General features: G+C 34.3%; 1 long non-coding RNA gene across 1 annotated transcript; it reads left to right on the top strand.

Moving 5' to 3' along the window:
- The first annotated feature begins 20,158 nt into the window (after positions 1 to 20,158).
- Positions 20,159 to 31,048, top strand: LOC128559840 (uncharacterized). Its single transcript, XR_008372675.1, has 4 exons — positions 20,159 to 20,286; positions 20,981 to 21,050; positions 21,455 to 21,555; positions 30,411 to 31,048. It is a non-coding gene; the product is annotated as an uncharacterized LOC128559840 (long non-coding RNA).
- The last annotated feature ends 41,041 nt before the right edge of the window (positions 31,049 to 72,089 follow it).

Genomic DNA, 72,089 nt, shown 5'->3' with positions numbered 1-72,089 from the left:
AGAAATGTCTGAAAAATATGAACTGCGCAGAATTTGAGACAGCAGTGCTACAAGAATCACATTCTGCACGTGTTGATTAAGAAGTGACTTACAATATTTTCACTTTAAAATAATGTTACATACCATAGCATATTTGCTCTCTTAATAATGTGTTGCTTTATAATATATTATTTATAAAATGGAAAGCAACTGACTAAAGAAGATCATCGGCTATCCAAAAACTATGGAACAATATTAGGGTAAACATTGTTGCTTTCGTACTCATGAAAGCCACTATTTTACACAGTGGCATCAACATTTTGACATTTGAAAATGCATCTTGCATTCTTATATGCCCATATCTCTATATCATACTAGTATAGTTACATGTGACCCGCATAAGTCTGCAATATTTATCTTGTTTTTGGACATGCTACAGTGTGACATGCTACATTCGATGCATTGGCAGGTGGTAAACTTACATCGTGCATTATGAATGCATTTGTGCTGTATATTTGCAGAGGATAAGAAATAAATTGGTTCCTGGAATGTGTGGATGAAACATTTTAAATTTGGCGAATGCGATATCGTATTGCGATTTTTTTCTATTTTTAATGTAATTAGACATTTAAAAGCTATGTTATTGTTTCATGTTTATGTTATACACATTTCTTGTGAAAAGATGCTCATTCGAACAAATGAACGGTTCACCCACTATACATGTCGCTTAGCCGAATACAACATAGCATAACGCCAATCTGATCACCACGGCCTTTATGCTACGCAATAGAATTTACTGGAGTATACGGAAATGCCCGATGTTGCACGATTGAGCATAACGCAGCATGCAATGTAACATGTCACGTTCTCGCACCAGAGGGCGCTTCGTGCCCGGGAGCTTCCGCTAAATCACGGGAAAATACGACACTGCGTATCGTGGCTACGTGTCTGATATCCGGACCTTTTAAACCTGTTTGATCTGTAAAGGCGTCCATTTAATCAAGTTTGAAAAGTCCGGTGCATCATTCAAGTGGCTTAGCAGAAAAGGAAGGGACAGGAAATTGAAGGCTAAAATATTTTAGTTGTGACCTTGACCTTGAGCTGGCATTGGTGAATTTTGAATTCTGCACATCGTATTGATAAGGTGGATATTACAGCCAAGTCATCTTAAAAACCCTCAAGGGGTTAATGAGATACAAAGCGGACACAAAACGGAAGGCTCAAAACTTGACCTTGAATTGTGACCTTGATCTTGAGCTGACACTTCTGACTTGAATTCTGCACATCATCTTGATGAGGTGATGAACTGACCCAAGTTTCATTAAAATCCTTCAAGGGGTTTAAGTAATAATGAGAGGACACGATTGTTACGGACGGACTGACGAACGGAGACCATTCCTATAACCCGCACAGCCCCCAAACCCCCACCACCACTCATGGCGGGAGAATTAAAAATGTCAACTAGCAATGGCTACGTAGCTCAAGTGAGCAGGTTTGGAACCTACAAACAAAATAACTGAAAAGACATGGGAAGGCGTAATTGCACAAAGCTTCATTCACTCGATAATGTTTCCACTTTGTACATGTACCCGGGGAACTTTAGGTACACATTCAAGATCAAAGAATGTGGTGTTTAAATTGTCTTTTCCTTGTAATTTATCTATTCAGAAGGTACAGTTTGTTTTCGATTATTTAACACTGCCAGATTCTACATTTGAGCATGACACAAATAAGTTAAGGAAATACCAGAAAGTTGCAGTCATCTTTATATTTTTATATTCATAATTGTACATTATGTCAACACAAACAGATAGCTAACAAATAAAAGGAAACACATATAAATTCTCTTTAAAAATGACATGGCATAAATCTATTATTATACAATATGATATAAATGAATAACTTCTTAAAATCTATCTTTTACTTGCAGACTATTAAAGATATGCATGTTCATTGAAGCAACATTGCAGAACCTTTTTCGCGTATCATATACTTTGTCCGTGATAAAAAGGTCCATCACATAAAGTTAGATCCCGACAGAAATGTGTGTTAAAATGTCTTTTATAAAACTGAAGGCACTGACTTCCAAAAATACTTTTCTTTTACCGAACCCAGACCGCCGCGGCAATAAATAAGGTTTTCGCTGTCGCTACCAATAGCGCTATGAAAGATTTTGTGTTAATGCGCCTTAAATCGAGGCAATTAACCTTGAGTAAAGCATAACAAACGCTTTTCGATTTTCATGGTAAAATTAGTAAAAATAACTTTTCTCATATGTTTTCATCATAGTCTGTCAGAATTAAGTTTCAAAGCATTCTTCAGAAATATAGCATTAATTTCCAGATTTCTAGCAAAAACAATATATAAACAAATATATCGCTCACCAGAGTTAATCAGGCCAACTGACCTAGTTTTTGACCCCACATGACCAAAATTTGAACTTGATCGTCAGGAACATTCTGATTAAATTCCATTACGATTTGATAACAACAATGGCCTCTAGAGATTTCACAAGCTTTTCCTTTGATTTGACCGGGTGACCTAAGTTTTGACACCGCATGACCCAGATTTGAACTTGACCTAGCAATGATTAAAACAAACATTCGACCCAGTTTCATAAAGATTGAGTTACAACTGTGGCCTACCGCCTCGGTAGCCTAGTGGCAGAGCGTCCGCTTTGAATGCGGGAGGTCGTGGGTTCAATACCCGACCGCGTCATACCAAAGACGTAAAAAGTGGTACTAGAAGTTTCCTCGCTTGGCGCTCAGCATTAAGAGGATAGTGTTAGGACTGGTCAGCCCGGTGTCAGTATAATGTGACTGGGTGGGGTATCATGCCACGTGTCTACGGCGTGATATTCCAGTGAGGCAGCGCTATAAAGTTGGGCATTGTGCTCACTACTACAAGTACACACCGTCGTTTATATGACTGAAAAATTGTTGAAAAAGACATTAAACCCGAACACACACACACGCACACAACTATGGCTTCTAAAGTGTTCACAAGCTTTTCCTTTGATTTGACCAGGTGATCTAGTTTTTGACCCCACATGACCTAGATTCAAACTTGACCTAGAAATCATCAAGTCAAACTTTCTGACTCAGTTTCATAAATATTGGGACACAACTGTGGCCTTTAGAATGTTCACAAGCATTTCATTTGATCTGACCAGGAGACCTAGTTTATGATGCAACATGAACCAGATTCAAACTTGACCTAGAACACCAAGATCATCAAGACTAACATTCGGACCAAGTTTCATAAAGATTTGGTGACAAATGTGGTCTCTAGAGTGTTCACAAGCATTTTCTTTGATCTGACCTACTGACCTATATTTGACCCCACATAACCCAGTTTCGATCTTGACCTAGAAATCATCAAGACTAACAATCTGACTAAGTTTCATAAAGATTGGGCCACAAATGTGGCCTCTAGAGTGTTCACAAGCTTTTCATTTAATTGACCAGGTGACCTAGTTTATGATCCAACATGACCCAGTTTCGAATCTGACCTAGAGATAATCAAGACTAACATTCTGACCAAGTTTCATAAAGATTGGGTCACAAATGTGGTCTCTAGAGTGTCGGAAACGTTTTCCATTATCTGACGTACTGACCTTTGTTTTTGATCCAACATGCCCCAGATGCAAACTTGACCTAGAGAACATCCAGTCTAACATTCTGACCAAGTTTCAAGAAGATTAGGACACTAATGTGGTCTCTAGAGTGTTCACAAGCTATTCCTTTGATTTGATTTACTGACCTAGTTTTTGACCCCACATGATCCCGTTTCAAACTTGACCTAGAAATCATCAAGACTAACATTCTGATCAAGTTTCATAAAGATTGGGCCATAAAATGTGGTCTCTAGAGTGTTCACAAGCTTTTCATTTGATATGACCTACTGACCTAGTTTTTGACCCCACATGACCCAGTTTCGTTCTGGACCTAGAGATCATCAAGGCTAACATTCTGATCAAGTTTCATAAAGATTGGGTCAAAATGTGGTCTTTAGGGCGTTCACAAGCCTATCCTTTGATCTAAACCACTGATCTAGTTTTTGACCCACATGACCCAGTTTCGAACTTGACCTAGAGATAATCAAGGCTAACATTCTGACAAAGTTTCATAAAGATTGGGTTACAAATGTGGTCTCCAAAGTGGTCACAAGCATTTTTTTATCTGACATACTGATCTAGGTTTTGACTCTACATGACCCAGTTTCGATCTTGACCCAGAGATCATCAAGATTAACATTCTGAAGCAGAGATCATCCAAATTAACATTCTGACCAAGTTTCATAAAGATTGGGTCAAAAATGTGGTCTCTAGAGTGTTCACAAGCTTTTCAATTGATCTGACCTGGTGACCTAGTTTTTGACCCCACATAACCCAGTTTCAAACCTGACCTTGAGATCATCAAGACTAATAACCTGTGAAAGTTTCATAAAGATTGAGTCTCAAATGTGGCCTCCAGAGTGTTCACAAGGCAAATGTTGACGCACGACGCAAGACGCACGCCGACGGACGCCGGTCATCCACAATAGCTCTGGTGAGCTAAAAGATCTTTTTTTGTTGTCGAACGATCTTGAAGCCAGTGCCATGATTCAATATGATTTCACGTTGTTTAATTTCATTTGTTTTCATAGTTTTTTTGTGTTGCTGCTTGTACCCCTCAACATCTTTAGATTTGGGGAACCTCCAATTCTGTTGCCGTCTGCTCTGAAGAAGAAAATAACAGGAAGGGGAGTTAATCATTACTCGACAACATTAAGTTTGAAAAACTAACATGTCTTCATACTGAAAAAGGACAAACTTAAAGTCTCCCTCACATTGGCATTAACTCCAGAATAGATAACCGGATATAGAAGTCTAGATAATAGGCAAATGTCCACTTCATGCTGATGGTGTATATGAAGATTCATTTCAATTGGAGGAATAAAAAAAACAAATGGGACATGGTAATAAGGAACTTGTCATATCATAAAGAAACATGTTTTGCCGAACTGATTCCTTTATACCTGATAAAAGTGACTTTGGTGTGTTCGTATCACAAAGCTATCCGCAAGTATAGTCATTCAGCCTCTACCTTTAATTCAGTTATGTTAGGAACGGAGAACATTAAGTACCGGTACAGAACCCAGCGAAACACTGTTAAGCGAATAAATTACAGACCCCCTTACAGCTTTATTTCATTTTTTTCGAAAGTTAGAAAATGCATACGGGCTCTTCTAATGCTGTCCAATGTTAAGAAACGGAGAACAGCAAGAACCGGTACAGAAGCAAGGAACAGTGATTTCAGTTACATGCCTCCAGCTTTATTTCATTTTTTTTTTTTAAATAGTTAGAAAAAAAACAAATTTCCACAGTGACGCCGTTCATATTTCAGAAAATTTTGTTTCACTAAAACACACTTTAGTGAATAAAATATATAGAAACTTGTGCCGCTAGAAATGAAATGTGATAAAAAATAAAATATATTAAGCTGTACATTTTTTCATTAACATTAAAATGTTTTAATGGTTAATTATTTTTATTTTCTCAATACTTGTTAAACATGAGAGCCAAACTGTCACAATATACACCCGTCACAGAACATTACTTTTGATTTTTGAGTACTATGCCTATTCAGTAGACTAGTTGTCGGTTTCTAAATGTTGACGGATTCCAGTACCTAGAGGACTATACTGTTTGTTATTGAACTTGGCCAATATAACATGCCCATAAACATTATGCCTAAGTTTGATTAAGATTGAATATGATAAACGAGGGACACTGCCAATATTGCGATTTTCTTGTTAAAGGGCTATTATTCAAGAGTGCCTTAGAGTATTAGGTTATCAATTTTTTTTGTCTGAGATTGTATGCTCATAAACATTGTGACAAGGCTGGTGAACATTGGATAAAAGAGTACCTAAGTAACAGTTTACACTCAGTCTGTCAGTTTCTTTTTTTGAAGTTTTAGAAATCCATCGGCCGTAATACAACAGACACTGGGATAATCCAGCTGACTGTCAAACTTTGCCGAGATATGATACCAAGATACTCAGTAACGTTGGATAAGAACTGCTCAAGTTAGAAAGCGGACAACTTTAGTGATCAGATACGTCCCGTTTCGAAGCGGGGGTATAAAATGATATTTTGATATTATTCATCCTTCAGTATGGCCATTTTTACTTTTTTCACCATAACAAAACTAAATGCTGTAAAAAATATTCATTAAAGCAGTACTTAACAAAAGCATACTTAACAAATGCAAAATGCTTAAAATGTTCATTCTTTTTAGAATTATCTAAAGGCTTAAAACACATTTATAAACATACACACCTTGTAGATATCAAAACACCAGCAAATTGTGATGAACTTTCAGGTACATTATCCAAATGTATCCACAGTTCACGTGAGACAAATGCTGACCACAGTGCTCTGAAGAAAAAAAATCCTGTAACATACATATCAGGTACTGCAAAACACCAAAATTCAAAGGCACAAAGAAAATTTGACAGATATTCATGGCAGGTTTCAGATAAGAAAATGTCCTACGGTAGCGAAATGTTAATCAAAATGTGCACACTGACATTCTACATGTAATTGTATATATTATATATCTTATTACCACTAAAAAGACAGTGAAAAGGTCCTTGTAATGTTAATCTGAAAATGCTGACTATCTTCTCTAAAACACTTTAGTAACATCCTTTGTCCTCACCAAGTTTCTTTCAAATCAAGCAGTTTCTCCCCAGAACTCACTCATTTAGCTCAATACTTATAGTAGGGATAATAGCACAAATCTACTGATCTTGGGTTTGTGAGTTCGATCTCCAGGCGGGGCGTATGTTCTGAGAATCTCCGTGACGATTTGATAAATGACGTGTCTGATATCATTCGCCCCCCATTTCTGATTCATGTGGGGAAGCTGGCAGTGGAGAACAGGTTTGTACTGGTACAGAATCCAGGAACACTGGTTAGGTTAACTGTCCGCTGTTACTTAACTGAAACGCTGCTGAAAAATGGGGTTTGCAAACGAACATACATTTACAATATTTTGCCCAAATCTATTTCGGAATTTCCTATGAAACTTTTCTGCCGAGTGGAGGAGGAGATGGGAGAGGGAAGGAGATAGGACACGGGTTATCTAGCACTGGATCGGGCTTGCCACTCCGCTCCTCCCAAACCTCCCCTACGTAAACACTCTAGAAAATGGAATGAGTATTTGTGTTTAATCAGCCCTATATGACAATAGGTTGGGTGAGGTCAATAACGTTTGTTTACATTTGAAATTAACAGCTAAAAGTGTACTCACAATTCTCAAAATGTTCAATATCATGTCTCCTTTGAGTAAGTAACAGTAGACCAACTAATATGACGCAATCCTAGGAAATATTGTGGTATTTTTTCATATGGGCAATATCTCCATTTAGATTGCCCGTCAGCGTCACAAATATAAAACAATACACGTACGAACGTGTAATTATTCGTAATTATTTGGACTAGTACACAGGTGTTGACATAATTCTGTTCTGTGGGCTTTTTATAGCGCGCTATTTATATATCCGATTAAAGGCAGAGTATCGAAAAAAATACTCATTTCACTTGGATTCATATAGGAATATATGGCGTTAGTCCGGTTACCGGACGTGTAGTCTTGACACTCTCGGTATAGTTCGTGTGTTTCCGTACAAAGGGGTTATCTCCACCTGAACAAGAATTTAAGAACGCATTGAAATTAATTCATAACCCAGCTCCTTGCAATCACATAGTTAAGCAACTTCTTAAGTTGTTTTCACCAAGAAGTATACACCATGGACGTTCCAAGAAGGCGCGATGTAAGTAACCACTAGTTGAGTATGATGAAGTAGTATGTCAGATTACATCATGTCCGATAGCTAGTTGTTATCTTCGTCAATAAGTATACACCATTGACGTTCCAAGAAGGCGCGATGTAAGTAACCACTAGTTGAGTGTGATGAAGTAGTATGTCAGATTACATCATGTCCGATAGCTAGTTGTTATCTTCGTCAATAAGTATACACCATTGACGTTCCAAGAAGGCACGATGTAAGTAACCACTAGTTGAGTGTGATGAAGTAGTATGTCAGATAACATCATGTCCGATAGCTAGTTGTTATCTTCGTCAATAAGTATACACCATTGACGTTCCAAGAAGGCACGATGTAAGTAACCACTAGTTGAGTATGATGAAGTAGTATGTCAGATTACATCATGTCCGATAGCTAGTTGTTATCTTCGTCAATAAGTATACACCATTGACGTTCCAAGAAGGCACGATGTAAGTAACCACTAGTTGAGTATGATGAAGTAGTATGTCAGATTACATCATGTCCGATAGCTAGTTGTTATCTTCGTCAATAAGTATACACCATGGACGTTCCAAGAAGGCGCGATGTAAGTAACCACTAGCTAGTTGAGTATGATGAAGTAGTATGTCAGATTACATCATGTCCGATAGCTAGTTGTTATCTTCGTCAATAAGTATACACCATGGACGTTCCAAGAAGGCAGGATGTACGGAACCACTAGTCAGTATGATGAAGTAGTATATCAGATTACAGCATGTCCGAAAGCGAGACGAATATATGAAGCAGGCAAGATCAAATCAAACTGAATATCGAATAAAGGCATGTATATCTAAGAATGCCAGATGGGATTCCGAATGTTAAAATCAAGCAGTCCACTTGCCAGACAGAGACACGTGTACACAAGAAGGCAATATGCAATTTTTGCCTTAATATTGTTCCATAAAAAACCGCTCTTTTTTATTTTGACTACTAAGTATTCGAAGAATAGTCTAGCAATTCTACTTACCCTGGCATCGGCGTTTGCATGCAGGTACATGGCTATCATTTAAAGGCATATAGCTTTGTTGCACCTTAAATTGGTAGCAACGCGTTTTGGTAGTCACTACCAAAATTCGGCCGAGTTTTGGTAGTGACTACCAAAACGCGTTAGACTCAACGAAATTTGGTAGTTTACAGAATTGTAGTACCAAAATGCGTCGGATATGTACACATCCAACGAAAAACGGTACTAATAAAAATCTCATGATTTTCAAAAAAAGAAAGATATTTTGTGACAAATGGAGAATATCATTTCAAAGAGTGTCATGATGGAACCTAATCGCTCATCCGACCTTGACCTTTTAATCTTGAATATATATTAAGTCAAGCAAGACCGTTGGGACACACGTGAGTCTAACTTTGACATATATTGAGAGGTATTGAAGGAACTTGGCACAACTGTTTACCACAATTATTTGATGCGTCGGACGCATGACCCGACCCTGGGACAAGTTTCACAAACGCTCATAAGTAAGTATAGACTGTTTGAGGTTAAAATTCTAGCGATTCACGAAAAAATGGTCACATTAGATGATCTGTATAATACCTTTAAAAGTATATGCAAGGTAGACATGCGACATTTATCCACCAAATTTCTTTAGAAGTTTTCAATGTTGTTTAATATAGAGAAGTGAAATGCAATTAAATAATCCAATCCCGTAGTGAATTTAATTCCGAGGGTTACCGATTAATTTATTCACCGAGAGTTATCGAGGTTGACCGAGTAAATATCAAGCACTTGTATTTTTGTATACCGGGCATAACTTTCTCGTATGTTCACCTGGTGCTGGAAAAAACGTTTCGTACACCCCGGGGAGTATGACTGCCGTTGGACTGAATGCACAAATGTACACACCTGAATTGTTACATTTGTTTTAAAGCTGAGGTTCAGCTGCACATTAGCTAAGCGTCTGTCCATTACTCGACTAAATGTTGGTATCTTGGAAACATGAGCCTTATTATAATAACTGAATATTCAGGATAAATACTTTATGCGACTTGGAACGAGAACCATATATCACATTAGGACCTCAACAGAGGTGGCCTCGGTACCAGCGTCCAAGTTGGTCTGTTTTGTTTGTTTGTTTTGGGTTTCACGCCGTTTTTCAACAGTATTTCGGTCATGTAACGGCGGACAGTTAACCTAACTAGTGTTCCTGGATTCCGTACCAGTACAGATCTGTTCTCCGCAAGTAACTGCCAACTTCCCCACATGAATCAGAGGTGGAGGACTAATGATTTCAGACACAATGTCGTTTATCAAATAGTCACGGAGAACATATGCCCCGCCCGAGGATCGAACTCGCAACCCCGCGATCCGTAGACCGACGCTCTACCTACTGAGCTAAGCGGGCGGGTGCGTCCAAGTTGGCGTCCGCTTATAAATTTACATGTAATCAGATCCTTCGCCAGAGAATACTGAAAGTTTAGCACTAGAGAGTGCAGATCCTTCGCCAGAGAATACTGAAAATTTAGCGCTAGAGAGTGCAGATCCTTCGCCAGAGAATACTGATTCAGTGCCAGAGAGAACAGATCCTTCGCCAGAGAATACTGAAAGTTTAGCACCAGAGAGTGCAGATCCTTCGCCAGAGAATACTGAAAGTTTAGCACTAGAGAGTGCAGATCCTTCGCCAGAGAATACTGATTCAGTGCCAGAAAACAGATCCTTTGCCAGAGAACACTGAAAGTTTAGCACCAGAGAGTGCAGATCCTTTGCCAGAGAATACTGAAAGTTTAGCTACAGAGAGTGCAGATCCTTCACCAGTGAATACTGAAAGTTTAGTACCAGAGAGTGCAGATCCTTCGCCAGAGGATACTGATTCAGTGCCAGAGAGAACAGATCCTTCGCCAGAGAATACTGAAAGTTTAGCGCCAGAGCGTACAGATTCTCCTGATTTTCAGATAAAGTGTACCGATCATCAGCCAGAGAATACAGATTCTCAGCCGGATACTTTAACTTTGCTACGATTAGTTGAGAGACTGCGTCATAGGAATAAAAAATTGCGTACTCCTTCTATATTTCGCTTTGATATGCTACCATTGCACGTACAAATTCAAATAGTGAAAATTTGTCTGAAGGAGAATCCATCAAATACGATTTGTTTTAAATAAAGTAGAGCATTTTTGAGAAATAATTAAGTTAACAGGAATTCTCAGACCCAGCATCTACCTTTTCGAAGGAATAGTAGAGGAAGTCCCGCAAAGAGTCAGCCTTTAGAGGATTCTTTTAAAATGTGGAAGAAATAGCGGTTAATTTTAGAAATAAAAAATGTGATAAAGGAACCAAGATGGTCAAAGACACTAGTCTTTGTTCAGTCTAACGCAATTTGGTAGTGACTACCAAAACTCGGTCGAACTTTGGTAGTGACTACCAAAACTCGGCCGAATTTAGGTAGTTTCTACCAAAATGCGTTGCTACCATTTTGAGGCGCGGTAATGGAACGCATTTTGGTAGTTTCGTCTACATCAGGGGCTGGGCTCATTTTAATGATACACACAAATGGGAGAGATAAAAGGGGAAATAACAATCCAAAAATGTTGAATTCTGAGCGTGCATAAGGGGTCTTAAACATATCTAAACGAAAATCAGAAATACGATATATATTATATATATATCTTTTCATGTAGTTTTGAGGAATCTTATACGAAGCTTACTTCGCAGTAAGATAAACTGTCGTCATCATTATTTTCATCCTCAATATCATCACCACAATCATCATTTTTCATTATTGTCAGTTTCATTATCATCATTATCATCACTACCATTATCACCATCATACAGGTCGTCATAACCATTGATTCTAGATTCTAACACGATCCGATTTATTTTCTTATTAAACAAAGAAGGCAGAAAACAGTGAATTATAATCCAACAAATCACTGTTCTGACGTCACAGTTATTACGTCATGGCGTCAAACGGCATAGCGGCGCGCTAGAAAAGAAACCGATTGAAAACGGGCAAGTATTTCATGAATGTTGTCAAGGATGTACTTAAAATCCTTGTTAACGTGTAAGAATCGAAATAACATATCTCATCCAGTGATTTGCTCTTGAATAAATCATTGTTTGTCTTTCAGATGCGAATTATTATATCACTCGGGCTGCGTCCTCGTGATATAATTCCTTCGCATCTGAACTCCAAACAATGATTTATTCAACGACAAATCATTGGATGAGATATATTATTTCTTAATTAAATTTTATGAAAATTAAACAATTTCACAACACAAGCATATATACGTTACTTTGATTACAAAACATTTAAATAATTGTAGGGTATGCACTGTCAAGTTTAAGAATTAAAATGTATGTAAAACACAATCAAGAATTGTAAGAAATAGGAAAATGCTGATCATGTGATTAAAGTGTTTAATTCTATGGAAATTAATCATTTTTACAACACATGCAAAATATACGTTATTTTGATTACAAAACATTTAAACAACTGCATGGTACATCTATGCAAAGCTAAAGGAAAGCATTTAGTTTTTGCTGCTGGTTATCAAACTTGCGTGAGATATTATGCCCATAAATATTCTGATCAAGTTTGGTGAACAATAAAAAAAAAGTTTGGTGAACATCGGACAAAAACTGCTCATGTAAGAGAGCGGAAACTGTCAACGTTCACAATTCTGAGATATTCGAGGGACATACCTCCAGAGCTACTGAGATGATCTGAGTGGTTATAGATATTGACTAAGATTTAATGCAAATCAGCATACTGACCAAGTTTGGTGGATATTGGATAAGATTGATTAAGTTTAAGAGTGGACGCTGCCAATACTTGCAATTTTGAGCAATTGAAAGGGCGAAACTCTAGAGCTACTGGAGCGATCCGGCTGATTATCGGACTTTTCCCAGATGTTAACATTCTGACCAAGTCTATTAGAGAACATTAGATAAAAAATGCTCAAATTAGACAGTGAACAACTTTTGGAGCCGCCCGCCCACCGCAGGTGTTCTCACAATGCGTCGTATACAAATGAAGAAGAAAGCCAAAATCTGCTATAAATATTTAGAGAAAATCATTCGCATATATGTACTGTACATAAATAATAAGATACATGACATTGTATACCTCATTGCGGAGCAAGCTTCATTTCTGAGTAAATTATATATTTCTTACCCATCTAAACACACAGAACCCACCATTTCCATGTGTTGCCTGAGGAGGACCCCAAAATACCACTCGCATGTATACACCAAAATAAAAATCAAAATCTAACGACGGAGAATTCAATTTTTAGAAAATCAGTCAAGTAAGCCCAGGCCCACATTTTATCATTTTTTACGCTGTGTTTCAAAGATATCTCTCGAAACCCCTCACCTTTAAAGAGAAAAAACCTTTTTTTGCCGGAAATATTTTTCTGAGACCCCTTAACACGAACAGAATTCACCATTTATGTTTATGTGCGATGTTTTAAAAAATATTTTGGTGGAGGACCCACGTGCCTTCTTCACATATATACACCGTTTCACACATTAAAACAACACAACGTTATTGCAAAGGAAACGTCTTTTGAGGCCCCTTTCACACTCTCAGGAATCTACATTTTGATTGTTTTATACGAAAACTATATACCGGAAGAGGAACTCCGAACACCCTCTCCGACCATTTTTATGAGACATTCACTCCTTTTACCTCTCTCTTTTATGCGTAATGCAAAAAATTAGCTCAGCCCCCGGTGTAGAATAAAACTACCAAAATACGTTCCATTCCATGATCCTTAACACATCATATGTACCATTGCAACGTATTTTGTCGCTACCAATACTCGGCCGAATTTTGGTAGTGACTACCAAAACGCGTTGCTACCATTTTGAGGTGTAACAAAGCCTGTATGCTCTGTTCCTTGAAAGAGTTGTGCCCATAAATAGTCTTTGCAGGTAAATGATCACCTGTCTCAGACTGACAACACTGGCTCACAGGAGAATCACTTGGACAAAAATTGTGCATCTGCAGTATGCAATAAAATGTTCACATGTGAAGATATTCCTTTGAGAATGCAGGACAAGCAGGAGTACTCTTCTCATCTATTTAATGAATCAGTGGTTGTAGTTAATACAGGTGTCTACATCGCATTTATTATTCAGTTTCAGTGTCTGATAACATGCTTTGCCTTTTAATGTCTCTTCTAGTTGTGCTGTATTTGCCAGATGGTCTTCTATTTTATTTCCAAGTATATAGGTATTTGGAGTTCTTGCATGCACATTTGATATCTTGAATTGTTTTACTCGCATCTCAGTTGTAGCATACCAATAGCTGACTGGCTATCTCACAGAAACTTAATCTAAGCTAGGTCCAGTTTGAATAGCTGATAGTTCTCCAAAGACCATTATTGATAGCAGTATCCGCAATGATGTGTAGTCGTCCTGGAATGACATGCATGCGATGAGCCAGCACTACTTTCTTTCCATATATTCCTTCAAATATTGAGGTATAGATTTACAAACTTTCAAGAAACTGTACACAGACTTAGTCCGTCCGCATGTCGAATATGCACACCCTATCTGGAGCCCATACAAGAAAAAAGACATTTTATTGGTTGAAGACCTGCAGAAATGAGCAACCACAATGATCCCTGGATTATCCAATCTCAGCTACGAAGAACGACTCTGCAAACTCGAATTACCAACACTAAGCTAAGGAGAGCGAGAGGGGATATGATAGAAGTGTACAAACTGCTCAACAACAAATACTATTTCAACGAAAAGGAACTTTAAACACTGAATGAACATAGTGCCACCAGAGGATTTTTCGAGAAATTGTATAAATCTAGACCCCGCTTAGACATCCGAAAGTATTCATTCAGTCATCGTATGGTGGACATGTGGAACTCGCTGCCAGTGCAGGGACACTGATCACCCTTGGATCAAGGCTAGATAAATATTGGCAAAACCAAGATATTCTATATAACTTTGAGGCAAACGTTACAACCGGACAAGATAATAATTGTCGAGAGCTGGTGTCAGAGGATGTACACCTTCTACCAGAATTCAACTAAGGTAAACTAAGGTAAGGTATTCGTCGAAGCTGCAGCTAAAGTTTTCTTAAATGGTCACTTGAAAGAAAACATTTTCATGACATTTTCTTCTTGGCTGAAAATGCTCCATTCTTGTCATTTACCGACACGAGAACACTCCTTATGTTTTAACCTTAATAGGGGATTAATCTTCTGAATTGTATCTACATCTATTTGGGGACAGCAATTGAATTTTCACATGAGTATTTTTTTTTATTTTAGGGTAAGTCACACCTATACAAAGCAGATCATGTGGCGACTTTTCCATTTGTTTTTATGGTGCCCATCCGTGCATCATTTCAGAATCACCGACCTTCTATAATCTTGCAGGATTTCCTGTCTATATTTTTTATTTCGCAAGTTGAATTTCTTCTGCAGTTTGTTTAGTATCATTTTCAGTTCGTTCATGTTTTTCGGCGACGCCGTCTAAATTCGTTTTCGTTACCTATGCCACGTGACTTCAGTTTGCAAATCAAACTACTTGATAACGCATTATAGATAATTTATCAAAATGGAAGATTTATGCAACACTCTGCCTGATTGGACGAGAGTGTCAATTTCTTTCACTCTGTTGATTGTGCTACGCTGAGTGAAATGTAGACAAAGCGTTTATCCTAAACGACGTTGTTCACAGTTTTAAAGCTAACTTTGGCTCAGTATATTTAGCAAGAATATTGATATATCTCAAAATGATAAGTAAGTTTAATAAATATGATAAAAACCTGTTCAAATACCAACATATATCAAATTAAAGAAAGAGCTGAATACGGTCTGCGTATCACATGAACAAGGGTGTGATAAGAGTCTTTTATGTAGAGAAGTGCTTTTTAAAACATTTTCCTTGTTACATTTGTCGTCTGTATATGAAAAGGTTTCTTGCTTTTGTGACTTATTCAGATTGCATATTAAAATGAGTACTTGTTTGCTTTGATATATTTGTTATAAATTATTTAACTGATTTATTAAATATGAATATTTTTCTTTAGTATAGTATGCAAATATTGAACTCAGTTGAAATCTGTTTTATTATATATATGCTGAATCTCATTACACTGAAATGAAGGTGCGCTGCATACAGTTTATCTATGTGATATGACTACGGTCAAAATTTGCTTATGAAACATAAATATTGAATGACCTTCACTTTTTTATAGGTGTGACGTCATTGTCCAAAGATTCATGAATAGCGAATATGCATTTGATAAAGCGGGATCAGTTGGCCTATTTTAGAAATAAATATAAATAATAAATAAAAAAAATCCTTTAATTGATTTTTTTCTCATGTATTCTAATCATACTTGGTCTGGAGCATCATTATAAGGTCCTCTTCCAAATTTATTTATATAGGAACTTGGGCCCTATCAGGGACCACTATAGCTAAAAGTAGATATGCCTTTCTTCGCATTAACCACTAAAATGTAATGGATTTTTATCAAACTCGATGTGTAACAATATCGTAAGGTCTCCTGCTATTTTGTTACAAATGGGGATAGGGACCAATCTAGCTAAAAATATAAACACGTTTAATGACCTCTTCTCATGAACCGCTTCATGAATCTTCATCAGACTACTGCTGTAATTATTCGTCTAAGGATAAACGAAACAAAATTGCAACCCTACGAAACCTTTGCGAAAAATTAAAAGAGAACCATTTAAATTGTTGAAGTGCGGTGTTTAGTTTTGCAATTTGAAAAATGTTAGATGAAAGATGAATGTTAGATGAAAAATTCATAAACTTCTTTCTTATTACAATTCGCCGACCATCATTTTTAAAGATATTTCTTGTTATGTATGATAGAGGTCCAACTTTAGTCGGCAGTTCATTCATGTTTTTATGTATGATAGAGGTCCAACTTTAGTCGGCAGTTCATTCATGTTTTTACGTATCATAGAGGTCCAACTTTAGTCGGCAGTTCATTCATGTTTTTACGTATGATAGATGTCCATCTTTAGTCGGCAGTTCATTCATGTTTTTATGTATGATAGAGGTCCAACTTTAGTCGGCAGCTCATTCATGTTTTTATGTATGATACAGGTCCAACTTTAGTCGGCAGTTCATTCATGATTTTATGTATGATAGAGGTCCAACTTTAGTCGGCAGTTCATTCATGTTTTTATGTATGATAGAGGTCCAATTTTAGTCGGCAGTTCAAGAGGTCCAATTTTAGTCGGCAGTTCATTGATGTTTTTATGTATGATAGAGGTCCAACTTTAGTCGGCAGTTCATTCATGTTTTTATGTATGATAGAGGTCCAATTTTAGTCGGCAGTTCATTCATGTTTTTATGTATGATAGAGGTCCAATTTTAGTCGGCAGTTCATTGATGTTTTTATGTATGATAGAGGTCCAATTTTAGTCGGCAGTTCATTCATGTTTTTATGTATGATAGAGGTCCAACTTTAGTCGGCAGTTCATTCATGTTTTTATGTATGATAGAGGTCGAACTTTAGTCGGCAGTTCATTCATGTTTTTATGTATGATAAAGGTCCAACTTTAGTCGGAGGAATCAGGGGTGTTGCACATTTCATTACCTAATCAGAAGATTATTGTTTTGCTTTGTTGCGTTCTATACTTTCATAGGATCTGCTCATCCTGTTTATTATGCAGCGATAGTAACGATCCCGGATGAAATATAGATACAAAGTTCAGCTGTGTGTCATGTAAATGCTAGCGTTTGCAAAAAAAATCAAGACAATATCCAGTAGGAAAAGCCTTGTTCCAAGAATACAGTTCCCGGAATTGTAACTCTGTAGCAATGTACCTATAAATGTGAACATTACTATCAAATACACACAAAAACGTAGCTAACCAAAATGACAACGAGAATCAGAAAAGCAATTAAAGGAACATGACTGTGTAGAAGGTCCACACATTATTATCCTTTGTAAACAAATTTATAGTTCAGTTAAATAGCAAGCTATCTGAATAATAGTTCATTTTCAGAAAATCACATAGACATCTTTCTATGTATAGCGAGGTTGTTTTTTGTAGCCGATTTGATTTGATGAAATTTGTAACAGGTGTTTTTGTGAATAAAAATTGCAAGAAGATACTTTGGAAGCATAGAATGCAACCAAGCAAAGTAATAGCAGACTCGGTTTGACTGAGTCTGTTCACGAGAGGTAATGGAAAATGCAACACCACTCACGCCCCCTAGCACCGGCTCAAGCGGAATTCTATTACACATGTTTTGAGTAGACTCCATTATCTCAGATCAGAAAACATAACAACACTGAATCCAAGGACTTTTTACAGCCGCCACGCTCTTTTTTGTGATAGTTAAAACTCCAATCATTTCAAAACATGACACATTATCTATGTCCTGCAACTTGAAAAAGAAGAGTATATCGATTAAATAATGATCGGAATACTTGCGGTCTGTAATTATGATAAAATCTGCAGCTGCCCCTAAATGACGCAATGATATGGGTTTAATTGTAAACATATGTAGCGAGGTATGCACGTGCCTACATGTTCAAAACACGCGATTTGTACATAAAATGTGAATACTTAAAAATAATGTCAGTGATAATCACAGATTAAAGATAAAACAAAATCATGACTGTCAACTGTTCAACGTTCAGTCTAACATGTTTAACTGCATATCACCATTTTCGCTCCTATCTTTATTTGGGTGTTCTCGTCGTATATTGCAATTACCTTGTCTGTAAATGTGTTTGTACATGTCCGTTTTCTACACATCTGTACAAGTACTGCTGCAAAGTTACGTAACATTGGCGTACCAACCTCGAGACGTATTACCCACAAAAATAAGAAATAAAGTAATTTTACAAAGTATTTCCATTAAAATATTCGTTACTACGGATATCACATTATTAACATATTTCCCTAAATATTATTTTATTCAGGAAAATATGTAAATAATGTGACATTAAATGTGAAAATAAAAACAAAACCGCTAAATACTTATCAATAACCTGGAGTTTAAGAAAATGTTTTAACTATGATAATGGCGATTTAAATTGGAAAAAGCATCTTCCGCCAGAGGGCGCTCCTTACAGGAAATGTATTATTATATCGCTATATGTCAGTGTATGCAGACCAGCTATCAGTCTGGAAAATTTGTATGAAACCCGTAATGTAAGTTAATTTATAAAATCTGACTTAAACTATATAAGAGATCCAGTTCTCAAAATAGGAGTGATTATACGTTTCCAAATATTGCTTAAAACTGCTATATTGAAGCAAATGAAATCTAGATGATTTTTAATGTGTTGCTTATGTGACTGACTACTGTTTGCTAATAACAAAATTAACTGTAAATTTCAGACTTTGTCATAATCAAGACCCTATACAGACAATTTGAACGAAATGAAAGGTTCATTTACTCAAAGCAGTTCTAATGGTGTAGTTTTGATATGACATCCATTGCAAAGCAAAATAAAGTCAATGATTTTCTCTTTCTTAATTGCAATGTTTCTGAAATGTTTCTGAAATTTCAAAAGATCTTATTTAGGTAACATGATTCATTTTATGAAATGACGAACGAAGGAAATGCTACTTATTAGCGTTCTTCATATGTAAAATTTTGTACAGGCCTTCTGTCTGGATTTTCATTTACTTCATGAAGTGCAATTATTAGACTATTCAGAGGTACAATTGTACAGTAATACGGTAAAGCTCAGTTCACTCAAATCCGTGAGGAGTTTTCTGCGTTGTGGTTATCAGTGAAATTATTTGTATTCATTCATTTATCGTATGTTATCTAAAGATAGAGATAGCGTTATGTATATGTCATTCACCATTATCCCTCATTTTCTTATATTTTATATATTGTCCATTGAATTAAAACTGCTATATTGAACAGAACAACGGAACGAAACAACGCCAAATGTTAAAATATCCTTCTGGTGCGTTCCGGTCGAGCATCCGCAGTGTTGTCATGTTTCATAGGTTATATAACAGTAATTCGGTCCTTAATAAATAGATCCTATTTTTTCCATTTGTCGCGCATTTGCGCGTAAACCGGGGGCCAAATGGGAATTATTTCACTCGTGGAATAAATTGTTCATAAAATTAGACACTTTTCATGCTAATATTCGCATGTTTTTTGACGGTTGTTTACTTGAAAACGAAATTAGGGTGTTCATCTGCGGACCGCTTCCTGAAATGCGGCAATATGAGGGTACCCGACTTCATTTGTCTTGCATTTCACTGCACACCCTTTTTTCTTTTCGTTTTCTGGAAGCAAATGTATGGATATCTTGTGGAAAATAGGTCTACGGCGGAGTGAAAATCTAGAAACTGATAGGCATTTACCTAGAGCATTTTATTTTCAAGGGAAATAATTGTGGTCTGACTGTATTATTTTGAAAACCACAGTTGAGATTTTTTTATGTGTGCACCAGTACAGTTTTGCGGGGAAGCGAAAGTTGCCATGGAATTTTGTCTTCTTCTAAAAACAAGGTAAGTTGACAGTTTTTGTTGAAATATATATCTGATAGCTGACACATAGGAGAATGTTTTGGTTTATATCCATCTAACAGATTTTTTTGAAAATGAAGAGAAACAGGGGGAATTCTGTAAATTTCTTCATATATGCAAATGAGCTGAAAATGTATTGAAATGACTAGATCAGAAGTTTATGCCTTTCCAGTAAGTTTTTCCCTACCTTTGACGATAGTTATTAAAAGGTATAGATATCAACCTCTTTGCTGATATTAGTACCTAAAATTTTCAGCCTGTGAATATCTGTGGAAATTTGGGACTTCCTTTTTTTGAATATATAAATAGATCTAAGCTATATTTAGACTAAAGTTTTTTTCAGTATAACAGCATGTAGAGAACCCTTACATACAGTCAAATATTCTTGATATTGCAAGGAAATATAATGCATTTTTCAAGTGCTTGCTGTTTCTTATGTTGTTCATACTTAATATAGGTCATTGTCAATGTCAACTATCGTTATACTTACATTTGAAGTTGTTGTTTTTTTTTTTCTAAATTACCTCCCTTATATATGCATTTTTCTTCATTCATTTTATTGGTAATTACTTCCCTTTATGTTTAGCAAAAATTCTCAGATTGCATTTAATTAACTCCCTTTATTTATCATGAAAAATTCTCTTGTGTAATGATTATTTGTATATTTTACTTACAGTGTCTGATACATGTAGTTGCAGTCTGTCTTTGGAAGCTGTAGAAATAACAAGAAAGAGGCTGACATAGTGGTATAGTTTGTTATATATGATAATGAAGTTTATTGATGGCATTCATGTCATGATGATATCATTAAAGTACAACATACATTGATTTTCTGACAGTCATGTGTTATTACATTTGAACTGAGACTGTTTTATAATCAGGTTCATGATACTTTTTTTAATATACATTGTATACAATAGTTGCATTTTTTTCAATATTAATTGCAGCTTTATAAATTAGAACACTTCAGGTTCATGTTTGATATAGTTTATTAATGAGTATAATTTTAATCATACAATGAGTTATGAGATATTTTATTAATTTTAATATATTTAGATTAATAAATGTAAAAAGTCTGTATTAAATGCATAGGTCATCTTTTGTAAAAAAAAATAAAGGAAAAAAAAGATTGTATAATTTTCATTTTCAGTTTTAATAGGGAAAAGTTTGAGTATGTACATGTACAGTTGTTTGACCTGTCTTACCCTGTGGCAGTCCAAGAAGATGTTACCATTATGAAAAATGCAGGAGGTATTATGCTTTTGTATGTTAAACAAAGGTCTAAAAGCATTTATATGCTGTATGGCTACATTCTTGCTCCTGAAATAACTGTACAAGACAGCTATAAGACTGACATTCCTGACAAGATTTGAACCTTCTGGACTTTATGTCAGCCTGGCATAAACATTTCTTTCCTGTAGCTTTGTGTATCCCTCAATTTACTAAGTACATATCTCCATTAAAAATAATGATAATAGATATGGTTTAGTAATAAATGTGTGATAGCTTTGTAATGTCAACATTTCAAAAATAGAATGAACATGTACTTTGATAATAGCGAGCTCGAAGAGCAGGCCCAAAGGGCCTGCTCGAGAATCGAGCTTTACGGTAACGCAAGTATACTTCCACACTTGGTGATGGATTTGAAAAGTTTCGTCGGAAGTTCTTAAAAAGCGCACCCTAACGGATAGGTGCTCACAGGAAGTACTTCTTTCCGGAGTGAATACAGAACTTTATCCAACTGCTAAAAAATATTCATCACTCAGCAATAATGAAAGAATGCTTTCCAGTTGTTTGAAAAAATATTATTTTCGTTTAAAAGATCAAGCATCGGCCAGAAAATGGAAAAAATGTCATTAATAAGCAGTAAGAAACGGGGACGCGGTAATGACGTCACTGTGACATCGGCTTCCCATAATTTTTGCCACGTATGATATTCACTGTTACAGGCATAGTGACACTAAATGTAGACTTTTTCAGGTGAATAGGTTCTCCTGAATTCTTGTGAGTAGGGAATAGTTTCTTTGTGACAAATAAATGATGCATAATATTTTTAGCTAAATCCGATTTCTTTGAGCTCGCTTTGAGGCTTTGCCTTATTTCATATTAAATATTGAAATACAAATTTCAGTATATTGTATCAGTCAGCAAAAACATGAAGTAACTTTGTATTAAGATAATTAAAACAATTATATTCAAATGCTTTGACACTGATTTTATGTTGATTTCCTAGAATGTGTATGAATTAATGTTTTACAATATTTCAGAACTTGAAGACAATGGTTAGTGCAGAAGGGACATAAAAGTTATGACAAAAGTAACAGATATTGTTAGGCCGTCCAACTGATCTAAACACGATTAGTAACATTAGACTTGTACATGTATATTTTTGATCGCATAGAACCAGAAGTTACATCAACGATTTCGACGCACGTATTTTATGTCAGACCTTAAACACGGTATTAATCGATAGCCCTACCTGTTCTTGATCAATCTATATCGGTGATCCGCTTGGAATACTGTTATTTAGAAAGATATGCGAGAAATACTTCGCTTTTATCGGTCTTTCGCTCCGCGACATTTGTTTACTTCCGGTTGCTCCGGTGTCACCGTACGTTTTACGTAACGTCGTTTTCGATTGGATAGTAGCTATCTCCACGTACGCCACGTACCGTTCACGTACCGTTGTCGTATGCGGAGCTGTGCTAAAACTTTATAAGGCCCGATTTTCGGCTCCTCATTTGTCAATCTTTCCTCCACCCTGAAGACAGTAACCCCTATGTTAAATGCATAAAAATCGGCTCCACAAATATCAATTTATCCTGACATAAGCATACTGTATAAGAGTCATAGAACAGTAACTTCTGGAGATATGTGGAATTTATGAATACTTTGTAAACTACTGAATATTTTATACTTGGAACTGCTAGAACTTTATATCTGAATAAAAGATGTGTGACTGAACACTGATTTTGTCTCTTTGCTAGAGATATAGGTACAATGTCATCACTCTTTGTCCGAACCCAACTCAACAACTGTTCCCGGTCCTAGGCAGGAGTGCCGGCGGAACAACTGGTGTCAGAAGTCCAGGATATTTATTTCAAGACTGACTGTAGAGAATCAACACAACAAACAAAGCGACCAGTATGTACCAACATTTAGTTCCAGCGACCTGACCAACTAAGCTCCGTAATATTGCTCCACGAAACAAATTGCTCCATAGAAATCATAGCTCCATAAAACTGCTCCACAAATCAAGCTTCGCGAAATTGCTCCGAAACCCTGAAGTAACTCCATAGAAAAAATAGCTCCGTAACAATAATATTGCTGCATAGCCATAAAGTGGCTCCACACAGAAATAGCTCCACAGCATTTGTGTTTTGGCTCCACAAAGACTGAAACTCCATAATCAACTCCGATGAAGACATTAGCTCAACAGAAACCATAAGCAACCATCTACCTCGAGTATAATAGTACATTAAAGGAACGATTGACCATTCTATCACCCTATTACTAGTTTAAGTCGACACTCCTGGGTGATAGAATTTAGCCCCACGGATTCTATCGGCTGGTTCCATTAGATCCAAGGACCATTTGTTAGGGGGACTGCTGTTACCAAATATAAGAGAATCTCTACATCACAATACCTGCCAATTACCTTGAAATTGACAAAAGTGATGGCTTGTTCCAATACATTGAAATGTAACACAACTGAAATGGAGAAAGCAGTTGATGATGATCTTCAGCTTGAATATGAAAATACAGACCTGAATCCTGAAGAAGATATTGAATCATGTGAAAGCGAAAGAGGAATGCACCTTGGTGGAAACCTGAAAACTTCTGTAATGATTAAAATGGAAAAGTGACTTGATAATTTGGTAGAATATTTTTCCAGTAGTATTGAAGCCCATAGAAAATACCATTATGAAATCCATGAACAATTAAGAGTCCTAGAACATGACCTTCAGAGTATTAAAGAGTTACAACAGAACAGTGTGAGGAAATATCCTAGTGAGAATGCCGTACTAGAAGCAAATCTAAATTCACTTCCTCATATGCACTATATAGATAAAACGATGTCTGAGACAGAAAATGACTACCAATCCGTAAACCAAGAAGAAGAAAGCAGTACAAATTCAAACTGTAATGTAGTTCTTAATCCACCTACTTATGATGGAAAAGAAGATTTACAAGAATTCCTTGAATCATTTAACAGAATCTGCCAAATAAACAGCTGGGATCAAAAGACAAAGGGACTTTATTTAGCAAGTTGTCTTACCAAAAGTGCTAGATCAGTTCTTCTAGATCTAGACCAGAATGAGAAATGGGACTATATCACCTTAGTAAAGAAACTGGAACACTATGGAACCTTAAACCAGAAAGAGATATTTAAAGTCAAACCGAGAAACCGAAGACAATTTCCAGGAGAGCCTATCTCAGACTTAGCTCAAGATATTATGAAATTGACCAAACTGACACATCCTAATTTTTCCATGGGCTTGACTGAAACTTTTGCAATAGACAAATTCGTTGAAGCTATCAGTGATTTCAATATTCGATTACGTTTATTGGAGAGGCTACCTAAAACTTTAAAGGAAGCTGAGATAACCGCAACCAGGTTCGAAGCTTTACGCATAGCTGAGACGCTTCGACAGCAGATGATACCCGTAACTGCCACAAATACATATGATGGATGGGAAAATGACAATTCCTGGAATGAACTCCCAGACCCTTTATTGAAGGGCAATTATCACGGAGATTACAGCACCTTTACCGTGTGCCAGGAACAGCTGCAGAGACTTAACTTCCAAATTCCATGTGAATACTCATTTATGGCCTAATATCCAGAGGCTAGCATAGACGAGGATTTATTTATTGACAAGTGCATTGTCGAGACTGACGACCACACACAAAACACACCACGGAGGACGTACTACGACTAAGAAATAGAAGAAGAGAATTGTCTGATGAACTGTTATGTAATAGAATTACGTAGTGTAATCAATTTTTGGTATTACTATTATTGTCATACTGTTCTTAAAATTTGTGAAAATAGAAGTTTAATTATATAAATAATTAATGTTTTATGCTAAAATAGTGTTACCAGTATACAGTCTAGTTTATACATAAATGTCTATTTAAACTAAACAAACAGTATATAACTTTTCCTATTAATTAAATGCTATTTCTTGATCACTAACTGATTTTTAATTTTTAAGCCATCAGTCTGTATTGTTTAATTTTGACACTGTACCCTAAAAACCATCTGAAATGTTCATACTCTGTTAATAGTGCACTATTACTTTAAGATCATACTGCTATAGCTATATTAGAAATGTACCTGGGATTTTGCAGTATATAGATGTTGAATATTATTAAAGGTATCCATGAGTCATCTTTATATGTAATGTGTAAAGGTTCCGTACGGTCAGTTGTTTATTGCACATTTTTATATGTATATAAATCATTGTCAGCACATGCGTTATTTTGCTATTACTAATAGAATACTTGAATATTATGGGAGACTTGTTTATGGTAACCAGATGTTACTACTTTTAGGTCTAGACCTATTGCTGACTTAAATCCTGTCCTATTGTTATTTGCTCATGAGCCTTAGCAGGGTTCTCGGTATGTAAGTTGATTAAGAATGTTCGATTGGAGGCCCTGCGGGTACCCCTTTTGCATGTACCTTGCACACCTTTACATGTGCCATTTCACACACCTTTACATGTGTTGTTTGACATACGCCGGTGGGCCGGGGGTTAAAACTCTGTTTCCTCCTTTAATAGGCAGTCACTTTTGGGATCCCGACAGGTATTATTATTGTATTATTATATTGGCGCCCAGGGTCGTGCAAGCCCTTTTGTCTCCCCACTCTTTTTGTACTTTTAATGTGCCACTGTGATTGAGACTTTTTTTTGGGATGTTTATATTCCTATTTTAGTTTACGAATCATTTTATAGTAGGCCTGGCACTTAGAATAAGGATACCGTGTTTAGAGTTTAGTATGAAAATAAATGAGAATACCAAGTAACAAGAAATATCTTTAAAAATGATGGTCGGCGAATTGTAATAAGGAAAGAAGTTTATGAATTTTTCATCTAACATTCATCTTTCATCTAACATTTGTCAAATTGCAAACTAAACACCGCACTTTAACAATTTAAATGGTTCTCTTTTAATTTTTCGCAAAGGTTTCGTAGGGTTGCAGTTTTTTCGTTTATCCTTAGACGAATAATTACAGCAGTAGTTTGATGAAGATTCATGAAGTCGTTCATGAGAAGAGGTCATTAAACGTGTTTATATTTTTAGCTAAATTGGTCCCTATCCCCATTTGTAACAAAATAGCAGGAGACCTTACGATTGTTACACATCGAGTTTGATAAAAATCCATTACATTTTAGTGGTTAATGAGAAGAAAGGCATATCTACTTTCAGCTATAGTGGTCCCTAATAGGGCCCAAGTTCCTATATAAATAAATTTGGAAGAGGACCTTATAATGATGCTCCAGACCAAGTATGACAAAGATCCACCAAGCTGTTCATGAGACGCTGTATAAAGGCATTTCTAGTTTTAGCTCTAGCAGCCCCTAAAAGGGGTCAAATATCCCAGCTGAACAAAGTTGGCTGCGGGCCTCATAAAGATGCTACAAATCAAGTTTGATTAGAATATACGAGAAAATATCAAATCAAAGGATTTTTTAGCTATTATTTTTATTTATTTCTAAAATAGGCCAACTGATCCCGCTTTAACAAATAGCATATTCGCTATTCATGAATCTTTGGACAATGACGTCACACCTATAAAAAAGTGAAGGTCAAGCAAAACATACAATTGTAATTATTTCAATATTTCTGTTTCATAAGCAAAGTTTGACCATAGTCATATCACATAGATAAACTGTATGCAACGTACCTTCATTTCAGTGTAATGAGATTCAGTCATTATATAGCATATATATAATAAAACAGATTTCAACTGAATTCAATATTTGCATACCATACTAAAGAAAAATATTCAATAAATCAGTTAAATAATTTATAACAAATATATTAAAGCAAACAAGTACTCATTTTAATATGCAATCTGAATAAGTCACAAAAACAAGAAACCTTTTCATATACAGACGACAATTGTAGCAAGGAAAATCTTTCAAAAAGCACTTCTCTACATAAAAGACTCTTCACACCCTTATTCATGTGATACGCAAACCGTATTCAGCTATTTCTTTAATTTGATATATGTTGGTATTTGAACAGGTTTTTATCATATTTATTAAACTTACTTATCATTTTGAGATATATCAATATTCTTGCTAAATATACTGAGCCAAAGTTAGCTTTAAACCTGTGAACAGCGTCGTTTAGGATAAACGTTTTGTCTACATTTCACTCAGCGTAGCACAATCAACAGAGTGAAAGAAATTGACACTCTCGTCCAATCAGGCAGAGTGTAACATAAATCTTCCATTTTGATAAACTATCTATAATGCGTTATCAAGTAGTTTGATTTGCAAACTGAAGTCACGTGGCGTAGGTAACGAAAACGAATTTAGACGGCGTCGCCGAATAATGTGAGGAATATAAGAGTAATTTTTATATTGGGTACAGTTTAATTTTGTTATACGATGTAATTTTGTTATACGGTGTAATTTTGTTATACAGTGTAATTTTGTTAATCTGTTTATGTGATTATTTTAAAGCAGAATACCTTTAGTGTGATAGTTTTATTGAGCAAAACATATTTAAGTCGTTAAAATATCACGTCAAATTGTAACCATACATTTAAATTTTAACCTTATACTTTGTTTTAAAGTAAACCATTCTTTCGGCCGAGGATAGGATACTTATTTATTGTTAAGTTATTACTTTTGATAAACATAGCTATAAGAATAGTAAGAAATTACAGACTTTTATGTTGCTGAATTTGCTAGTTGTATTATTGTTTGTTGTCATTGTTGGGCAAGTTTAGGTAGTTCAGTAAAATGTTTAGCCGCGCGGATTTTGTATAAAATATTTGAAAAACAGTCGCTATCTTTAACCATAATTATGCTGTTGTATATTTGTGTGATTTAACATGCATGTCATTCTTATTTTTATGATTACATGAATGTTTTAGTCAATCTAGTTTTGATCAGTTTGACTCCTCGCCGGCTTTCATTTACTAAAGTTCCTTACTGAGTACTATCCTTTTCATTCCAATTCAGAGACTGAATTCCTTTTAGGGGAGGGTGCAATGTTAGGCCGTCCAACTGATCTAAACACGATTAGTAACATTAGACTTGTACATGTATATGTTTGATCGCATAGAACCAGAAGTTACATCAACGATTTCGACGCACGTATTTTATGTCAGACCTAAAACACGGTATTAATCGATAGCCCTACCTGTTCTTGATCAATCTATATCGGTGATCCGCTTGGAATACTGTTATTTAGAAAGATATGCGAGAAATACTTCGCTTATATCGGTGTTTCGCTCCGCGACATTTGTTTACTTCGGTTGCTTCGGTGTCACCGCACGTTTTACGTAACGTCGTTTTCGATTGGATAGTAGCTATCTTCACGTACGCCACGTACCGTTCACGTACCGTTGTCGTATGCGGAGCTGTGCTAAAACTTTAAAAGGCCCGATTTTCGGCTCCTCATTTGTCAATCTTTCCTCCACCCTGAAGACAGTAACCCCTATGTTAAATGCATAAAAATCGGCTCCACAAATATCAATTTATCCTGACATAAGCATACTGTATAAGAGTCATAGAACAGAAACTTCTGGAGATATGTGGAATTTATGAATACTTTGTAAACTACTGAATATTTTATACTTGGGACTGCTAGAACTTTATATCTGAATAAAAGATGTGTGACTGAACACTGATTTTGCCTCTTTGCTAGAGATATAGGTACAATGTCATCACTCTTTGTCCGAACCCAACTCAACAACTGTTCCCGGTCCTAGGCAGGAGTGCCGGCGGAACAATATAAATAAGGTAAACTATTGTAATAAAAAGACATGGCCAGTGCTGCACATCACAAAGGCAATATTTGAATTTAATTTTTTGTCACTTATGAGTTCTGTAAAGCTGATTTTGCAATATATATAAAATGATTAGGATTAATTTTTTTACTGTGATCTTTTTTTCTCATGATTTTGTCAAGACTGACAATTTGTTCATTGGAATAAGATAGTTAAAGGCGGCATTGTGTCACATAAAAATATGTCTGCATAGTTGCCTAACATTAAATGTCAAATTGTAAACAAGGAAATTCTAAATTTGGAAAATCCTTTGTTGTTTTTCTTCATTTAGCTCAGTTGAAGGAGATGAAGTTTCAAGCAATTTTCACAGTACAACCTCTCCAGAGTAGCTCACTCTGAAGCAAAAACCTCTCTAAAACAGCATCATGAGAATTTCCCTAAGCTGAAATATAACTATCAAATTTACTTCTCCAGAACAACAACCTCAAAATAAAATGTTTGTATATCCCACAGGGTATTGCTCTACAGGGGTTGCATTGTACTTATAATATCTATGATTTCAAATGCTTTAAGAAAAACAAACTTTCAACAAGGGGAAAAGTGAACATATATTACTCATAAGGTGAAGTTTTGGCAGTTCTCAAGTTCATTGTTTTTGCATGCTATATAAAAACACTTATGGTAGTTTATCATTATTACATCATATACTAATCAGAGGTTGTAGGTTGTTGTTGGAGCTTTTAGGTGAGATCATAGGTGAACATCATCAGATTTATCTGTTTATTTTTTTCACCATTTTATTGAATATGTACATTGAATGTTATAAAATATGCAATCTTTTCAGACAGTCCTATTAAATAACTTGTCATTTAGTGGATCTAAGTAAATGTAAAATTTAAAAAAAGCAGCAAGCCAAGTAGCAAGCCATCTTGCTGCTTAAAACAGGTAATTCCTTAGACAAGTTGAAATTAGACAAAATGTCAATTTGTAGAGTTACCTGACTTGCTGCTTGATAATATATTTCTAAGATTAGAATATCTGCAAATGTCTAAAATGATGTTATAATTGTTTTAAAAACTATCATGTTTTATTCTCTTTATGTAATAAAGTTTTACATTTGTATTTCCAGAAGTGCTACAAGTGTGTTGTCATGTGAAATGGAATTTACCCCAACTGTGCTGCAAGATGTATATTCAAGTGCAAGACAGCCATGCACCAGCTGTAAACTGAGATGGACCCATATAATAAATATGTTGACTTTTCTATGTATTATCATCTGTACAGAATGTGTTCATGACAAGACTGTATACATATATTGTTAAATCATTTTTTATTTCCATTATTGCATGCATGTAAGAAGCAAGCATTTAACAATTGCATTCATAGAAGTGTTAAAATGTGATCAATCTAATTTAAAGAAACACATTTAATTGGACTTTTTAAGTTTCATAGTATTTGTGGTGGAGACTGACCCAGTCATTCAGCAACTTAACTGTCTGTGTGTCATTTCTTGTATGTTATAGTTTTCTTAATAATACATTAAATGTCAAAGTTATGGTAAGATGAACTCATTCATCACTTGTAGATTAATGTTAAAGCAGTTCAATATTTTACCATAAGTTAACTAATATTCTATTTAACCAGAGTTGTCACATATTTTCATATAAATATTTGTATAATACAGTCTAATCTAATCTACATATGATGTTCCACAATTTTTTAGTTATATTTTATGTTGATATTTTATGTTGTTTTCATGTCTTAACATATAATTACTAACATCAAAGAAACTTAAGTATTATACAATTTGGTTGGTATAAATGGTTATTTTGTTTATATATTTTATCTTTTTCCATCCAGGAGAATAAAGAAATATACATTTCAAAATATCCCATCATTCCAGATAAGTACACTACATAATCAAGATAAAAGAAATAAGAACAAAATATGTTGGTGGAATTTTATTTTCAAAAATTTGATATACAGTCTTTGTAGTATTTACTTCTTTAGATATGTTGGACTGAAATGGGAATAACAACATACTTTAAATTTTTGTAGTCATAAGTTAATATGGGAATTATTAACTTAACTTAAAAAGATTTTATCTCACTGTTATGTCATCTGAGCTTTAATATTTTTCAACATTGTCATTGGCAACAAGGCTCAAAATTATTTGTTGTGTATACCTTGCATTCATGTGTGATAAATGCTTTTATGGTATTCTTTAATATAATTTATGCTTTTCATCTTACCATGGATTAAAAAAAATATAAATTTGTTTGTCTGAAAATTAAGGTAAAAATACTGACTGAAAAAATTGCAATATAAGAAAGCTTATTTGAGATAAAGGGAGGTAATTCCATAAAAAATATGTAGAATGTAGATGATAAATGTAATGAAGGGAGGTAATAAAATATTGTGAAGTTATTAGTCTTCATTTCTTTGATGAGCTAATTAATTGTTTTACATTTTGGTTTATTAACTACAAGTATGACCTAACATGTGTACCTGTCCTGAAGGAAAATAAAATAGGTTGTTTGATGTCCTTGTACTGTTAAATTGTTCCTGTATTTGTTTACATTCCATGTCTGAATGAAATGAAGAAACAGACTTTAATGAGGGTATCCCGGGAAAATACCTAAGTTTATTTTTATATCAGCAAATTTGATGAGATAGTCATTCAGGATTTGTCTATCCTATTTCCAAAAATGCTATGGGGAATAAATTTTTTGGAGTAAATATCTCTTTTAAAAAATAACACACAACATTTTAATATTGTATATATATTATCTGATGCACTTAGCACTATATATTTGGAGTCAAAATATTAAAAATTCCGGTTATAATTTTTTAGTTACAATGTCTACTCTATAAAAATATTTGATAACCATAACACGTGTATCAATGTACAAAGCAGTTAATGTCAACTGAATGCAGAACGTTTCCAAGAGTATGCAGTTTAAGTATTTTTGTAGGCACGTGCGTAATATGCATACATGACAGGAGTGAAATGCTCGTGAACATGGTGTATATACCTCTAGATAGTACATACTAACCTGATTGAAATGTAATTCCGACGATGTAGTAGAATAATAATATGTGTACCCTTCAAAGAAATAATGTCGAATCAGTTCAGCCTCTTAAAGTTAAACATCCATGCAAATAAAGCTAGGCCATGGTTAATACCCGGACGCCATCAAACACTACAGGTGGGCCACATAATGTTTACTTAAATTCTCATGCATATTTATGAACATATTCTTTCACTCGAAATTCTTTCGGAATAATGTTGTATTCTTCGTTCTGTCGACCACCTTTATCAGTGGCCGGAGAGAGAGACAAAGAAGACAGTGAAGAGGAAAATTTATCTGCCTTTCATTTTATTATGATTATTATTATTATTATTATTATTATTATTTACTCTTTCTCCTCTTTCTTCTTTCTCCATCTCCTTTGATTTATTTCCATAGGATCGGCCTAGCATACGGAGGCACGCACGAGCATACGTAAAGAAAATGAAAAGGATGGCGAAAACATTGAAAGCTTGAAAAAATGCTTTAACAACCTATCGTGGGATAGAGTTGGTAAGACAGTGTCACCTCTACGATACCACAACTATGCCTACTTTTGATATGGGTCTAGCTACGCCCCTAATCTGGTATATTTCTATGAACTTTCACTTTTTCTAATGTAGTTGACAGATTAATTTGAGAATACAAATTGATTTAAAAGATCTGACTAGTAACATTTAGTGTTATATACATATTTATGCAACCTATAGCACATGTACTTTTCATGCGTGTACAATTACTGGAGTATGACATAGGGCTCATTATAATATCGATGCTAAATGACAGACCACATTGTATAATGTAAACATTCAATATTTAGACTCTTTACTGTGGTTTGAAACATACATTTACCCTCAGAATCCATACTTCTTTCATTCAAATGTGTTTATTAACACCGCGCATGCTCTACCGGAACGAACGATATTTTCACATTTGGCGTTGTTTCGTTCTGGCGGGGGCGCCAGAACGACAGAACGCCAAGACAACGTTTTGGGGGCGCCGTTTATAAGTGTCGTTCTTTCGTTCTGTCGCGTTGCATTCTTCGTTATGTCGTTTTGGCGGGGGCGCCAGAACGAGGAAATGTAAAAGAGGAAAACGCCCCCGACAGAACGAGACAACGCCAAATGTGAAAACGTCGTACTTTCGTTCTGGCGAACCACCAGAACGAAAGAACAACAATTTACAACTTCTAGAAGATATTTTGCCTCACCAACACAAAAAAAATAACTGAAATAACTGAGTGCCAAGCAAAAGGGGCTAATGGTACGATTATGTAAAGACTTTGAAATGGTGTGACCGGTAAGCGAACCAAATACTTCTGGCAACAAAAACCTGACGCTTTATCGTTAATGTTTCGAAGCGTTACATAATGTCACTTGCGAATCTCGTATTTCATTTGTGTAGTAAAGTTTACTTGTTTAATGGAACGATTGTTGTTCCTATGTCGGGTGAATAGGGTTTAATCCTTCAACATGCTGCCGTAGCATCTAAAAGTAGTTGACCCCGTGTGCTTTCTTTCATGGGCTCTTTAACACTTCTGTAAGCTGTATGTTTGAACAGTTATTGCAAAGAGCTGTTTTGAAATATTAAAATCACAATTTAGCAAACATATTACAAAGTGTTCTACTCAGTATAATTTGTGTTTATGAAATGACAAGACTATCAAGAACTAAATGGTACTTTAATCGAGACAGCCATTTTTCCATCATTTTGGCTCCTGGTAGTGTCGTGGTCATACTTAATCGTGTCTGATTTTCTCTTTTAATTTATGAAATTTATTTATACAGGTTTTGCACAACTTTCAGTGTCATGATATGACTTGCGTTTGTACAATTAGCATGTCCAAAGGGGTGAGGAAGGGGGGTCGCACTGAACATTACCTAAACAACAAAGATGGCGGCACTACATAAAAAGGTGAGTTTTAAAGAAAATGCTGGAGAAAATCACTTGGCTATAAACCTGCTACACACTGTTTGGAACATGCCAATCTTTGTGGCTATGCTGTGGAGAATAATTTATGTAAATAGTAGAACTTGTTTCACAAGCGATAGTGTAAACTTGCCATGCTTGTTGATATTGCTTAGGTGTAGATGTCGTTTATTATAATATATTTGGTACAACAGTGTACAGCTACTTCACCCTTGTGTTTGCAAAATAATGTCATCCCTTTTCAAACTTATTAAAGCGTTGTAATATTATACTATCCATTTTACTTTTTGGATAATACTTGTCGTCGAGTATCCCGTTCTCGAGCCCTGTTTCCGAGTTACTTCCCTCTTCGCCTTGAAAACAGGGTATGGCGCATTTTGACATACAGAAATTTCTACTTCCGTTGTCAACAAACGCTACATTTGCACTCGCAAGAAAATGACCAGTATTATGCTGCGTATCAAGATAAAATTATTATAACAAATACATGAACTGATGTAAAATTATCTGTTTTAACTAAATACTATTTATTCCATTAAACATCCAGCCTGTATTTTATTAAACTTGAAGTATTTATTTGGTCTGTCTGCATCAGTGATGACCTACATTATGCAGGGCCGTAGGAACAGTGGTGGGGGGCAGGGGACCCCCAATAATTTGACCGATTATGGTAATTATCTTAGCAATTAATTATTTTTTGACAGCGAGTCCATTTTAGCTGTGACCTGTCACCAGACATGCAGATAATTGTATTGTTAACCTTATTAAGTCAAATCAAATCAGAAAACATGTAAAAGTGATAAAAAAAAGCCTAAGAAAAAAAGCGTTTCTTTGTCGGACCCAAGCCCGAGAAAAAGGTGAGGGGTATATACTATACTCATTATACAGTATTCATTTGAAAATGCCAAAACATGGGGTATATTGTATATAAAATTACAGTGGTAAATGTGTTCTTAAATGCTCCCAAAATGCCCCAGAATGCAGGAAATGAAGCGCTGAATTTCAAACTTTTCAGGGGGAGCATGACCCCGCACCCCCTACCTTGTCCCCTACTTATCTTTTATAGTTGCCTGATTTTTATAATGTGTGCCAGCATGTCTGTTGCAAGTAACTCTCGGACTGACTCATCTGACGAATCTGAGATTTGCTGTGTATGCAAGCATTTTTATGTACCTCGTGAATTAAGAGATGGTATTCTGTGTACTACCCAGTGGGCCCAGTGTGGTGTATGTGATCACTGGGTCCATTTGAAATACTGTACTGCTGTGAGAGTTGTAAGGAAAAAAATACAGAATTCAAGTGTAAATGTTGCATGTAATGCATAGATAATCTATGTGAAATATGTGTATCAAAAATAAAATATTCATAGGTCAAACATCGCCAGGTTTACTATTGTACTTTAACCTGAAATAAAGTTGCATTTCCCGTACTGTATGGTATAGCATTTTACAGATCCATAAATTACTCGGGAACAGGTGACGCCATTTTGGAAGCTGATTGTAAACTAGTTCTGGCTACCGTAACTTAACTGACGCTATTTTTATTTTCTGATGGTCGCGTCCATTAAGTTATGGCGAAACCCCATTTGGTTAACTAACCAGTATCAAACCGCAACATCTCGCACACTTCTCTCGTGAGAAACGGATGACGTCATGCAACAGTTCAGAGCACGTGGTTATTTTTGAAAATCAAGTTCAAAATTTCACTTATTAATGCAATTTTTTTAATCATAAACATAACCAATTTCGATAAAAATTCATTAAAACATATCCTAGAAAGTTTAAGTTCTCAGAAAAGGTCAATAAATAACAATTCTATACCGAATATTGGTTTTCAAATGAAGAGCACCCTGATCAGGTGACAACTGCAATGGCGGACACAATATTGCAGACAGGGGTACCAATTTGAAACTTGTGTGTATAACTTGTGTTCAAATTACGTTGCATGGATTATTTTATACCAGATCAAAAGAAAAATTAATTAGAAACATTTTAAAATAAGTAAATTTATGTTCTCTTATGAAATAAATTGTTTTAATTTTGGTGGGTATCGTCTTGTCTAACATACCGCCTCACTGCTAATCCGCACCTGTATTTGTATTTATAGTCGTATCAGTTCAAATACTAGTCTGACAAGTTTTAATCCCACGGGATTTTCATGGGCAAATTTAGTGCAGTGACAAGTACATTCTTTATCGGAAATCCGTAGAGGACAGATCGTTTACAAAAATTTAAAGAAGATAGCGACGGAAAACTGCAGTGCTACTGTTTTGAGAATTCATTGAGATGAGTATACATTATATATTTTCTTTAGATGTCTGCGCTTATAATTTTGATTGCTGAACTTTCTGTTTATACGGCATTTGAATATGTCCTCTGGAAAGTAATGGAGACACGTGTTCATCGTACAATCAGCAAGGTATTGGTTATTTGGTATTATTCAATCACTGACTGAATCAGTCTGAAGTGAATTTTAGTTATATAATAAATAAATAAATAAATAAATAAAATTAACAGACATAGTGAGCTGACAAACACTCACAGGTAAAACATGGGTGTGGTCGAGCGTTTTTTTTTTGTTTGCATGTACATGGGCAAAAATGCAGTACGTTAGTTCCTGTATATTATTCTCGGTCATTATTATTTATGGACTTTAATCATATGTACAATATGCATGTACTGGTTTCACCCGAGGTGTATCAAGGTTTATGCATTTCTAACGTACATTGTTGCGGAAATATTTTGTAACATGATTTAGTATCGCTGGGATTAATCAAAGAATTTTGCTTGCTTTGTAGCCTAATATAATTTCAAAAAAAAAAAAAATTACAAACTATTATGTCATTAAATCAAATAGAAATATACATTTGGTTGTTTCTTACCAATTGTCAAAATTATACTTTAAATATCTTGCTTCAAATGATAAAAAGCATGCTGCATAGTCTAGTTACAGCTTAACACATCCGATGAGAAAGGAGCGACATACAATTAATTGGTTCCATGCCGTTTTCAACAGTATTTCAGTCAGATGGTCGAAGTGTTCGTAGAGACTGCACATAGGAAAATTGGTATGTAATAAGGTAATGTAAGCTTACGCTTTTTACATGTCCAGGAACGAAATTGGCTATATTAACTTGATTAGCTATACTGGCAAGAGAGCGTTCCAGTTGGGTTCGTACCATGGCATGAAACATTAACAGCTGACAAGAAAGATACGTGTAGGCTATACTGGATGTTTTCATAATGTAACATATTGGTTAGCTGCTGTTTGTTAGATAACGAAAGAAATGTAAGATATATTTTCATTTTATACAACAGCAGGGTAACCTAGATCTCAACTGTTGTAATGTATAACAGTAAATGGTAAGTGATGCTTATGAAAATTAATAACATACTGTCACAATTCTAAGTCGTAGAAATATTTCTTAAAGCACGAAAGCGTCATGTTTAAATAAAATAATTCACGGATTTATAGATATATTATTAATTCATTGTAATGAAATTACAAAGCTCTTTCAGAACTGTTAAACAATATAATGCGGACATGTTCGAAGTAAGGTAAGATGTGCTTTTCATACTTAAGTCTGGTTACTGTTTCTGGGAGTATTTTACATAAGAATAAAATCCAGCAGAACAACGAAATTTGTGGAGAACGGTGCTATAAAAATAAAAACACAAACATTCTGAGCTAAATGGAATAAGCCACACTATACTTGGGAGTGCCACGAGTGATTTCCCATGAACCAAGTTAATCGAACCGAATCTGCTAATACTTTGCATGGTTCCGTTCTGCAAAAGATTTTCATATACAAGGACTTATATAAATTAATACAGATTATTGTTATATTTTGAACAATATTCAGTTTTAAATGTATTTCTTAATGACTAAAATATGGATTTGGGTTATCAATTTTGTTACACGCTAATGAAATGCATACACATTATCTTTAGACGCTGTTCTAGCCTGTACGCTTTGGTGCGGATAATCCATTACGTCAGCAACTGTAACACCAGCATTAACACGGTCAATCTCTGGTATAAGGGGCTGCAGAAAACTAATGTCGTCAACCGGCTATTCTCCTAATGTCTTTAAACAGTTTAGCTACGGGAGCGGCGTGGCATGGTCGGGGTCGGCAGCTATTGGGGCACCTTGTGTTGAAAGGTAACTGCTGTACCTGGTTAATTTTATTATTTAATCCGATTTATCTAGGTCCGTTGCATGCATTAATTAACTGCCTGAATGTAAAAGAATAAGTTATAAAAATGAATTGATATGGAAAACGAAATAATCAAGAAATATCGAAAATAGGTGTAAAACAGAATTGAATAAATTATGAGAATAATGTTAATAATAATAATTATAATAACAATAATTATATGAATAATAATTTCAATAATATGAATGCAAAGAAGACGTCACAGGAAACTGTTCAAGCATATTCTGTTTATGACGTAACAAGTCAGTGACAGTAAGACTCTTCTAATTGAAAGTCTTACGGCTAATGGTTTCCTATTCGTCCGCCCGTCCGTCCGTTCGTCTGATGTTCGTTCAAAATAAATAGATAATACATTTTGACTGAAACCTCAGCAAAAGGTTTCATGATGACCCTGGCTTATAGTAATCGAACTATTGGATAATATGTACATGTACCTGAATGACATTGTAACATTTAAAGATATACAATATGTAAAGTGTGCAGCGAGTTTCATAGATTTTGATACATCTTAAAAATTTAAGGTACATAGCAAATGGGAATTTCCAGCTCTAGACTTTAACTGTTTGTCAATGACCTGCTGTACATATTGAGTAAACGTGTATTCACTGTATACCTCGTTTTGGCGAATTTTATTTTCATAAAATGTTGAGTGGCCCTCAATACACGTAATGTGCATTTCGGTATGGCATATTGTAAATCTTATTAGTACTAAAATCTAAAATGTATTACATTCGTCGAAATCTATAGTTATAATCTTATATCATAGAGATCGGTGAGGGCATCTTTGCCTCGTTTCTTTCATTAGTGCGAAGTACTAGAACCTACAATTTCCTATTAGGTCTGGTATGTTCTGCGCTTATTTTCATAGTTTTCTGCACCTTCGCGCTGCTATGTTGCTTCCAGGCATTTTAGCTGGAGCTTTGTCTTTCATATTTCTCATCATTTTCATATATACCATGCTATATATTTACAATATGCCATAATTTTCATTTGAAAATTTACAATAAAGTCACGGCCTTATCCCACATAATTTTGTTTTGTTTTTGCTATATTACTTGGTACAATCACCTTTGTCTTAGAACCGATGAACTCCCTTATGCAGTCAGACCCGTACTGTAGACAGCCTCCAAAAAATATAACCTGCTTACTATGGTCATACGTCACCTGTCTAGAGAAAATATATGTTTTCACAAATACCGGCATTTTTCAGTCCCCAAGGGAGGTTCTGCAGCCGGGTTTGACTGTATATATGTATATATAAATACCCTAGCACCCACCCATAAATTAAGTAAACTTATGTTCTCTTATGAAATAAATTGTTTTAATTTTGGTGGGTATCGTCTTGTCTAACATACCGCCTCACTGCTAATCCGCACCTGTATTTGTATTTATAGTCGTATCAGTTCAAATACTAGTCTGACAAGTTTTAATCCCACGGGATTTTCATGGGCAAATTTAGTGCAGTGACAAGTACATTCTTTATCGGAAATCCGTAGAGGACAGATCGTTTACAAAAATTCCCTCCCACCCTTCCCATTACAGTAACTTTGTTGTTTTTTAACATATTTCTGCCGCCAAGTTTAATCTGTTTCAGGGTCACAATGGTGAATCATACTGCTGAACCCTGCCACAAAATGTACTGCTGCACCAGACATGTCACGTCGCTTCTGTAATCTATGGTCTATTGGAGAACAAACTCTTTATATTGTGTGTGTATAAACTCAATTTTGCTAGTATGCTTCTGTTGGTACATTTAATCATCATGGAACAATACGGTTGAATGAAAACGGGCTTGATTTTTAACTGCATGTATTCATTCCGAATGTTACTTAATTTTTCTTTTGGTACTCTGTTTGTTGTTTTTTTGTTAAATTTGGTTTGAATTTAAGCCGAAGATATCATGAATTAGTGTGGGTTTACTACACAAAACGATAGCATGCAGGTTCGCAAAATTCTGGCATTGTATTTGCAGAAATATGAGGAGATGGTCTTAATGTCATTTATTCTGTAAAAAAAAAAAAAAAAAAAAAAAAACAAACAAACATAACTGAAATATTTTTGTAGGACATCGTTTTGTACATCGATTTATAATTCGATGACAGCTCATGAACATTACCCAGTTTTTTCGTGTTGTTTTTGTTCTGTTTGGCACATTTATTTTATCTACTAGAAACATTGATGATAGTAAATACTCGGAAAGCAGGGGGTGGAGAGAGCCTTTTCGCTGGTCAGAGCCTCGGATTCTCCCTACCTCCCCCTCTTATATAAAAAATATCAAAAAAAATAGAAAAGAGTTAGGGTTGGGGCAGCCGGCTCGCAGCATACGATTAACCTGTCTTTCTGGGTAGATTTAGATGAAATTAAAACAAAAAATAATAATTATGATAATATTAATAATGCGTAAAGATTAAGATAACATGACAAGTATTTGTCATATTACATATGAATTGTCCATTTTGTATTCTGTCTTACTGCATATGTTCATAAATAGTCCGGTATATTTTATGTTTCTTTCGGCATATTAATTGCTTAAGTACATGCGTATTTGGAAAGAATTATGATATTTCTGTCTATATATATTTCGAAGGCATTCTACTGATGCATTGTGTTATTGGGATATTGATTGTTATATGAACAGTAGTTAACCACCATCTTTGAAACCAGTTTAAGTTGTTTGTTTGGTATTAGTTATATAGTAAAGGAAAGAAATAAGGCGTTTATGCGTATATAAACTTGATTTTATTAGTAAACATACATTATTTGCATTGATCTGATTTCATCAATTTAGAATTATTTTATTGTCGTGACTTAAATGGCGCTTACAAATTGTAATCTTTATACGGGGTACAGTAAAGAAAGTCTTCTTTATTAAAATGTTTGGCTCAAATCAATTCTAATTTCATTTTAATTTTTGTCCGTGTTGTGAGCAATATTTAGTGATCCACAAAATATTTTATTCTTGTATACTACGGCAGTATCAAAATAAAAGCTCACTTGTCTAGGTTGACCTTCTCGTATCTGCAACCTCGCGCTCGGTTGGTCATCTCTTATTATTGGTGTTATTGGGCGGGCGCTCTTTAACCGTTAGAGTGGGCCTTGTACCATGTGGTCGGCCATTCACCTGGTCCATGGATTGACTGTGTCTTATATAAACAGGGTTGTTCAACTTATCGGCCATACGATTATTAGTGATCAGTCGAAAGTTGCATTTGTTATATGTACGTGTAGGTCCGTACATATTTTTATAATTTGTGGATCACTTTGCTACAAACCTCTAACACATGGGTTATGTTGAAACAGACATGTAAATCCCCCCTGTTTTCTTACGTTTCCAGTCTGCTGGTTAGCTCAGTCAATCGCTTGGATGGATTATATTATTATTGTAGCATAGTTTGCTATAACCATTCCCTCGCACCGGTCCGTTTGTTCATAATTCATATATTACATTGAAACAATTTTTCAATATTTTAATTTTTTTTTGTGCTTTCGTTTGCTGAAGACTTTCTTGACTTACATCAGATTTTATTTTGATCTTGGTGTTATGTTTCATTTCGCATTTACTTAATCAAGGAAGAATATTTTTGTTGGTATATCATCTCATGTCATAGAGATCTCTGAGGGCATCTTTGCCTCGTTTCTTTCATTAGTGCGAAGTACTAGAACCTACAATTTCCTATTAGGTCTGGTATGTTCTGCGCTTATTTTCATAGTTTTCTGCACCTTCGCGCTGCTATGTTGCTTCCAGGCATTTTAGCTGGAGCTTTGTCTTTCATATTTTCTCATCATTTTCATATATACCATGCTATATATTTACAATATGCCATAATTTTCATTTGAAAATTTACAATAAAGTCACGGCCTTATCCCACATAATTTTGTTTTGTTTTTGCTATATTACTTGGTACAATCACCTTTGTCTTAGAACCGATGAACTCCCTTATGCAGTCAGACCCGTACTGTAGACAGCCTCCAAAAAATATAACCTGCTTACTATGGTCATACGTCACCTGTCTTGAGAAAATATGTTTTCACAAATACCGGCATTTTTCAGTCCCCAAGGGAGGTTCTGCAGCCGGGTTTGACTGTATATATATATATATAAATACCCTAGCACCCACCCATAAATTAAAAGGTGAGTTCATTGCATTTCATTTGATGAAATTATAGCGTGACAGACTTCTGGCGCGATTCCTGGTTAGGTTTCAGTACGGGATTCGTTTCAGCGCAGAGATCCATAACAGCATATAAACATCTCTGAGCTGAATATTTTTAGCTAATTGTAAATATGCATTAACAGTTTGTGTTCGAGGTCTGAAATTCAAATAAGGCCTTCAATAAGAAATCAGATATTATGATATAATTATCTGAACTAGAAGGTAAGCATACTGTTGCATAGTTTATGTTGCTGTTCGAAGTTTGTTTGTTAAATTAACGACTGGTTATAATATAAAACAGATGTAATGTCTGTTTCGGAGCTGTATATTCCATATCTCTACAATGCAAGCGAATGTTCTAAAGATTTTTTAATTCAGAACAAGCCGCAAAAAAAAACTGACGACAAAATAAACTGGACCTAAGTTGTTAATGTTAACGTACAAACTAGTCAAATGTAACTTCTCCACGTGCTTTACAGTTAAACGAAATGCTATATTTGATACGTCATATATTTGCGTCACTATTACCTCACTGAAAGTTCTTTCATTCATTTAGTAATTCTTCTGCTTACACGTAAGTAAAATGAATTGAGAAGAAAGAAGAAGTCATGAATTCGATGTTAAGGGGACGCATACTTTGAAATTAGAAAAAAGTGGGTGGGGTATGATAAAATTTACCTGCAAAAAAGTACAAGGTTTTGGTACATGAAATGGATACTGTTTCAACTGTTATAAGTACACAAAGGATTGCTCACTAAAATAAAAATGAGAAAACTGAAACAAGAAAGTTATTGTTGAATTACATAAGACTTATTGTGTACATTCAAAGTCAACAATTAAGACTTTTTGGTGCGAAAATAATAGTGCTTCACCTTGTCCAAACATTTATCAATGTCCTACAGATTCTAATTTAAAGAAAGAATGTGAAATATGGTCACTGTATTGCTTTTCATTTCGCATATGTAAGCTAAAACACATTATTTAGTTTGTTTACAAAGTAGTGCATAAGAAAAGATACGGTGGTCAAGGAATGCCACATTCCAAAACTAAAAGAGTATATTCCCCTTAATACATTAAACATTTATCGTTACAGAAGTCTAGTGGCTTACAATAAGGGCCTAGAAATGTTGCCATTATTAATTTTTAACTTGGTATTCATGAACTACAATGCACTTAAATATCAAAACACATTTAACAAACTTTTGAAAATATATTGTCTTAAAAATCCCTAAAATAAGGTATGAAATTTGGTTGAGAGGTCCAATCAATGTGTATATGTGCAAAAGTAACATTCTAATCTTGTTCACAAAAGTTACTAATACACAGCAGGCATGTCAATGATCAAAACTGGACGAATATACAGTTATCCTCACTTTAATGTCATTTATAATTTGTCCTTGAATTCTCCACCATACTTTTCATAATTCGGTTTGCACGAGTTGCACGAGAATGCTGTCATTCACGTAAAAAAATGGGGTCAAATAAGTTGTAAATGCAATATCATCTAAACGTCATTAATGGATTATGCAGTTCAAGATAAACTTTATCTCATAACGTAACGAACATGTATAATGTTGTAACAACAACTTTACTTACACTGATTTAAGTAGCAGTCGGTTTATAAGTGACTATTGATTCATTTTATGTTTTGTTATTGTTGTCAAAAAGTATAACGGAAGTGCCTCACAACTGAAGCGGAAACCAGTTTGATGCGCAAAGTAGTCCAATGTAAGTAATATTTTTTGACAAATGTCCACAGAAATTAATAATTTTCTAATATTAAAGACGAATATCTGAATAGGATTCATTATTTGATAAGAAATTATAATCATCGACATGTTTTTTTTTAAAAATCGTACACGTGCTGACACCTAAGTTGTCTCCCGTTGTTTATTAGAGTTACCTTTCGTCCGGCGCAGTAATACATTTGCAGTGAATCGCCGAGAAGTCGTGGGAAAATTAAAAACCATGTAAACAAACTAAAATTAACCACCTTTTCAAGATGAATTTCAAGTGATCGCCATTATGCATTTAACCCGCCTGACCTGTGTAGCATCTTAGACATCTTTTCTAAGGTATTCATTGTGTAGAATGTCATGTTATGCCCTTGCAATGCTAATCCCACTCTGATTTTTTTGTTTACATTTTTTATCAATGAGAAATATGGCGTCCATCCCGAGATGAACTGACGTGGCGTTAAATTTTTACATGTTTAAGCAAACCTGGTGTGTTAGAAAGAAAATCTCATCCCTTCAACATTATTTGGAACACTGTTATTGTAAAAAACCTGTTTTTTTCCTTATACAAAAGCTTAATATTTTGTGTTGAATGTACTTTCACAAAGACCTCTGTTTTCCTATTACATTCATAGTACCACATCCTTATCCACAAAATACTGAATATTACAGGTGTCCATCAGTATTATATCAGTTTAGGAATATGTTTTTTATTTTCCCACCATCAATTTTTTGAATATGCACCCCTTCCGCATTGCTGTATGAACTGTGAATGTAGCAATATGCGTCCCCTTAAAATTGTGTAACAAAATTCAACGTTAAAATTGTAATTAACATCAGGTAGAACATTTACCAAGTTTTTCAATAGGTTGACTATATATATTGACACAGTTTTTACCCAAGTGTTTCAGTTGCAAATTCATGAACTATACACTCCTCTAAAATGGAATTAATGAAAATGTATATCAGCCACTTTAACATCAACAACGCGTCTGGAAGACGGCACGACAAAAATAGAGCAACGAAAAGGCATTCTTCTATGCTTTAAAACAATTTAAGATTAACTACAGTCCGATTCTCAAGAAAATAAATATTTAATATGTTCTAGCATTGAAAGAAGAAGGCGCAATTCGACGTTAAAATTGTATGACAACAACAGCTTATCAAATTCAACGTTAAAATTGTATGACAACTTACAAAATTAATGAACGATTTTACAATTGTTGTATGATTTAGTCGCCGTATTTGTTCTTTCCACTTGCCGGTGGGGGCGCCTTGCGACCATACGAGGACACGATAAATTATCACTGTATCGTGTTGTTCTGTCGTGCACAACGAGACAACATGACACGACAAATTATTGTTATTTCACCTTCTGGTTGACATGCGCAGAAGGGCCTATATGACCGCCGTAATGTCACCTTGATAACAATAGAACATGTGACGCGTGATATTATCACTGAGTACTTTTTCTTCAACGGCACAAGACTGTGTATCGAAATTAGGTACATATAAAATATTCCAGAATGACTCATTTTAAAGATTGAAATTACCTTTTAATTGGCTTACAAAAAGATTAATGATTGCACGAATTTGATGTAGAGGTATTCAGTCTCAAGAGTAGAGACTGATCGATATATCAGAGAACCCAAGTTTATATTTCCAGTATCGTTAGTAGTATAAGAAATGGGGTATCTGGCACACTTTTAACCCCATCCGACCCTTTACCCTTGACCTAAACTGACCACTGCTGACAAATTAAAAAAAAACACAGGTTTTAACAAATTACTGTGAAAACCTCTGGTTTAACCAAATGAAGAAAATACATATTTAAAAATGAAAATATATTTTTATTTAAAATACAAAATGTTTATTTTATTAAAAACCCAGAAGGAAACTTTAAACTCATACTGAAAAACAATTTACAATAGTTTTGTTCTTATTGATTAAAATAATTCATAATTGCTTGTTCATTTTCTCTTTGATTATGAATATTTAGTATTTTCTACAGTAAATCATACAACGGTACTTTGTTTTGTAACATTTTTATGAAAAATAAACAATAATAACCACACAACATACTTGTTTTGTCTTGATATTGTAAGTTATTGTATTTTACATCCGGGATATAACTAATTACTTCTTTTGGTGGTGGTAAACCGAATGGATCAAAATATATTTCATTTACATAACAAACCCAGTGTGTTCCGGATCCAACAGAGTCATCCAAATTTATAATTCCGCATTCCTTTTTTAGCTTTGTTTTTGGTAAATTATTTCTACTAAATACACCCATAAAGTTTTTAATTTTTAATTGTTTTACCCATTGTTCAATTTCAAAGTTAGAAATTGGTTTGTTTATGAATTTCACTTTTTTAATAGGAATTCGTCTATAAGGTCTTCGTTGAGAATCAATCTGTATTCCTTTTCCACTAAGAGGAGAGGTAAAAAGAGGAATAACCAAACTAGCAGCCAACATACCTAAGAATCCACCATCTTGTCTCTGTTTTTGTGTTAATTTAATTACACCAGTTCCCACTAGTTGTTTTCTTTGATTAGGTGTAAGATATGGTGATATCATGTTTTTCTTATTATCAGCCAACGAAATCATACCATTTCCAAGTAATTTACTGACACCAGTACTGGCAAGCCCTAACAAAGCTCCGACGCCTAATGGGGCTAATATCTTTGGAGCTATCGGAAGTACTATTCGACCTAACAGACCAGCCAATGCGCCAAGAAATCCTCCGTTTTGACCTTGATTGGACATTTGTTTTTTTGAAATTGTAATTTCTAATCCCTTCTTATTCCTAATAGACTTTTCAATTTGATTAATCTGTGTTTTTGTTAAAAGTAAAGGAAAGTTTCCACGCAATTGTTCATATTTCAATCTAAAAGTACATGGGATTTTATTATTATAAGCTTTTGCTAAGTTTTTCTTTTGTCCATTTGTTAAATTTACTTATATTCAATATAATTCATCTTCTTCAAATTCATCTCCCCGATCTACTGGTATGTATTCTTCTTGTATTTTGGACTTTTCTGCTTCTTGCCATCCTTCGGTTAATTCAGTGTCAAATCTTTTGATATACTTTTTGGAAGTAATGCTAATTGTTCTTTAATTCCAGGCAATGCTTTTAATTGTCTTGATAATTCTTCGTTTTGTCTTTCTATTCCTTCTGTAATTGGTTTATAAATTTCAGTATACATTTCCAGACCAGTAACTTTTCTGATTTTTTCTCTTATTATTTCGTCTCTGAGAGCTCTTACCTTTTGTCGACTAAGTTTTTTCTTATTCTTATTTCATTAAGTTTTGATTGCTTTTATATAATAAAAGAAGATATTGTAAGATAATGTAAGATATTGTAAGATAATGTAATACTATTATATAATGGAAATTCCAAATTATGATACAAAAAACGATAAATCTAATAACTTTAAGCAATTTTATCCTTTTATGCCAGATTCATGTTTTAGAATGTTAATATGTGGATCTTCCGGATCAGGAAAAACAAAAACATTAATGCATATGCTTCGAAAACCTCTTATATATTATGATAAATTATACCTGTATGCTAAAAACCTAGAACAATCTAAACCTCAGGAATAAGTAAACCATTAAAATAAAATTGCAATTAGAATTAAAGTAGATCCAATTGAAATACTTGAATATTCTAATAATGAAATAATTGATTGCGATAGCCTTGAATCAGAAAAATAAAAAGTAGTAATATTTGATGATTTTATATGTGAAGAAAAAAAGGTTAAAAATGAAATAACAAAATACTTTATTCAAGGACGTCACAAAAACTGTTCTGTTATTTATTTAAGTCAGTCTTACTTTAAAACACCAAAGATATCCGAATTAACTGTTCACACTATATTTTGTTTGAAAGTCCAGGTAAAAAGGAAAATAATATGATTTTGAATTCGTTTATTTTTGAATGGTGGAGTGATCGCACAAACGGACAAGAGAAAATATCACCTGAGGTTAAAAATACAACACTGTTTTTTAAGAAAAAAATTGAAATTAATTTAAGCAAAGGAACGTTGTTCATAATTTTGATAAATGTAGGCAAAGACAAAGACATAGTCATACCGGTACTTGATTTATTTTCAGTTAAATTTACTATAAAACCAGGAAGTTATGTCAGATTCTATCTGGTTAATTAATATAATGGGAATATTCAATAATATCAATGAAAAAGTAAATAAAATAGAAAGGCAAACAGTAAGAAAACCTCAATTGTTTTTAACATCTGCAACAGAAGATGCTGCTGGATTATTTAAATGGAATGTTGGTAATGCTAGTCCTGGTTTAGTTCAAAATGGTTATAATATAACAATTAAACAAGATTGCATCTTACTTATTCTTATAGATGCAATTAAATTAGATAAAGGAGAAGCTAAATTGGAATTAAAAAGCAAAAAAATAAAATTCTTCAAAGTTACAATGTAAAAAATAACAGAAAAACTGAATCTATTTCTATTAATTATGCTGATCAATTTAAAATAAATTCATTATTTATATAGATGGTTTAAACGTTAAGAATATTCAATTAACAATTTACGGTGGTATTTAAATTTAATTTAACGATAGGCTAATGTATTAATATCATTATCAAGAATATATCTTTTATCGTCATAACATGCTAGAGACGTTTTATTAATAACACAGCTTGAAATATTATGCTTATCAGAACGAAAAACTTTAAAGGTGTGGTTACTTTGAGTTGAATTAAACAAAGTATCTTTATAATTTTTATGTACTATTTCTTTCTTAACCACTTGCTTTTTTATTCCTTTACATTTTTTAACATTTACTTCATTTTCTAATAAATGTGAATACATTTTACTTCTTAATCCAACAAATTCAACAATGGGAATGCCGGCAGCTTCATCTTCATTTTCCAATTACTTTTTATTATTATCGAAATAAAATTTTGAATTACTATCATAATCACTATTATCAAATAAATCTTATCCTTATAAAAATCCTTATATGCATCTTTGGTTTTTATTTCATAACACAAACTATCCGTATCTGTAAATAATAATTTACAATTAACTATATATTTTTCCTTAATGTAATTATAATGAAAATCATACATTAAATATTTTGATAAATCAAGAATACACATTCCAACATAACAATTTTGAACTTTCTTTTATTTTATGAATACGAAACAAATTCTTATTAAACATTGTTGAACTAACAAATGAAGGTTTTGCTATATACTTCAATAAAAGATTTTCATCATGTGTTAATTTAATATTGATTCTTTTTCTTAAATTCTCCGTTGTTTTACCAAACACTGAATTATTCATGGGTTTTAAAAAACTCTTTTTCAAATGAATTCTTTGCTTTAGATCTTTTTTGAGTATTAAAATCAATATACATTTTTAACCAAGGACTTTCGTCAAAAGTTAATATTCTATGTATTTTTGTTACTTTTAATCCTAATTGTGCATATAGTTCAAGATTTTTATAATGAACAACATAGTTTTGTTTTTTCATTAAAGTTGGAACTAATTTGTTTACATTACTATTTCCTATTTCAAATTTTGTTTTAATATTTTTACTATAATTTGAAAGCCATTAATCTTGAATGAGTATCTTTTCAGGAGCTAAAGGATAATCATTGTGAAGATCATGTAATTCTTTTGGCTATTCAAGATCACATTCAATTATAAAGTTGGTTTTACCTTTTGCAATTAAGTTTTTATATTGTTTTAAAGTGACCCATTTAAAGTTTCCAGAGGGCAAAGGTCGGTACATGGCCCATCCGTAGAGGTTATTGGCATCTATGTACATAATTTATTTACTGTCTAATTTGGGTTTATATTTTTTCATATATTTATTGTTTGGTTTGCTATAACGATTAGCTATATAACTAACTCCTCCTCTCAGTCCCTTTTCAATAAAAAGATACATATCAATATCAGATATCAAATCCAGATTTACTCCAGTCATTTTTAACATTGCATCCCAAGCTAAACCAGGACTACTAAAGTAGTGACAAGGGTCAAGTTTATAATATTCCAAACACAGTTTCCTAAAATTTTCAAAAACGTCAGCTAATAGTAATACGTCAGTTTTTAAATACAGATCATGATATTCTCCGATTGTTTTAATTTTAAATTTATTCCAAACATTTTAAGCATGTTCATATTCATTGTCGCTGATGTGAGTAGAATTTAAATTACAATAAAATTCTTCTTTAGGAGGCAATTTTGTTTCTTCAATTTTTTTTAATGAATCCATGTAATTATATGGATAGGGGCCTCCGTGGCCGAGTGGTTAGAGTCGTTGACTTCAAACCATTTGCCCCTCATCGATGTGGGTTCGAAACCTCATTTGGGGCGTAGTATTCTTCACGTGAGGAAGCCATCCAGCTGGCTTACGGAAGGTCGGTGGTTCTACCCAGGTGCCCGCTCGTGATGAAATAGTGCACGGAGGGGCACCTGGGGTCTTCCTCCACCATTAAAGCTGGAAAGTCGCCATATGACCTAAAATTGTGTCGGTGCGACGTTAAACCCAACAAAAATAAAAAATAAATAAATAAAATTATATGGATAAACGCCTTTTGTTTTTAATAATTCAAGTTTACCTTTACTAAATTCTTGAGAAGTGAACTTAGATTCTGGAATATTTTTTACTAAGTTATCCAATGATTGAGACATAAATTGAAAACTATCTATAAAAATCAAATCACTTACCATAAATGCCATGTATCTTTCCATATTGTTAGGAATTACATTAATTTCTTTTTTAAATTTTCCTATTTGTTGCATAATAAAATGACCGTCATAACCTCTTAAATTATGAAAAATGACAGGAATTTTATGTGTTAGTCTAAAATTAATATTGCATTTTAAATGAGCACTTCCTCTAAATTTCCCTTTTATATGACAATGATCTCGGACGGGCGTTAGCCCTTGAGAACTGTTGTCTTCAGCTGGAATTTCATTTTCCTTATATTCTTTTCCACACATATGACAAGATGTTTGTTTTTTAAGTAAAACTTCATCTTTTTTAGACATTTTTAAATCTTTGTTAAAGTTTTCATTAAATATTTTCTTACAATATTCCTCTTCCTCAAGCATTTTCTCAATAAACTTTTAAACTGCATTAGGACCTCTGTAAACTTGTGTTGGTTTAGTGAAGTTATCATCATAACCAACAAACCACTTTATAACCGTAACCACAATCTATATGTTTTTGATATGGTTCAGTAAATGAAGATTTAGGTGATGGTAAAGCAGTAGATATTTTTTCAGTTATTGATTCAAAATCAGCATAAATTACTAAAGGTGTGGCTAAGCCTTTGTGATAATTCTTAAAATATACTTTACTTCCCTCTTCTGGCATTTTTACAGCTTGAATACTATTAATAGCTAAACAATTTGGTATATGTTCATTTCATATTCTTTCTTGAGAAAAACATTATAAACATGATTTGCAGAAATGTTTTTTTCTTCTTTATGTTTTGTTTTGTTAAACATTAATCTATTAAAGTCATTTATCCAAACATAATATGTTATTTTGTTATTATTAATTAACAACATGTCAGATTTTTCTTCATATTGATATTTTGATATGTACAATGGATAAACATTGTTATCTTCATAACCAAATATATTAAATGAAATACTTAATTTATTGTAACAGGAAATTTTATTCTAGTATAATCGAGTTTTTCTATATGCTTTTTATATTTTGAAACTCTTTGAGGGTTTTTAGTAGCTTGAAATTTGTAAGCTAAATGACACCATCTAAAACATTCATTATCACCATTCTTTATATTTATCAATCCTTTCTTTGGATTCTGTAATGTTTTTGGTAATTCTAAATAACTAGAAGCAGCCACCGGTGTATATTTATTTCTTTTTATATAATGAGTATCAACTGACTCTATTCTCCAGCCACTTCCTTCTGAAATCCAGTTGCCAATTCTATTTATTATTTAATCAAAAGCTTGACGTAAAGTGTTTTTTATTTCATTTTTATTGATAATAATTAAAGCCTTTGATTGAAATGTACCTGTTTTACTAATGGACCTAGGTCCCTGGTTGCTTGCAGCCATTTTCACAAAAGTTATTTCTAAAACAACATTTATTTTAATACCTTTTAAAGTTTTAAGTTCAGATTTAAGAATATCAAATGTGTCTTCTATTGTTAAATATAGTTTATTTTTTGGATCTTGTCTATATGTAATTTCAATTTCAAATTTCTTAAAATATTGCTTTGAAGACCTCTCAATTTCTCTAACAGCCATCTATATATTATATTTAGAAAAAAAAATCTTTAAGCAAGAAAAAAATTAAATTAAAAGGAGGTGGACTCCAATCCCTGGTTGTTTGCAGCCGTCAAATATTTAAATTTATACTTTTTCCCATTTGTTTTCGATTTTCCGCTTTTTACTCGGTTTTTCCCTTCACATCACATTTTTATTAACCCAGAATTAATATCAAGGTCTTGAGATGCTGCGTTAATACTTTCATATGTTTTTTCTTCATCGGGGAATCGGTTGCAATAACTCTTTTAGGATTGTTTCGACGATTATTTGGTCTAGGACAATCACACAATATTTCATTACTTTCCTCTTCTGACATTAAACAACCACAATCCCATTCAAATAAATCTGTATTCTTTTCAAAAAGATAAGGATCTATAACATTTTCCAATCTATCAATTACTTTATTTTTAAAATTGTCACTGGTTAATTGATTAAGCTTTGATTTAATAACGTTTCTATTTTTCTTTACTTTTTTATATGAATTTCTTTCTTGTATTATTTCTTCATTCCATATTCTTCCTAAAGTACAAGCTAGTTTTATTGAAATATCAATATATCTTTCTATTAACCATCTATATAACATACTTATAGAAAAAAATCTTTAAAAAACGCACTTAAAGAAAAAAATTAAATTTAATACAAGTATTCTTCTTTTTCATTTTTTATATCCGCTAACTTCCTTCATATGCATTTCAGAAGGCATTGAATAGTTTTTTTCTTTCTGCATTTCTAACAGTATTGTAAAAATATCTTGAATAACTTTATTTGAATCCTCTTTATTTACTTTCCCGATCGGTGTTATTTAAGAAATAGTAAGTTCCCAAACGTGGTTTATCGTAGAATATATTATATATTTGTTGGGTTTAACGTCGCACCGACACAATTTAGGTCATATGGCGACTTTCCAGCTTTGATGGTGGAGGAAGACCCCAGGTGCCCCTCCGTGCATTATTCCATCACGAGCGGGCACCTGGGTAGAACCACAGACCTTCCGTATGCCAGCTGGATGGCTTCCTCACATGGAGAATTCAACGCCCCGAGTGAGGCTCGAACCCACATCGATGAGGGACAAGTGATTTGAAGTCAGCGACCTTAACCACTCGGCCACGGAGGCCCCTATCGTAGAATAACCCGAGTTTTGAGTTCCTATGCGTAAGAATATATCACGAAGGCCGTAGGCCTGAGTGATATATTGTTTCGCATAAGAACGAAAAACTCTGGTTATTCTACAATAAATCACACTTGGGAACTTATTATTTCGATTCTAACACGACAAACTAGTATCAACAGTGTTAGAAAAAATGGTAACTACTTTTTACGACCTTGCTACGCACCTGGATCGGATGACGTCATTGCACGCGAGTGGTTTATTGCAGAATAACCCGAGATAGATTTTGCTCTACATGTATGTAGGTTATTTGATGGTCGTGTTAGAATAGTTGTTTTATTTTGTGATGATGTAATTTTGAAATAGTTTTCTTGTCTTCAACTTTTAGTCTATTAATAAATATAGTAATTACTGATGGAACAGCGCCAGCAGCTGCTACAAATATAGGAATAGCTGGAATAAGTGCTAATGCAGCCGAGCAACCAAAGATACCTGCTGTAATTTGTAGTGCTGTATTTACTCTTCCACAAAACTTGTAACTTTTTCTGTAAGCAGCAGCAAGTTTAGTCAGGTGAATAATCAATTGATCTATTGTTTCTATTCCATTAGAAATTAGAATTTTACCCATTTATATAATATATTTTTTAAATTTAATTAATTTCTTCCAGTTCACTTAATGGTATCCAGCTATTAAATTTTTCACTATAACCTTTCCACTTTACTAAAGCTTGTTTTTTCTTATAGTCTCGTCTAATAACTTTTTCTATTCTAAAACACCTCTTGTTTAGTAGGTTAAAGTTCCTGCTCATAAAATGAACCCTGAATTATTTCATTATTCAAATCTTTAATAGTATATGTTCTGGGATTTGTATTATGGATTTTATCAATTATAAGTATTTCCTCTGTCCAGTTTGGTGTATATCTTTTTTCAAAATGTCGTTTAAGTTTGCTTAAGCGAACTCGATCACCAATTTTAAACTTTGGTTTACTCTTTGGTATATTTAAATTACCATATAAATTAAAGTAAACAGTACCTTTATTTAAGTTTTTACTGGCTTCAGTCGGTGTCATTTTTATACTAGAATGTTTTCTTTTGTTATATTTACCAGCCATATCCTGCAAATTGTCTAAATAAGTGTAAATATTACATGTTGTATTTGCTGTAAAATATTTCTACATTATTCTTTTTAAACTTCTATTAAATCTTTCGATTACTAAAGCTTTTCCTTCATTAAATGTATGATACATGTTAATCTTATTTTTATTCAAAAATGATTCAAACTTTTTATCATAAAATTCTTTTCCTTCATGTACCAATAAATTTGTAGGTGTTCTACCTAAAGGGCTGAGCGTGAAGAGGAGCTAAAGCTTCGTCTGAAGCTCAAGAAATTATTTTATCAAATGCTTCAGTAACAGATTCTCCAGTTTTATTCTTTAATAGAATAACCCAAGCATATTTGCTGAATATACATGTATCAATAACGATTAACAAGTACTTCACACCTTTATTATATTTTGAAAAAGCTTGCATATTGACTAAATCAGCAGACCAAGTATCATCACTATCACTCTTCGTTTCAGAAATTTTCGTTTTATTGGTTTATGTAATTCTTCTGCTAATTCATCACTCCATTTTATTTCGGGGGACTTTTTGAGTGAGCTCTCAGCTCCCGAGGACTTACCTCCAAGCAGACGCTCTACCCCCTTTTCCCGTTTTTTCCGAGCCCAAGTTTGCATTTCGTTTTAATTGCTGGTTTTACAACTAAATGTTTTGCAATTTTCTCTCCAAATGTTTTTGATTGAGTTTTAATTAAGTTGGAAAGCATTTGCTTGTCACATATACTTTTTTTACACCACTGTTGTAGCAAAAGTCATGGTCCATGCATACTGCGTCATTGTTCATTGACAGGAGGTCCATTATCCAAAGGATTTCCTGGTCCGCAATAGTTATATCCTGGAAGTGTTAAACCTTTCTTAAGTAAAAGAGGTAACATAGCTTTATGAATATCTAAATTACCTCCTGTTGGACTTTTAACAAACATAGATTTCTTTCTGCCACAAGAAGAACAAACTGCCTTAAGCAAAATTCTCCCGTTTTTCGTTTTAACATATTGAGGGTTCAAATTATTAGTAAATATTTTTTCTTTCAAACAATATATTTTATTCTGTAAACTCATTTATATTATATGTATTTAGATTTAATAAAACACTTATATTATTTCTGCCAGATTTCTGCCACGAAGGCAGCAATATGTCAATATCTGCCACAATGACAAAACTTTGGCAAAACTTTGGCAAGTTATTTAAATCAACTGTAAAGCGTAAAGTGTAAATGTATCGGGTTTGAATCAAACAAAACAGTGTAGTTTAAACGGGAGTGGTATTTACTATTTCATTCATAAAGTTAACCGATATGTTTACATTTGTAGACACACCGTGCGTCATCAAATTGATATTAGGTTAAAGCTATTATAAATTTTTTTTCAGTGCGGCGTTTAAAGTTATCGTTTAGATTTCTAAAATATTTAAAACCAATTACTGTAAAAAAGCGTTTACACTGTAAACGTTACTAAAAATAAACATGAATATAGTAAACGAAAGTGACGTGTTTAAACCATTTAAAACCGAACTTTGACAAACCAGAGGTTTTCACAGTAATTTGTTAAAACCTGTGTTTTTTTCTAATTTGCCAGCATTGGTCAGTTTAGGTCAAGGGTAAAGGGTCGGATGGGGTTAAAAGTGTGCCAGAAACCCCATTTCTTATACTACTTTCGTTATATAATTCTATTAGAAGTATTATTCTTATATTCTAACACAACTGACTGAAAACTGTTAGAGCCATTTAATCCCTAACATATTTTGCAAGATCAAGAAATAAACTACTTAACTTTTAAATGGTCTCCGAAGATGGTAATATTTTTTTTTTAATTCTTAGTTTATCTTAAATGATATCGATTTTATGACCAAAGTGTATTTTTCTGCAAAAAAATGGAAACTTATTTTGGGAAGATTACAAAATTTATTAATGATAATGTTGCTTGTATGCTTAGATATCCTGAAAGTTTTGTAATACTTCATTCACAATTAAAGTCAGAATTTAGTTTTAAAAATGTTATAATCTGGCTACAAGTACTTAAAGAATATCCTAAAATATTAAACCACGGGTGTCGAAGACCCGTGAGTCGTCCGTCGGTCCTTCACAGTGAATAACTGTCGTTTTCAGTTCCTTTTACTGTTCTCATTTAAATCAAGTAAAGCCTCTTTTCTCTAGACAACAACGAATAGCGTACCGTTAGTTAATATTGTTCCGCCGGTGTAATGAAGTATTTCGACCCCCATAGAATAATGACCCCCCGGTCATTATTCTATAGAAAAATTGACCCCCCGGTCATAGTGTTATGACCTCCAGATCATAGTACTATGACTCCCCCACGTGAAGTAAACTGAACCGCACGAAGAATATTGACTCCCATAAAAAAACGACCCCGGTCATTTGGTCAAATTTAGTGATAACTCATGTATCTAAGGCCTAATTGCTGCATTTTATGTCCCCACTCGGGGGAGGGGGCATATAGATTTGCCCTTGTCCGTCCGTCCGTCCTTCCGTTTGACCATTAGCCCCAGATACCATTACTTGACACAGAAATCAGAGCATTCCGCAACGGGAAAAGGGATTCTATTTCTAGACGCAGTATCTTGGTGTATACATTTTTTTCAGGAAAATAACAATTCACAATACGTTCACAAAACACTTCAGTGTCAATAATCCCTGCAAACTTCGGTATGAAGTAATTCTTCAGAAGAAAACTGCACAAGAAACTGCTAGCATAGAACTTAGTATTAATAGAAGTTGCAATACTTAGCGGTGGCAGTAAAGTACGGCAGCGGCAACAATAGAAAGTAGTAGTAGTAGTAGTAGTAGTAGTGGCAGTGGTAGTGGCAGTTGCAGTAGCAGCAGCAGAGGAATAAATGACAGCAACAACAGCAGCAGAAGAAGAAGAGGTAGATGTACAAGACGTATTAGTGGAAGCAGGTATAGTAGTATCAGTTAGCAGCAGTAGCAGTTGTAGTAGTAGTAGTAGTAGTAGTAGAAATAGTAGTAGAAGAAGAAGAAAAAGTACATGTAGTAATAGCAATAGAAGTAGCGGCACCAGTAATAGTAGTACAAAATGTTAACTATTGGCAATGGAGGGTATTAGAGTTGTAGATCTAGTAAAATTGTCCGTTAGGTTTGGTGGGATCACTTTTTAATAGATATTATCGTCGAAAGTCTTTTCAAGAGCCGGTGTTTTACACGGAAAGAGTAACTTTTTTAAATAGAATAATGTCCGGGAATCGATATTGTATGAGAGTTCGAATGTAGTAATTTCGGCAGTGAGTATTTTACATGGAAGGAGTCACTTTTTCTATAGAATAATAACCGGGGTCGTTATTCTATGAGATTCGAAGGGAGTCATCTTTAGGGAGTCAGTATTTTACTTGGAGGGGTCAGTTTTTCTATAGAGTAATGACCGGGGGGTCGTTATTCTATAGAGTTTTCAAAGGGAGTCAGTTTTTTATACGGGGAGTCAATATTTTACAGGAATGGAGTCACATTTTCTATAGAATAATGACCGGGGGGTCGTTATTCTATGGGGGTCGAAATACTTCATTACACCGGCAATCCTGCCTGGGACCGGGGACAGTTGTTGAGAAGAGTTCGGACAATGAGTGATGACAATTGTATCTATATCTCTAGCAAAGAGGCAAACTCAGTTTTCAGGCACACGTCTTTTATTCAGATATAAAGTTCTGGCAGTTCTGTGTTAAAATACTCCGTAGTTCACAAAGTATTCATACGTTCCACATATTTCCAGAAGTTAATGTCCATTGAGTCATATACAGTATGCTTATGTCAGGATTATTTAAGAATTGTGGAGCCGATCTTCATGCATTCAATATAGGGGTTACTGTCTTCAGGGTTGATGAACGATTGACAATTGAGGAGCCGAAAAAACAGGGGTTTTATAGTTTTGGCACAGCTCCGCATACGACAACGGTACGTTGCACCCTCCCCTCAAAGGAATCCAGTCCCTGAATTGGAGTGAAAACGATAGTAATCAGCAATAAAAGTTGAATAGATAAATGCTGGTGGGGAGTCAAACTGATCTAAGCTAGATTGACTAAAATATTCATGAAAATAAGAATGACATGCATGTAAAAACACACAATTATACAATAGCATAGTTTTTCAAATATTTTATACAAAATCCACGGCTAAACATTTTATTGAATTTCCATAAACTTCCCTAAATATGACAACAAACAAGTACTAAATTAATAGTACAACTAGTAAATTCAACAACATGTCAATTTTAAAATATCTTTATTATTCTTTTTAGAACTATGCTAATCAAAAGTAATAGCTAAACAATATATAAGTATCCTATCCTCTGTCGAAAGAATAGTTTACTTTAAAACAAGGTATAAGGTTAATAATTAAATGTATGATTACAATTTGACGTAACACTTTTGACTTAAATGTCCCTTATAGTGAATATGTACCTATTTATCACTATCACACTACTAGTATGTATTCGGTTTTAAAATAGTAACTTAAACAGATTAGCAAAATTACACTGTACCCCATATAAAATTTACTCTTAAATTCCTCACAGTGTCATTACTTGGTATTCTGACTATTCTCATTTATATTCATACTAAAACTCTAAATTCGGTATCCTTACTTGAATGCCAGGCCTACTATGAAACAATTCGTAACTAAAAGAGGAATATAAACATTCCAAAATAAAAATCTCAATCACAGTGGCACATTAAATGTACAAAAAGAGTGGGGAGACAAAAGAACTTGCACGACCCTGGGCGCCAATATAATAATACAATAATAATACCTGTGGGGATCCCAAAAAGTGACTACCCAAGATCACATGACGTTTTAACCGCCAGCCCACAGGCTTATGTCAAACAACACATGTAAAGATGTGCAAGGTACATGTAAAAGGTGTACGCGCAGTGCCTCCAAACGGACATTCTTAATCAACTTACATACCGAGAATCCTGCTAAGGCTCATGAGCAAATAACAATAATAGGACATGATTTAAGTCAGCAATAGGTGTAGCTCCCATAATATTTAAGTATAACGCATGTGCTGACAATGATTTATATACATATAAAAATCTGAAATAAACAACTCTCCGTACGGAACCTTTACATATTACATATAAAGTTAACTCATGGATAGCTAACACATAATATTCAACTTCTATATACTGCGAAATTTATTTATCAAATTACATGGAAAATTTCCCAGTTCTACTTGGTAAAATGAAAATGTTTTAATGCGCGCGTTTAATGGCCAGGTTATTTGAAGGTACAGCTGGATAATGCACTTTCCAGTTTTGTCGTGTCTACTGTAATAGGCGGACGACGCCGTGATAGGTGCTTTGATATTTCTCTGCTGTCCTGATTCGTCGGATCCTTAATAATATTCTGCTGTTGCTCTGCCTTCTGCAACGGCATGGAGTACTTGCGTAAATGGTTCGTTAATAAAAACTGTAAGAAGATCATTCAAAAGCATAGAACGCAACTAAGCAAAATATGACTGAGTTAATTCATGAGAGGTAAAGAAATGTGAAGCAACCCCACGCCTTCTAGCGCCAGCGTAAGCGGAATTCTATTATAATAATATTGAATGGTCTCATTAGTTCTGTAAAGAACCATAGGGCTTTCCTATAAAAAAAAAATTGTGTTTCAACAACCGCGCCTTTACGTGTATAAGCCATTCAGCTGTCGGTAGTTACTTTTCTATTACCCTGGAACATAGCGGGGTATGAATTAAGAGAATTTTGCCAGTTAACTGGCTTAAACACACGAGCTATGATTTTGCAACTGACTGTTCCAAGGCGATGCGATAAATTATGTTCTTTTGTTTTTACGTTTTGTCCTTATTGTCTGTATGATTATATAATTATTTATCATGTTCTAGACTATACATGCATTGCTACAGTGTTACGGTTTAAAGAGACCGCGTTGTTGGAACGTTGCTTTTCCGTGAAAATTGCACAGTTTCTGAAGAGATATACCTTCAGCTGCAGAGAAGAAAGGATGGAAGAAAGAAATAGAATGGTTGCTTCACTGGCACCAGACCAGAAAGAAAATGCCGTGTTCATGTAATATCCTATCCCTAGGTATACTATAAGAACCATGGTCATGAGCGGAAAAATATACTTACCCATTTCAATCGCGCATTTCTCACCTAAAACGCGCAGTTCAGTAAATGTGTACTATGGATATTGAACAAGTGGTAATTTATTTTCCATTGTGTACCGGTCACATTCCTTCAATATTTCTTATCTCAGAGAAACATCGCTTGGTTTATACTTCCATCAGCATTACAGAAAAGAACTTGGATGAACATCCCTAATGAAGTTCCGGTCTAGATTACAAAATTGTTCTGATTAGCTGATGTGAAAATGTATGTCAGTCGTCATTTGAACTACACGTGTACTCTAAAATATATATATGCAGCATAAATGTGCAATGTGAATTAAATAAACAACACAAATGTACCCCAATGTATGACTTCAAATTCAATATCGCATCTAAGATTAATTTCGAGTTTTATTGTATAACTGTCAATAGTTTGCATTCTGTTTTTGTTTGTTTGCATTTCGCCTAATATATGCACGCTACTGTGACCCGGTGTTCGTTAGGGAAGTTCAATCTAGTTTTTTTTTCTGTAACGTTGACGAAAGCATTAAATATGTGGAGTCTCTCTGCAATATGAAATATTGAGACAATGTTACTGATGCACGATGGAAGATCAATTAACACTTGTTCAATATGCTCGGTACCCATTCAAACGAACTGCGCGTTTAAGGTGAGAAAAGTATGATTGAAATGAGTTAGTGCATTTTCACTTCATGACCATGGTTCTTATAGTATAGCTAAGGGTAGAGTATAACATGTACAGTGGCATTTTTTCTGGTCTAGTGCCAGTGGGTTGCTCTGTTCAAAGTATGACGACATTACTACCTGCCCCGGCTTCCCTTCCTTCAGCCATTAGTTGAATGTAATTGACCATACGCCACGCTCCGCCTACAGGTCATGTGGTACTGCAAAATCCTAACCTCCGACATTTAGATCGATAATGGCAGCTGCTGCAACATTGCGCATCATATTCCTGAACAGATTTGCGAGAAATTTCTGCCGTATTATATGTCTTTAACACAAAGACGGAATGCGAGAAAGTACTGTAAGGAGTCTTACATTAAGTGTCGGAACTTTCCGACATTTGGAGACGGAATAAGTTGCGGAAGCATGTATATTAGAAGTCAAAAGAAGACGGAAGAGGGTTACACGACGACAATCACTGATGATATTTATTGTTGAAAATTTTGTGTTGCTTCTTTAATAAATCACTAACAAGCTGATGCGTTTTTTATTATTATGAAAATATTTGTTTATGATTCAGCTTGACATTTTCCCAGTATTTTCTCGACTTGTACCCAATCAATACTTATGCTCCGTGCGCAAAACTGAAAAAAAATGCAATGAAGTTATACTTAAGGTATAACTATCCCCTCTCCCACAGCCGAAAAAGAATTTACATCACCGATGCCTTTCCGTGTACGTGTTGGTCAAGGTTACCAAGTAATTGAAACATTAGGGCACAAATAATGTGGAATTTTGGTACATATTATTATTTCTATTTTGGCAGTTTATCTTCACATGTTCCCATTATGTAAATGTCCAATAAGAACTGTTGTTGCTTAGAAGTAAACCAACAAATCTAGATTTATTCATACCTTTGTACATACAAACATGAGGTAGTTTCCGTCGATTTTTGCCACACTCAATTGTTCGTAAAGAAGTCCACCCAGCCTTAATCCAGACTAAGAAACAGGTGTAGTAGTTTAAAAGATGATCTTTAAAAAAATCTTTTGAGATTCATCTCACTGTGTATGTGGCTATGGCATTGAAGATGCTGAGCATTTCTTTTTTTAAATGCAATCGTTTCCGAGATAAAAGGCATCAGCTATTTAAATCCTATAAGTACTAACGCATTATTATTTGGTAAAAGAAGATTTGACAGTAGAGGAAAACTCACTGATATTCAACGGAGTCCAAAAGTTAAAAAACAAACAGAAAATTTCAAATAATACATAGTATTAACAACAGATAAAATAACATTGAACATACATTTTACTAATATTTGACTAAATTTGACCGCCATTGTTCAAAATTAAATACACATTTATCATCTCGTGACAGTCGCAGACAGACAGATAGCCCCATGCCATCACATCGAACTTTTTTTCTTTCATACTGTTAATGCATATTAAAAGGTGAATTAAAATTCGTTTATAAATGTTTGTACTTTGGAAATATAAAACTGACGGATTAATGTACACTAATATTTATACGCTGTCCACAGTATTCCGCAATAAGGACCTTGTCTGAGATGAAGACTAGGTATATAAGGTTTGAACAAAGAAAAATGTATAATTACAGACATAATTAGGTAATTCAGTACCTTATAAAGTGTCTTTGGACATCATGTTAAACAAGATTGAATATTGACATATAAAGTGAACATAATATTATAGGGTAAATACAATATTTATTTTTATGCCCCCGAAGGTGCGCATATTAAAATCGCACTGTCCGTCCGTCATTCCGTGCGTCCGAATTCTTGCCCGGGCTGTAACTCTCCATCCATAAAGGGATTTTAAAATAACTTGTTCACCATAATGAGACGACGTATCATGCGCAAGACACGGGTCCCTATCACCAAGGTCAAGGTCACACTTAGAGGTCAAAGGTTAACAGAGTATGTTTCGTGTCCGGTTCATAACTCTGCCATCCACAGAGGGATTTGGAAATAACTCGGCAAAAATGTTTACCATAATAAGACGATATGTCATGCGCAAAACATTGACCCCTAGCTCCAAGATCAAGGTCATACTTAGAAGTAAAATGTTAACAGGTGTCCGGTTCATAACTATGCCATTCATTAAGGGAATTTTAAAATAACTTGACAAAAATGTCTCCCATAATGAGACGGTGTGTCATGCGCAAGTTCCAGACCCCTAGCTCTAAGGTCAAGGCCACACTTAGAAGTCAAAGGTTAACATGCTTTGTTTCTTGACCGATTAATAACTCTGCCATCGATGAAAGCATTTTAAAATCACTTGTCATGACTTGTCATAAATGTTCCCTTTAATTAGGTAACATGTCATGCACAAGACCCTGACCCCTAGCTCAGATGTCAAGATCGCACTTAGAATTCAAAGGTTAACATGGTCTTTTTCTTGTCTGGTCCATAACTCTGCCATTTATCAAGAGATCTGAAAATAATTTGACACAAATGTTAACTATTATATTGAGAAGATGTTTCGCCCAGGTCAAGGTAAAGGTCACAAAATGATTCATACCTATCAAACTATTCTGGCATATTTTGCGCAGACAGCTGTAGCATTGTTGGGTACGCTTCGGGCGCATTTGTCACTGAAAGTGACAGCTCTTGTTTCATTATTGTATTAGAAGCTGTAGAAAAAATACACTCACCATGTTATCCAAATTATATCAGTATATTTCTTACAGTTTTAAGTAAAATAATCATAAAAATGGATTTCAAAACAACATATAGCAGCCCTCTCATACTGAGTCAGAACAATGACCAAATAACTTCAGTAAGGCACGTGAAAAAGTCAACCAAAGGCTCGATGTGATCATTGCCTAACCAGAGTGAACATGCGAGGTCATGAAAATCAGCATGTACGTTAATTAAATATGTTTACTTTATGTCACCACACTGATTAGGCAAAACGACAGCCCTCGCGTTGCTATGTCAGACCGAGCGTATTTGACCGCCAAAACTCGAGAAAACATGGCGAATTTTGACAACAATGTTCAGGTAAGGCTTATTTTCTTCATTCTATTTTCAATTGTATGCACATTCCAATTAAATGACTAGTCTTACGAAATATCCACACGTAGTAAAACGCAACAAAGTTTGATGTGTAATGTTCAAATGACGAACAGACATGTAAAATTGGACATATTTTATCATCGCATTATCAGTATTCACGTAATCAAGCCATCCTCAGGTACCTAAATACTCTGTATACAAGAGTACCTTTGCAGGGTTTTCCCGGACGCAGGTTTTCTGCGTCCCTGACGCGCTTTTGCTGCTTAGAACTCGCATTTTATAGCGCCTCTGCGTCCGCTGGACTCGCAAAATCGGTCACGAAACTCCTTTGCGCTGAAACCTCCTTTGCGCATTTTAATTCTCTTTTCGGTAATTTTTGCGATCAAAATTGTCCCGGCGCTGGCGCGAATACAATACTGCATAATTGAAAGCGTGTGATTGATCTTTTCTAATCATCATGGCTTCCCAAATCCGAACCGGTGAAGGTCGCCAAGTATCTATTGCAGGTATGTTTGAGATTTCATCCAAATCGTCCACAAAAACAAATACATGTACAACGGACAAAGATATAGATCAAAACAATAATGTCGATCCAAAAGATTCCTCAACAATGTCAAGGAAGAGAAAATTCTTGCCAGAGTGGATGGATAAATTTCACTGGTTACGATTAGACAAAGTCAAAAACGAAATGTTCTGTGCTACGTGCTCGCAACTTAAGAAATCAAATCCATTTACTAGTGGTTGTACTAATTTTCAAATGTCTACCTTGACTAGACATCAAGATAGTAAGGATCACTCTGATTCTGTAAAAAAGTTGAAATTACAGTCTGAATTCCAGAATTCATTGTCAAATTCAACAAACAAGTTTAATGAGAAATTTGACAAATCTGAAGAAAATCTAGTGAAGCAACTTTGTACTGTATATGTGATGTCAAAGCGAAATTTGCCAGCGGATTCTTTTAGCAGTCTTATGGAATTGCAACAATTTAATGGTGTTGAAATTGATACATATTACACCAAGCCGGAGATTGTTTCAGAGATGGAGTGTTCCATTTATAATGTCATAGAAGACAATATGCTTAATGACAAATCAAGTGAATTCATCGGTATCATGCTGGATGAAACGTGTGATATATCAATTGAAAAAAACTTGTAATTTATATACGGTACATCAAACATGGAAAGATCAGAGTTTCATATGCTGGAAACCAGAGAGTCACAGACTGTACAGCCGAGGGTATAAAAACTGCTCTGGTAGACTTTTAACGAAGTAAAGGTGCGTTTGTATAAATGTTTACTTTTTACTTTTTTATGTTATATCACTGATCTCTTATTAATGGAGTGCCGCGTACCTTGTTATGACCAAACTTTTTGTGAGAAATTTGGTAGTTTCGTATGGAGGATAGAGGAGTAGCACTAATTTCTACCTCGGAACGATGGTTAGGTAAACATCCCACCTGAACATAACTGAAATACTTTGAAAATGGACATTTAACCTTGAATAAAACATCTCCATGCCCGAATTACCAACACTTCGTAAAGGCCATATATGGCCAAAATGCAAAATAAAGGAAAAAAAACCCGCATAGAATTGATTTTTTGTGTAAGTATTATGCAAGATGTATGTAACAACATATAAAAAGTATAGAAAAGTATCACGATGCAAAATGTCTATTTTTGGGGTAAAATGTTAAAATTACAAATGAAACTGTGGATTTTTGAAATCGAGCCATAACAACAGAATTATGCATCTAAAGAGGTCCGAACTTGGTACAACATTAGATTTCTATATTGTACAAAATGCAAACTAATCAGAAATTTAGAAGAAAAAAAATGGCGTCCTAAATCGAATATGGCCGCCATATAAACAACATTTAAACCGGAATTATCGCCGATTTTATGTCAAATTGTCTCATACCATTGCTTTTACATATAATAAGCTGGTTATTGTTCGTAATAGTATGCAGTTTACCTAAGATGGAAAACGATTCAATACGGGGCGATAGTGAAGTATACACAGACAAAATTGCCGAGTCATTCAGCAGTAGAAATTGTCGTAAAGCAGCGATAACGTCCTTATCTATTATCAAAACATATGAGTATGAGTACTTTTTTTCTTAGTTCGATCATTTCCAATCTGATAATCATGGTTTTGAGGCAAAAATTGCATTAAAAGGTGTTTTCAGTTTTATTTCTTTGTCACTAAACAGAAAAAAAAATGGCGCGAAAAAAATGAAAGATTCAAAGAGTCCTCAGTATTTTTTTTTTATTTTATTATTATTTTTTTTGCTTGGAAGAGTTATTTTCCTTATTTTCATTGCAATTATTTTGCTGAAAATGATATGACAGATCTATGATTGGCATGTAAGTAGCATTTTCACAATTAAATAATAACTTGACAGAATCTGTCATGGAAACTTAGGTCATAAACCATGCACACCACTACAATTTTGGGTCTTATTTTTAGCTGATTTTTGCAGTATGTGCGTTTGACTGAATATATTCATCTTGAATCAAACATGACCCCCACTTATCACTAATTTTTATTCAGGAATGATAATATTCTTCAAGAAAATATAAGTTTCAGACATTTTAAATTGATGTCTTGATGTGTGCAGCGGCCATTGGAAATATGTCAGTTTTATATAGAATAAAGAAGAACAGTTATTTGGTGTGTTTTAACCTTTGGACGACTTGTGTTAATAACAGCAGTTATAGCTGGATCTCAGCATCACATGTTATGTTATATACAATAGTAAAAAGGGACCAACATTTTGTTAGAACAAGTACTCGTGTACTAGTTATAAAATATATTCGAATTTGGACCAATCAGAAACAAGTTCCATAAAAAGCACTAGTCAAATGACACCTCTGCTGGAGATTGGACCCATTGCATTGTTCAAGATACTTAAGGCGTCAGCACTTTCCTGGGTCATATAACTCGTATCTTGACATACATAATATTTATATACATATGCTATCTGGAAGTGTTGTTACGAAATAGATTTATATGCTGTTGCGATTATTGTATTTAAGTAAAATGTATTCAATTATTGTTCTGGTTAAAGGTTAAGACACTCTTAATAGCTGTCCCTCTTTGTTCTTTATCTTATTTCTAATGACTGCAGCACACAACAGGACCTATTTTAAGTGCCTGTAATTTACATTTTTTTGCAGAATATTGTCAATCCTGAATAAAAGTAAAAAGAAAAGCAGGGATCATGGTTGATGCAGAAAAAATACATCCAGTCAAACTCACAAACTGCAAAATTACCTAAACAATGAGACCCCGAATTGTAGTGGTGGGGTATGATCTAAGTATACATGACAAATTATTTAGTGTTAATATTTCATTATGAAAATGCTACCTGAAAATGCTACCTACATTTCAAGCATAGATCTGTCATTTGATTTCAGCAAAACTTGAAGAGAAAATAAGGAAAATAGCTCTACAGAGCAAAAAACTAAGGACTATATGAATCCGCCATTATGCGACTACCATTTAAAACCATTTTCCTATTTAGTGTCTGTCTTTCTATGTTAGTTAATTGGGTGTGGTTGTTTGTTTATCTTTGGTACATGAATGTCTGCGCTATTGTGGTTTACGTTGTAGTATAACTGTGATTAAGGAACGTAGCATTCCCTTTGTGTATTCATCCTTCTTCTACTTTCCCCTACAACCTCCTCCCCCACCCCCTTTCTACCCCTTACCACTTCCTCCCCCTCTATCTATATTTAGCATAAATTTATAGGTACATGTTAGATTTTTGAAGCAACCCAACTATAATATTTTTCCGTAACAGCTTCTTTTTGTTGTCGGCCTACTTTGCAAATGCGTGGCTCTGAGTTGTGTTTTAGTGCTCTGTGCTTCCGAGAAATCTACCCTTACCTATTATGTTCTGTATGCCTATAAGATAAAGTTTTTTTCTCTATGATTGGTCAGTTTCATTTGAAATGTACAAAGAACCTAAATGCATGAAAAAATACATGGTTTTAGTTTGATACCAACAGTTTCTAAGGCTTTATGGCAATTTCAGTAACGTATGACAACTCAAGTTTTGGCAAAAATAGCTCACGACATAATTTCAAATCAGTTACCATAACTGTAGCCTACTTTTGCCCTGTTTTGTTATTTTCTAATCTGATCTGCATACAAATAACAAATTTAAACTGTAAAATATGTTCAATTTTACCTCTAATTACTAGAAATTAGTAATCTTTAGACTACCGATATGCAGCTTTTGAGAAAAAATACTGTACACCCAAAAACATTGTAAAATAATGTGATATGCTCGGTACCCATTCAAACGAACTGCGCGTTTAAGGTGAGAAAAGTATGATTGAAATGAGTTAGTGCATTTTCACTTCATGACCATGGTTCTTATAGTATAGCTAAGGGTAGAGTATAACATGTACAGTGGCATTTTGTGTTTTATCAATATTTAACGCAAAATTGCAATAAATTTGTTATTTTCTATCACATTCCAATCAAAGTAGACCTTTCCCATCCTCATCTGGCGAGAGTTCAATTCTTACCAATGTTCCCATGTTATGTTACAGCACAGTAAGTAGCTGTTCTTCTTTATTCTTTATAAAACTGTCATATTTCCAATGGCTGCAATACACACCAGTGCCTGCTTTAAATCTCTGTTTTAAACTTACATTTTCTTGAAGAATATTGTCATTTCTGAATAAAAATCAGAAGGAAAGTGGTGGTCATGTTTGATGCAAAATCTTTTCATGCAAACCATTTTTAGCGCCATTTTCCTATTCAGTGTCTATATGTCTAAATGACCTTGTGGCGGCCATCTTGAATTTGTTTAAGACTAAAGTTTGTGTGTTTCGAAATAAAATATGTGTATCTTCTATGATACTGGTCATCTTTCACATTGTTTGAACTTTGTGAAATACTTAAACGGTTTTCCTGTATAATGAGGATTTAATGGCGGCCATTTTGGATTTTTTGAGAATAGTCGTGAGCTTAATTGTTTTGTGTTATAATTCTCTACTTCCATGCAAAATTTCGCTTTCTTAATAAAAATATTGACATTATTATGGATCGATTCCAGAAATTCACAGTTTTAATTATATTTTAAAACTTTTCATCCCAAAAATATGCATTTTGCACCATGATACTTTTCTATACTTTTAGTATTTGTTACATACATCTTGTATAATGCTTTCACCAAAAATCATTTCTTTGCGAATTTTCTCCCTATTTTCATAAATGGCCTTTACTAACTACTCTTTCAAATTTTTATATTATATTGACAATATTTGTAAAAATTGAACTGAAAACTTAAGTTAACTCTTTCATTTATTATAGGTCTGATGGTTGATGATGACCTGTTGAAGATTATGGGTCTTGGTACAGACGAGGCAGCTGTTATGTTGGGATGTAGAAATGGTGTGGGCATGAAACTTAAAGAGTACAACCAGATGATGACTCGGGTTCTCGATCATTTTATCTTTAAAAAATTCAGCTTTTATCTCAAGCATTGCCAACGACCTGACTCTCTATGTGAGAACTTGGATGGGAGAGCTGTCTTAGTATGGTTTCCACCCAGGAACGATCGTGGGTAAACTACCCGCCTGTACATAACTGAAATAATGTTGAAAAAAGGGCGTTAAACCTGGGAAAAAACGGAAAACAAAACATAGTGGAAATACAATTGAATCAAATACTGAAAAGATTAAATCATTTTTAATTACAAATTATGAAATGCAGCTAAATGAGCTTCATGAGAGAGCGAACAACTAATCTCACTGAGGCTTTCGTTTGATTTTCCATATACCTCAAATACCTTTTGTACTGGTGCATAAAATTACTTGTGGCATCAATTCAGCAAATATATTTACCAGTTTAAGTTTAACAGATGAATAATTTATTCATAAAATCAGGAACTTGGAAGTGACATTTTAATTCAAGAAATATTATAAATGATTTCTTGAATTAAAATGTCGCTTCCAAGTTCCTGATGTTTAGAGAATATACAGTATTATGCCTTATGCTTTGAGCAAAAAAGTACTGGGACAAATTCTCCGTATTTATGATAGGGGCCTGAAGTGATTATTCTCAATACTAGTTATTTGATGATTAATTTTCTGCTCTTTGTGTATTTCAGGTCCACTGCGTTGCCTATCGCCTTAGCCTTGCGGCTTCTCAGGCAGGGAAAGGAATACAGTACATGGAGGAATACAGAACCTACATTCAAACCTTGTACAGATTTTATGCCAATTCTTCAGTCCGATATGATAAACTCTGAGATCTTCAACAAATGCTTCATGGAAAAGTTAAGCAGGTGCCCGAGGGCACTAGTGTTCGCTGGCTCTCTGTGGAAGCCGCTGTTAAAATGATTCAATTGTTATGTCACTTGAAAGTGATATAAACCGTACAGGCAAAGCCGCAGGCATATATAGATTTGTTGGTTCAGCGTTGTGTTTATTGTGCACAGCATTGTTGATCGATATTCTAACAGTTATAGGAATACTCAGCCTTACCTTTCAAAATGATCATATCAATTTATCAAATATAAGAAAAAATATGCAGACGACATTAAATTCCTTGGAGGGGATGAAAATCTCATCCGAAACAGTTAGTAAAACTTTAGACGATCTTGGTGGCTTATCGGTAAATGGTGAGAAGTCCAGATACAAGAATGTTGATACTTGTGACAATCAACAAATCAGGGACAGATTTTAAACCGTCAGGGAGAAATTCATAAATAATTTGAAATACAATATCAATGCTAGGTTCCCTGAAGGTCAGTTGAATATCTTGACATTGTTTTCAATCCTAAAAGATATCCTGAACATGGAAGGGACTTACACAATTATGGCAAAAAAACAACTGAACTTGATTCTCGAACACTATCAGCCTATAGTAGATGATCGTGAGAGGGCAAGAAATCAGTTTTTAACCTTCAAGTATTTAGCTTTGTCACACAGGTGTACCTTAGACTTTGAAGAATTTGTAGAACTGCTTTTGAGAGACTATAACCATGTGTACCCTGATCTTGTGAAATTGCAGCGTTGCTCTTGTTATCCCTGTATCAAGTGGACCCTGTGAGAGGGGGTTTTCGCATCAGAATGTTCTAAAAAATAAGAAATAGACTAAATCCTGAGAGACTTAACAGACTAATAATGATAAAATTGCAACGTCCAGATGTCAATGATTTTGAATTTCTAGCTGCTGCTACGTTTTTAGAGGCATGAAAGAGCGGAAAAATGAGTTCTCGGTTTCCGTTGAGAAAACTGGGATAACAAAAGCAAAGAATTGTTATTTCAGATTAATTTCTTTGTAAATGACAGCTTCTCAGTTTAATTTTCATTGTTGTCAAGGTGTGTGATAATGAGATTT

Source organism: Mercenaria mercenaria, chromosome 10 (genome assembly GCF_021730395.1).
Source record: "Mercenaria mercenaria strain notata chromosome 10, MADL_Memer_1, whole genome shotgun sequence".
Classification (NCBI taxonomy): domain Eukaryota; kingdom Metazoa; phylum Mollusca; class Bivalvia; order Venerida; family Veneridae; genus Mercenaria; species Mercenaria mercenaria.
Note: the sequence above shows the minus strand (reverse complement) of the source record. Positions and strands in the feature narration are given on the sequence as shown.